Source organism: Mobula birostris, chromosome 4 (assembly GCF_030028105.1).
Source record: "Mobula birostris isolate sMobBir1 chromosome 4, sMobBir1.hap1, whole genome shotgun sequence".
Lineage (NCBI taxonomy): Eukaryota > Metazoa > Chordata > Chondrichthyes > Myliobatiformes > Myliobatidae > Mobula > Mobula birostris.
Window position 1 is genome coordinate 86,984,717 of NC_092373.1, and position 72,089 is coordinate 87,056,805.

General features: G+C 42.6%; 1 protein-coding gene and 1 pseudogene across 1 annotated transcript; both read left to right on the plus strand.

Annotated features, from left to right (window-relative positions):
- The first annotated feature begins 5,446 nt into the window (after positions 1-5,446).
- Positions 5,447-31,509, plus strand: LOC140197054 (alpha-1,4-N-acetylglucosaminyltransferase-like; annotated as a pseudogene).
- A 27,940-nt stretch (positions 31,510-59,449) lies between these two features.
- LOC140197055 (alpha-1,4-N-acetylglucosaminyltransferase-like) lies at positions 59,450-64,997 on the plus strand. Its single transcript, XM_072256979.1, has 2 exons — positions 59,450-59,788; positions 64,395-64,997. Exons 1-2 carry the CDS (start codon positions 59,450-59,452, stop codon positions 64,995-64,997), a joined length of 942 nt encoding a protein of 313 aa, XP_072113080.1.
- Positions 64,998-72,089: the final 7,092 nt, after the last annotated feature.

Consider the following 72,089-nt stretch of genomic DNA (forward strand, 5'->3'; position numbering starts at 1 on the left):
GGCTTTGGTGATTAGAGGCAATTAATGCTCAGCCGAACCGGTAGTTTATAGTCTCCGGCTTTCAGCCGTTCGGCGCGGTTGTGTCTGCAAAGTCATTAAAAGTACGGTGTGCCAATGTCATCTGGCCGGAGCAAGCCTAGTTTCTGATGAAGCAAGTGCCGGTAATTCACCCTTCCTCCACAGGAGTAACCTTCTCCAGCTACATCACCGAAGCGAGCCTGCAAAGTTTCCTCATCAAGGTGGGTCCGTCAGTTAACCCGCCGGAGAGAATCAGGAGCCGCTGTATACTGTTCCCAGGCCGAGTCTAGAGCTCGCCGCTACCCGGAGGTTCTAAGTACCACGCCCTGGCCCCGGCGGCATCCGCGTACCCAGTCCCGAGCCCTGGGGGTCTGTGATTCCTGTCCTACCCCCCCCCCCCTGTCTGAATCCTTTCTCTGCCCCTCTCGCCTCTAGCCCTTGTTTGTAGCCCTCGCCTGCACCTCGGTCTAGTTCTATCGCTGGAGCTAGATAGGAAATGTGTTGTTCTTTGGAGTTTGTCTTGTCCTCGCCTCCGTGGGGTAAGTCAGGCCGTCTTGCCGTTGCCCCGTGAGGCCCGGCCCTATGTCCTGTTTCCAAGGAGGGGTCCCGACTCTATTCTGTGTATGTGTCCATGGTCCCATATATCTGCTCTTCCCAGGCTGAGGCTCTGTTTTTCCATGTTCCTCTTCTCCCTAGCTCATGTCATGTCCATCCCTGGTTCTGGGGTCACAGCCCGAGGCAAGACCCAGGTACTGGGTCCTTGCCCAGTCTATGGCTCGGAGTCCCTACCGTAACCTCACAAGATGTGTCTTGCATTTGGGTCCACCCTTGCTCCCAATGCCCCCGCCCTTGTGACAGAACGCTCTCGCCAAACATGGACCCAGTGGACACAAACTGTTTTTCCAAACTCGTCAGCCTGAAAGTCAAGGTGTTGCTGTTCTGTTTTCCCCGCTGGCCAAATCCCCCTCCACCCACCTGGGTCATCGATAATACAGGCTGTTGGTCGCCTGGAGGCTCCCATTGGGAGGGGAGGTACTGTCATGGTCCGGATCAGGGACCCTTTTAATTTACCTTGTTTATGTTACGATCCGGAAAGTTTTGATTCCCTGTTTTCCCATGTCCCTTAGCTTTGGTGATTAGAGGCAATTAACGCTCGGCTGAACCGATAGTTTATAGTCTCCGGCTTTCAGCCGCTCGGCGCAGGAGCGTCTGCAAAGTCAAAGTTACGGTGCGCCGATGTCATCTGGCCGGAGCAAGCCTAGTCTCTGCCGAAGCGAGTGCCGGTAATTCGCCCTTCCTCACCGGAGCAACCCTGTCCAGCTACCTCGCCGAAACGAGCCTGCAAAGTTTCCTCATTAAGGTGGGTCCGTCAGTTAACCCGCCGGAGAGAATCAGGAGCCGCTTTCTACTGTTCCTGGGTCGAGAATAGAGCTCGCCACTACCCGGAGGTTCCAAGCACCACGCCCTGGCCCCGGCGGCATCCGCGTACCCAGTCCCGAGCCCTGGCCCCGGCGGCATCCGATTCCTGTCCTAACCCCCCCACCCCCCCCCCCCGTCTGAATCCTTTCTCTGCCCTCGTCTGTAGCCCTCACCTGCACCTCGATCTAGTTCTATCACTGGAGCTAGATAGGAACTGTGTTGTTCTTTGGTGTTTGTCTTGTCCTCACCTCCGTGGGGTAAGTCAGGCCATCTTGCCGTTGCCCCATGAAGTCCTGTACCCAAGGAGGGGTCCCAGCTCTCTGTTCTGTGTATGTGTCCATGGTTCCATCTACCTGCTCTTCCGAGGCTGAGGCTCTGTTTTTCCATGTTCCTCGTCTCCCTAGCCCATGTCATGTCCATGCCTGATTCTGGGGTCTGAGCCCGAGGCAAGGCCCAGGTACTGGGTCCTTGCCCAGTCTCTGGCTCGGAGTCTATACTGTAACCTCTCAAGATGCATTTGGGTCCACCCTTGCTCCCAATGCCCCTGCCCTTGTGACATTTCCCCCTTCACCCTTGTCCTTTTTTTTTCTCCCCTTGCCTCAGTGGAAAAAGCCTGCTTGCATTCACTCTAAAAACCTTCTCTGCACTCTTTCAACCTTATTAATATCCTTTCTGTAATTTGATGACCAAAACTGTACACAATACTCCAAATTCAGCCTCACCAATGTCTTCTACAACCTCACCACAACATTCCAACTCTTATACTCAATACTTTGATTTATCAAGGCCAATGTACTAAAAGCTCTTTACAAAACTACTTACCTGTGATGCCACTTTTAGGGAATTTTGTATCTGTATTTCCTGATCCCTCTGTTCTACTGCACTCCTCAGTGCCCTGCCATTTACCCTGTATGTTCTACCTTGGTTTGTCCTTCCAAAGTGCAATACCTCACACTTGTCTGTATTAAACTCCATCTGCCATTTTTCAGCCCATTTTTCCAGCTGGTCCAAATCCCTCTACATTTTGAAAACCTTCACTGTCCACTACACCTCCAATCTTTGTATCATCAGCAAATTTGCTGATCCAATTTACCACATTATCATCCAGATCATTGATATAGATGACAAATAACAATGGCCCCAGCACTGATCCCTGTGGCACACCACTCGTCACAGGTCTCCACTCAGAGAAGCAATCCTCCACTTCCACTCTCTAGCTTCTTCCATTGAGCCAATGTCTAATCCAATTTACTACCTCTCCATGTAAACCCAGCAACTGAATCTTCCTAACTAACCTCCCATGCAGGACCTTGTCAAAGGCCTTACTGAAGTCTGTGTGGACAACATCCACTGCTTTCACTGCATCCACTTTCCTGGTAACCTCCTTGAAAATCTCTAATAGATTGGTTCAACATGACCTACCACACACAAAGCCATGTTGATTCTCCCTAATAGGTTCCTGTCTATCCAAATACTTGATCTTATCTCTTTGTACTCCTTCCAATAATTTACCTACTACCAATGTCAAACTTACCAGCCTGTAATTTCCTAGATTACTTTTAGAGCCTTTTTTTTTTTTTTTTTTTTTTTTTTTTTCTCAACAATAGAGCAACAGGAGCTATCCTCCAATCCTCCAGCACCTCACCCATAGATACCGACATTTTAAATATATCTACCAGGGCCCCAGCAATTTCAACACTAGTCTCCTTCAAGGTCCAAGGGAATACCTTGTCATGTTCTTGAGATTTATCTATTCTGGTTTGTCTCAAGATAGCAAGCACCTTCTCCTCCTCAATCTGTATAGGTTCCATGACCTCACTACTTGTTTGCCTTATTTCCATTGACTCCATGGCAGTTTCCTTAGTAAATACAGATGCAAAAAAACACATTTAAGATCTCCCCCATTTCTTTTGGTTCCATACATAGCCGACCACACTGATCTTCAAGAGGACTAATTTTATTCCTTACAATCCTTTTGCTCTTAATATTCCTGTGGAAGCTCTTTGAATTATCCTTCACTTTGACTGCCAAAGCAACCTCATGTCTTCTTTTAGCCCTCCTGATTTCTTTAAGTATTTTTTTTGCACTTTTTATATTCCTCAAGCACCTTATTTGCTCCCTGTTTCCTATACATGCATTACATCTCTATCTTTATTAGAGTTCCAATATCCCTTGAGAACCAAGGTTCCTTATTCTTATTCACTTTGCCTTTAATCCTGACAGGAACATACAAATTCTGCACTCAAAATTTCTCCTTTGAAGGCCTCCCACTTACCAATCACATCCTTGCCAGAGGACAACCTGTCCCAATCCACACTTTTTAGATCCTTTCTCATTTCTTCAAATTTGGCCTTTTTTCAGTTTAGAACCTCAACCTGAGGACCAGATCTATCTTTATCCACAATCAAGTTGAAACTAATGATGTTATGATCACTGGAACCAAAGTGTTCCCCTACACACACTTCCGTCACCTGTCCTAAATCATTTCCTAACAGGAGATCTAATATTGCATCCTCTCTAGTTGGTACCTGTATATATTGATTTAGAAAACTAATTACCACCATATACACCCCCTCTATTTGGGACTTTGAATGAACTTTTAACATTTACTTTCACCCCTGCTCCACTATCTGCTCTGGCACTCTGGTTCCCATCCCCCAGCAAATCTAGTTTAAACTCTCCCCATAGCACTAACAAACCTCCCTGTAAGGATATTGGTTCCCCTGTAGCTCAGGTGTAACCTGTCTCTCTTGTACATGTCCCACCTGCACCAGAAGAGGTCCCAATGATCCTGAAATCTGAAACCCTGCCCCCTACACCAATTCTGCAGCCATGTGTTCATCTGCCAGAGCATCCTATTCTTACCCTCACTGTCACGTGGCACAGGTAGCAATCCTGAGGTTACCATCCTTGAGGTCCTGCTTTTTAACTTCCTACCAAACTCTCTATACTCTTCAGGACCTCCTCACTCTTTCATCCTACATCATTGGTACTGATGTGTACCATGACATCTGGCTGATCACCCTCCCACTTCAGAATGCTGTGCACATGATTGGAGACATCCCTAACCTTGATACCCAGGAGGCAACAAACCATCCTGGATTCTGTCATGACCACAGAACCTCCTTTCTGGACCTCTAACTATCAAGTCCCCCATCACTCCTGCTCTCCTCTTCTTCCACCCTCCCTTCTGCACTGCAGAACCAGACTCAGTGCCAGAGATCCGGCTGCCGCAGCTTGTCGTGGTAAGTCATCCCCCCCCAACAGTATCTGAATCAATATACTTTTTGTTGAGGGCCTGCCCTTTTCCTTTCCCTTCCCTCACCTGACGGTAACCCAATTACCTGTGTTGCTCCTTTGGTGTAACTGTAGCTACGATCTATAAACACCTCATTCTCCTGAATGATCCAGAGGTCATCCAGCTCCTGCTCCAGTTCCCTAACATGGTTTGTCAGGAGCTTGCAGCTGGATGCACTTGCAGGTGTTGTCAGGGACACCAGAGATCTCCCTGACTTCCCACATCCTGCAAGAGGAGCACTCCAACATCCTGCCTGGCATTCTTTCTACTCTAAACAAACAAAACAGAACTTTCTGGAACCTACCCTCACCTCTGCCTGTTCACGCTGAAGCCTGTTGAGCCAAAGCCGTCCCACTTTTCTCCCTCTCACTCCACTGCATATGGTGGTCTATTTTAATCTTTGGCACTCTATGTCACGCACCTGTGCAGTCTAGTCTCTTTTCCCCACGCAGTGTTAATATTTATATTAATAAAAAAAAGTCTTCTCTCTGATATCCTTTACTCCTTCACTCTCGGCCTCTTGCTCCGATTTGGTTTCACTTGAACAAATGGACCCAGACTCGGTTGTTCCTCCGAAACTCACTTTATTGTTAATACAAAGAAGTTAGAGAATTGCAAGAAATGCTTTATATTGTACACTACCTACACCACTAATAGGTGGGGCTAACTTAAACAACCCCTAGTAGTCTACACTGCCAAGTATACTTAGCAATGTCTGCGTGGTCCCTGAGGCAGGCGATTGACCATGGACTGGCTAGGGTGGAGGTCCTTGGTGCCAGTTCAGCTGCTTGGCCTGAAGGTCGGTCCCAGGTGAGTGGTCTGCCCAAGAAAGAATGTTCCTGCCTTTTATGACACTATCACCTCCTCCCAGTCCAGCTGGTAGGGGTGAGGCATCTAATCTGACATTTACATGACCTTAACTTTTTGGTCAGGTGACCTTCAACAATTGGCCTCTGCCTCCTCAGGGACAATGCATTCTATTAACCTTACAACCAAAAAATGTTTTGTTTTTTTTTTAAAAAAAAAAAACATTCTTTACAGACACGATGATTAATTACTTTTAAACAAATCAGCACTTTAAGTTTGCTTTCAGGCCATGTTATCAGGTAGACCTGTTATGTGTCCAGCAACAATGGATATGAATTTGGCTCACATTTTATAAACAAACAATGATATTTATTAACCTCTACCCAAAACATTGAAAAGTAAATAAATGACTAACTTAACTGGAAGTTAACAGCTAGGTGACTATATCGAACAAGCAGTCAAACGTATAAACTGTTCTTGGAGTTCTCATTCAAGCACAGACTTAAATGGCAAATTCAAAAGTCCATGTGATTTATATGGTCATTAAGGAGAGACTTCCCTGAAACAAAGATTTCTTAAGAGCAATGATGAATCTACTGATCACATCCGAGAAAAGCCGTGTCCAAAGGAATCATGAAGAAATAAAGGAACTGACCTTTTGACTGGAGGGTGGTCACTGCACAAAACTTCCCACCCTGGCAGGGGTTTTACTCAAATGTGCATGCCATAATTCCCAAGCAAAGATGAAAAAGGTCGATCATTCTCAAGAAGCTGAATGACGTTAACTTTACCTGATCATTTGTTCCTGTACTTTGGTAAGGTCTTCACTCTCCATACTAGACTGTAAAGGTAAAATAAAGGTGCAACAAACAAAAACTGGCAGTGATTGGCGAACCTGCCAGCAACAACGTTTGCACCTTAAAATAGAAAGTAAAACTGCATTACAGTTTGGCTGCTTCCTTAACTACCATAGGGAGCATGCCATCACGTGACATAACATCACCCCATGATCATGAGGCAACTACATCACCCCACTCACAAGACCATTATGTCCTCCCACTGTCTCATGATCAAACTGTGGGCATGTAACTCTTCTCCCCAAAAAAGGGAAAATATTGTTCTATCATGAGCAAAATTTTAACAACTATTTACAAAAAAATACACAAGTGTATATAATCTACAACATGCACAATATACATAGAATGATCATACAGCACCCTACAAACTAATATACAGTTGGAATGTTACAAATATTAACTTTCCACTCAAAAAAAAAAAATCAATATCAGGACAGACAGTCAGCAGTCACATTGTCTTTGCCTTTAATATGAATTATCAAAATATTATACTCTGGTAACATCAAACTCCAATTTGGTAACAATCCATTTTTATTTTTCATCTTACTCAAAAATACTAATGGACTATGATTGGTGTAAACTATGAATGGTTTCTGAGTTTGCACCAACATATACATCAAAATATTGTAAAGCCAAAACAAGAGATAATAATTCCTTTGCTATGGTCAAAAAATTTCTTTGATGCTCATTAAATGTGCAGAAAATTAAGCTACCGGATGATCAACCTGATCACCATCATCTCTTTGGAGTAACACTGCTCCTGCCGCCATATCACTGGCATCTACAGCTACTGAAAATGGTTTCTCAAAGTCAGGTGACCTGAGCACAGGTTGATGACATAGCCTAGTTTGCAAATTATCAAATACCCCCTGACAAAGCACTGTCCACACAAACTTTTCACCTTTCTTCAAAAAGTTAGTTAATGGAAGGGCAACATCAGCAAAATTCTTACAAAATTTTCGGTAATATCCAACCATTCCCAAGAATCTTCTGAGAGTCTTTTTACAATTTGGAGTGGGTACCTCTAAAATTGCCTGAACTTTTGCCTGAACAGGAGCTAAACTGCGTAGACCCACAACATAACCAAGGTAGGTCACAGTGACATGACCAAATTCACTTTTAGCTAAGTTAATAGTTAAGTTAGCTTTTGAAAGCCTTTCAAATACAAACATTTGTAGTTTCTCCACTGCAGTCATATTTGCTTCCCAAGTATCATTTCCTGTAACTAAATCATCAAGATACAATGCTAGGCATCTGTATCTTTTAACCCATGAATCACAGAATTAATCATTCTCTGGAAAGTTGCTGGTGCATTCTTCATTCCAAAAGGTAGAACATTATATTCATATTACCTAGATGGTGTTACAAATGCAGAATCTCTCTACCTCTATTCATCAGTGGAACACACCAATATCTTTTTAACAAATCAATCTTCATTAGGAACATTGCTTTTCCAACTTTGTCCACACAATCATCTACCCTAGGGATTGGATACGCATCTGTTTTTGTTACTGTCATGGTCTGGTCCGTGAAGTCCGCATTCCGGTTCACGGACTGGTCCATCGATCTTTATTCTAGGTTTTCCAGTTTTCCCTTGTTCTGTTGGGTGTCTAAATTGAAGCACATGATTCTCATTTTGGACTGGCTACATAAATAGCTCCTGGGTTCAGCTTCAGTTGCTGGACTGTTCCCTTCCCTTCCCCTTCCTTTGGAAGCCTTTGCCTGAAGCCTTGCCTGCAATCTCGCCTGCATTGCTGTCAAGTCCTATCTCTGGAACAAGACTGGAGCCTTGCTGTGTCTTGATAAGGAACTGTCTTTTGTGGTTTGGAACTGTATCTTTGTGTCCATGCCTTCGCTAGGTGGATCTGGCCGTTTGCCACTACCTTGTGTTGAGAACCGTCTCTTTGTGTCCACACCTTCGCTAGGTAGGTCCAACCGTTTGCCGCTATCTTGTGTTGGGAACTGTCTTGTTGTGTTCAGCATTCTGTGTATGAGTCCCGGTCCTACGTCCTGTTCCCAAGGAGGGGTCCCGGCTCCGTGTTCTGCGTTCCTGTCTCCCAAGACCAAGTCTAGGCTTCGTGTTCTCATCCTGTCCATGTGTCTCGTCCTGGCCATGTGCGTCACCCAGCCCAGTGCTGGAGTTCCCTCATGCTGTCCAAGCTATGTCCAAGAGCTTCGTCCTGTCCAAGTCAAGGCTTTGTGTTCTCGTCCTGTCCATGTGCCTCATCCTGTGCAGGAGTTCCTCGTCCTGTTCTGTAGCCACGTCCTGTCCTTGCCAAGATCCAAGTCCCGAGTCCTAGCCTAGACTTGGGTTCCAGGTTCTGGGTCCTTGTCCAGGCTCTGGTTCCGGAGTTCCATGTCGCTAGTCCAGGCTCCTTGTTCCTAGTTCCTTGTCCGGGTTCTGTGTTTCTTGTCCATGTCCTAGCCCAGGCCCTGCATCCTAGTCTCATCCAGTGCCTGTGTCAATGTCCAGCGTCCTTTCTTCCCCTCTTCCCTTGTTTTCCTGACACTCCAAGTCCTGTTCCTAGTACTTCAGTGTCTGTATCTTGCTTTTTGTTCTGCCCACTAGCGCCCCCTCCCCCCCCACCCCCCCATATGACAGACAAGTTAGTTTAACATCTGTAGTTGGGAAAATGCTTGAAACTATCATTAGAGAAGAAATAGGAGGCATCTGGAAAGAAATGGATCTGTCAGGAAGAAGCAGCATGGATTCAGCAAAGGCAGGTCCTGTTTGACAAACTTACTGGAGTTCTTTGAGGATATAACGATTGCAGTGGATAGAGGGGAACAGATGGACGGTAATTATTTTGATTTCCTGAAGGCGTGACCTGCACAAAACCTGTACAAACCTGTACAAAAAGGACGGGTTACACTTGAATCCTAGGGGGACCAATATCCTGGCAGGGAGATTAGCGAGGGCTACTGAGGTGACTTTAAACTAGAATGGTTGGGGGGTGGGAAACAAATTAAAGAGGCTAGGTGAGAGGAGGTTAGTTCGCAACAGGGGGATGGGAACCAGTGCAGAGAGACAGAGGGGGTGTAAAGTGAGGGTACAAGCAACAAGTACTAAGGGGCAAAGTAAAAGTGGCAAGCCGACAAATCCAGGGCAAGCATCAAAAAGGGCCACTTTTCAACATAATTGTAGAAGGGCTAAGAGAGTTGTAAAAGAGCGCCTGAAGGCTTTGTGTGTCAATGCAAGGAGCATTTGTAACAAGGTGGATGAATTGAAAGTGCAGATTGTTATTAATGATTATGATATAGTTGGGATCACAGAGACATGGCTCCAGGGTGACCAAGGATGGGAGCTCAACGTTCAGGGATATTCAATATTTAGGAGGGATAGACATGAAAGAAAAGGAGGTGGGGTGGCGTTGCTGGTTAAAGATGAGATTAACGCAATAGAAAGGAAGGACATAAGCCGAGAAGATGTGGAATCGATATGGGTAGAGCTGCATAACACTAAGGCGCAGAAAATGCTGGTGGGGGTTGTGTACAGGCCACCTAACGGTAGTAGTGAGGTCGGGGATGGTATTAAACAGGAAATTAGAAATGTGTGCAATAAAGGAACAGCAGTTATAATAGGTGACTTCAATCTACATGTAGATTGGGTGAACCAAATTGGTAAAGGTGCTGAGGAAGAGGATTTCTTGGAATGTATGCGGGATGGTTTTTTGAACCAACATGTCGAGGAACCAACTAGAGAGCAGGCTATTCTGGACTGGGTTTTGAGCAATGAGGAAGGGTTAATTAGTAATCTTGTCGTGAGAGGCCCCTTGGGTAAGAGTGACCATAATATGGTGGAATTCTTCATTAAGATGGAGAGTGACATAGTTAATTCAGAAACAAAGGTTCTGAACTTAAAGAGGGGTAACTTTGAAGGTATGAGACGTGAATTGGCTAAGATAGACTGGCAAATGACACTTAAAGGATTGACGGTGGATATGCAACGGCAAGCATTTATGGATTGCATGGATGAACTACAACAATTGTTCATCCCAGTTTGGCAAAAGAATAAATCAAGGAAGGTAGTGCACCCGTGGCTGACAAGAGAAATTAGGGATAGTATCAATTCCAAAGAAAAAGCATACAAATTAGCCAGAAAAAGTGGCTCACCTGAGGACTGGGAGAAATTCAGAGTTCAGCAGAGGAGGACAAAGGGCTTAATTAGGAAGGAGAAAAAAGATTATGAGAGAAAACTGGCAGGGAACATAAAAACTGACTGTAAAAGCTTTTATAGATATGTAAAAAGGAAAAGACTGGTAAAGACAAATGTAGGTCCCCTACAGACAGAAACAGGTGAATTGATTATGGGGAGCAAGGACATGGCAGACCAATTGAATAATTACTTTGGTTCTGTCTTCACTAAGGAGGACATAAATAATCTTCCAGAAATAGTAGGGGACAGAGGGTCCAGTGAGGTGGAGGAACTGAGCGAAATACATGTTAGTAGGGAAGTGGTGTTGGGTAAATTGAAGGGATTAAAGGCAGATAAATCCCCAGGGCCAGATGGTCTGCATCCCAGAGTGCTTAAGGAAGTAGCCCAAGAAATAGTGGATGCATTAGTGATAATTTTTCAAAACTCGTTAGATTCTGGACTAGTTCCTGAGGATTGGAGGGTGGCTAATGTAACCCCACTTTTTAAAAGGAGGAAGAGAGAAACCGGGGAAATTATAGACCGGATAGCCTAACGTCGGTGGTGGGGAAACTGCTGGAGTCAGTTATCAAAGATGTGATAACAGCACATTTGGAAAGCTGTGAAATCATCGGACAAAGTCAGCGTGGATTTGTGAAAGGAAAATCATGTCTGACGAATCTCATAGAATTTTTTGAGGATGTAACTAGTAGAGTGGATAGGGGAGAACCAGTGGATGTGGTATATTTGGATTTTCCCACACAGGAGATTAGTGTGCAAACTTAAAGCACACGGTATTGGGGATAAGGTATTGATGTGGATAGAGAATTGGTTAGCAGACAGGAAGCAAAGAGCGGGAATAAACGGGACCTTTTCTGAATGGCAGGCGGTGACTAGTGGGGTACCGCAAGGCTCAGTGCTGGGACCCCAGTTGTTTACAATATATATTAATGACTTGGATAAGGGAATTAAATGCAGCCTCTCCAAGTTTGTGGATGACACGAAGCTGGGCGGCAGTGTTAGCTGTGAGGAGGATGCTAAGAGGATGCAGGGTGACTTGGATAGGTTGGGTGAGTGGGCAAATTCATGGCAGATGCAATTTAATGTGGATAAATGTGAAGTTATCCACTTTGGTGACAAAAATAGGAAAACAGATTATTATCTGAATGGTGGCCGATTAGGAGAAGGGGAGGTGCAACAAGACCTGGGTGTCATTATACACCAGTCATTGAAAGTGGGCATGCAGGTACAGCAGGTGGTGAAAAAGGCGAATGGTATGCTGGCATTTATAGCAAGAGGATTCGAGTACAGGAGCAGGGAGGTACTACTGCAGTTGTACAAGGCCTTGGTGAGACCACACCTGGAGTATTGTGTGCAGTTTTGGTCCCCTAATCTGAGGAAAGACATCCTTGCCATAGAGGGAGTACAAAGAAGGTTCACCAAATTGATTCCTGGGATGGCAGGACTTTCATATGAAGGAGGACTGGATGAACTGGGCTTGTACTCGCTGGAATTTAGAAGATTGAGGGGGGATCTGATTGAAACGTATAAAATCCTAAAGGGATTGGACAGGCTAGATGCAGGAAGATTGATCCCGATGTTGGGGAAGTCCAGAATGAGGGGTCACAGTTTGAGGATAAAGGGGAAGCCTTTTAGGACCGAGATTAGGAAAAACTTCTTCACACGGAGAGTGGTGAATCTGTGGAATTCTCTGCCACAGGAAACAGTTGAGGCCAGTTCATTGGCTATATTTAAGAGGGAGTTAGATATGGCCCTCGTGGCTACGGGGATCAGGGGGTATGGAGGGAAGGCTGGGGCGGTGTTCTGAGTTGGACGATCAGCCATGATCATAATAAATGGCGGTGCAGGCTCAATGGGCCGAATGGCCTACTCCTGCACCTATTTTCTATGTTTCTATATCCATAAGATAAGGATGTATAGATTTGGGACTGATGTATTGGCATGGATAGAGGATTGGTTAACTAATCAGAGAGTTGGATACATGGGTGTTACTCTTATTGGCACTCAGTGGCGAGTGGTGTGCTGGGAAGTCAGAGCTGGGCCCACAACTGTTCACAATGTACATTAATGATCTGGAAGAAGGGACCAAGTGTAGTCTATCTAATTTTGCTGACGATACTAAATTGAGCAGAAAAGCAAATTATGCAGAGGATACGGAGAGTCTGCAGAGAGGTACAAATAGGTTAAGTGAGTAGTCAAGAATTTGGCACATGGTGTACAATGTTAGTGAGTGCAAGAAGGGAAAATGTAAGAGTACATTGTTATCTCAGTGGTAAAAAAAATTGCAGCAAGAGGGACTTGGGACTGCTTGTGCATGAATCATAAACGGTTGGGTTGTAGGTGCAGCAGGCTATCAAAAAGGCAATTGGAATGTTAGCTAGAGGGATTGAATTTAAGAGCAGGGAGGTTATGCTGCAACTGTACAGGGTACTGGTGAGGCAGCAGCTGGAGTACTGTGTGCAGTTCTAGTCCCCTTACTTGAGGAAGGATATACTGGCTTTGGAGGCAGTGCAGAGGAGGCTCACCAGGTTGATTCCAGACATGAGGGGGTTAGACTATGAGGAGAGATTAAGTCGCCTGGGACTGTACTCGTTGGAATTCAGAAGAATGACAGGAGATCTTAAAGAAACATATACAATTATGAAAAGCATAGATAAGATAGAGGCAGGAAAGTTGTTTCCACTTGTAGGTGATTCTAGATCTAGGGGACATAGCTTCAAGATTCAGGAGAGTAGATTTAGGACGGTGATGAGGAGGAACTACTTTTCCCAGAAGGTGGTGAATCTATGGAACTCTCTGCCCAGTGAAGCATTGGAGGCTTCCTCAGTAAATATATTTAAGACAAGGTTGGATAGATTTTTCATAGTTGGGGAACTAAGGATTATGGGGAAAAGGCAGTTGGTTGGAGAAGAGTCCATGGCCAGATCTTATTGAATGGCGGAGCAGGCTTGAAGGGCCAGATGGCCTACTCCTTCTCCTATTTCTTATATTCTGATGTACAGAAAGACTTTGTGCACGTCTTGCCAGTGGGGGTTATAAATACCTAACTAATAGTGGATCTGTTCTCCGAGTAGTTGGAGGCATATCCCATGAGAAAAGATGATAGTCAAACTGTGGTAAAGAAAATTATTCCCAGAAAATTATTCCATACACATTTAACAAGGATAGAGGGACACATTTTACAGGTAAATTAATTAAGGAGTTGTGTCAATCATTAGGATTTACTTGGGAATATCACCCTGCGTGTCAGCCCCAGTTCTCAGGTCTAGTAGAAAGAATAACTGGAATATTAAAAGATACTTTGGCTAAAGCATGTCAGGAAACTAGATTGAAATTGTGCGAGGCTCTTCTCATAGCTTTATACACTCTAAGAAATCAGGTGAGCTGGACAACTGAACTAACTTTGTTCGAGGTATTAATAGGAAGGCTGATGCTGGTGCATTCTCAGTTCCCTTTAATAGTGCACAAACATCCTTGGTCTGGACTGATGAGAAAGCCATAGAAATTGTGAAAGCCCTAGACAAAGCAACAAGAACAAACTAACAACAGGTAGCTGCTGCATTATCTCAGCTGGGGGAGAAAACACACATCCCTTTAAAACTGGAGACTATGTATACGTGAAGATGAAAAACTCTTTCTCCTTCGTGGAAAGGCCACTATCAGGTAGTCCTGATGACAAGGACTGCTGTGAAAGTCCAAGGGAAGCCTGATTGGACACACGGAACCAACTGCAAGTTATCTTCCCCTGAAGAAGGGAAGACAGAAAACTGAATTATGAAGAAATTACTTGCTGTGTGGAATTTTGGTGTTTATTATGCTGGGGAGAACCTACAATACTTACTTGGGCTTCGCTCATGAATACGTCACATGGACTAATGGGTTAGTTGTTGGGTGTGTATGGGGATTCCTACGCATGGAGCAGGAGGTGTACCCTTGTAGCCAATTTCCTTCAATGAGAAGATGCAAGAATGCTTCAATAAAATAACCAGCAATTATCACTGGCCAGACAAAAGGAAGGAATGGATACAAGAGGGAATTGATAATCAACAGTAGAACAAGGTTATATGAATGTTGATCTGATTAGTATTTGTTAAGGTAAATTGCTTTGAGAGAAATAATATTACTATAACTTAACAAATCATAATGTGCTGAGATTGCATGTAGCTACTGAAATAGCTGGTGCCGGGAAAACAAGATGGGTCAGTTAATGGGAACGAGTAGGTGCAGGGAAAAGACTGATCTATGGTGAGATAGCCACAGCACCTATGAAAAGTCACTGTGATTATTAAATGGCACCTACTGGATATATGGGGATCAAGCTTACCTCCGGTTACCTCTTAACTGGACTGGATGTTGTTACCCCCGATTTGTCATACCAGCAGTACGTCACTCTCATGTTTTGTACCCCCTTGCCCATCCACGAAGGAAGAAGGTGATTATGGATACAGAAAGGTTCTGGATAATTATGTTTCCTAAGTATGGGGCTGGCAGAGCAGCTTGAGAATTGACGTGGGTGCCTTCAGCCCTCGAAAAGTTAGCTAATGTCACTGCCTTGGTGCTGGAGGGTATGCAATTACAGATAAGGGAATTAACCACTGGCAAAGTAGCTACCAGAACTGCAGCTTTGCAGAATGGTATGGCCCTAGATTTTGTGTTAGCTGAGAGAGGAGGCACTTATACCATCACAGGACAGGAATGCTGTGTAACCAGCTATGAGGTCTTTGGCTTCATTGTCTGTGATTGGTACTAACTTTCCTAACATGGAGTGTTAGTTATAAAGACACTGAAACCAAGCAAATATAATCATGGAGAGGACAGTTCCAATATTGCGGGAGTAATGGAACAAAGGGTATACCCCTGAACGGAGGTCGTCCCTTTAGAACAGAGAGGAGGATGAATTAGCCTGTGATTACATTGGGGGCTGTTACCTCACCTGGAATAACTGTTTGGTGGCTACAAGTGCCACAGCTGCCACAACACTTCCTCCCTCACAACCATAAGGGCCACAAGAAGTTCTTCCAAGTGAGGCAACACATCACCAGTGAGTCTGTTGATGTCATCTACTGTATCCGGTGCTCCCAGTGTGGTCTGCTGTATATCATAGAACATACATAGAACATAGAAATTTACAGCATGTTACAAGCCCTTCAGCCCACAAAGTCCCTAGCACATAGCCCTCTATTTTCCTAAGCTCCATGTACCTATCTAAGAGGCTCTTAAAAGACCCTATTGTATCCGCTTCCACCACCGTCACCGGCAGTGCATTCCACGCACCCACAACTCTGTGTGGAAAAACCTACTCCTGACATCCCCTCGGTATCTATTTCCAAGCACATTAAAACTATGCCCCCTCCTGTTAGCCATTTCAGCATTGTGAAAAAGCCTCTGGCTACCCACATGATCAATGCCCCACGGTGAGACCCGACATAGATCGGGAGACCTCTTCATCAACCACTTTTACTCTGTATGCCACAAAAAGCAGGATTTCCCAGAGGCTACCCATTTCAATTCTACTTCCTATTTCCAGTCGTACATGTCAGACCATGGCCTCCTCTACTGACACACTCAAGTTGGAGGAGCAACAGCTTATATTCTGTCTAGGTAGCCTCCAACCTGATGGCATGATCACTGATTCTCTAACGCCTGGTAATTATCATCATTCCTATTCCTGTTTCCCTCTCTCACCTTATCTCCCTATCACCTCCCTCTGTTACTCCCCTCCCTTTGCCTTCTTCCATGGTCTTCTGTCCTCTCCTATCAAATTCTCTTTTCTCCACCTCTTTATCTCCTTCACCAATCAACTTCCCAGCTCTTTACTTCACCCTCTCCCCTCTTCCAGTTTCACCCTTCACCTGCTACTTTGTTATTCTTTCTCCCCGAACCCCACCTCTCATTCTGACTTCTTCCCTTCCTTTTCAGTCCCAATGAAACGTCTCGGCCTGAGACGTGAACTGTTTGCTCATTTCTATAGATGCTGCCTGGCCTGCTCAGTTCCTCCAGCATTGTGTGGATTGGATGGAGTGATGTTTTGTTTTAATCAAGGGAGGATATAACAGTAGTGCTGGAGAGTATGGAAATATAAATGCCCCTGAATGGAAAGTCCTACAAAAAGTAGTGGATTCAGCCCAGTACATCATAGGAAAAGCCCTTCCAATCACTGAGCACACCTACGTGAAGTACTAACATAGGGGGGCAGCGCCAACCAATGGACTCACTTTCAGGGATTCTTCCCCTTGTGTTCTTGTTATTTATTTGTATTTGCAGTTGTGCTATTTGTTGTCTTCTGCACTCTGGTTGAATGCCTGAATTGGGAGGTCTTTCATTGATACTGTTATAGTAGCTATTCTATAGATTTTTTGAGTATGCCCACAAGAAAATGAATCTCAGGGTTATATATTGTGACATACGTGCTTTGATAATAAAATTTACTTTGAACTTTGAGTCTTTTAAATATCCCTCTTGTATCAGTCTCTCCTACCAACCCTGGTCATGTATTCGAAGCATGTGCTATTCTTGGTATTAAAAATCAGCCTCTGACATCAGCCCAGAACTTTTCTCCACTCAACTCACCAGATGTCCTCTGATAGTGACCCTAGAATAAGTGTGCTGTTCACTGTATCTATACCTCTCCTAATCTTGTACACCTCTATCATGTTACCTTCCATCCTCCTGTGCTCCAAAGAGAAAAGCCCTAGCTCACTCAACATTTCCCTAAAAGACAATTTCTCTGATATAGACAGCATCCTGGCAAATCCCATCTGCAAACCCTCCAGAACTTGCACATTCTTTTCATGATAAGTGAGCAGAACAGAACACATTTTCCCAGGGCTGAAATGGCTAGCGCAACAGGGCACAGTTTTAAGGTGCTTGGAAATAGGTACAGAGGAGATGTCAGGGGAAAGTTTTTTACACAGAGAGTGGTGAGTGCGTGGAATGGGCTGCCAGCGATGGTGGTGGAGGCGGATATGATAGGGTCTTTTAAGAGCCTCCTGGTCAGGTACATGGAGTTCAGAAAAATAGAGGGCTACGGGTAACCCTAGGTAATTTCTAAGGTAAGGACATGTTCGGCACAGCTTTGTGGGCCGAAGATCCCCTATTGTGCTGCAGTTTTTCTATGTTTCTGCAATCCCCCTGTTGTCGTGAACCAAAGCTTTATAGATCTGCAACATTGAATTGAACTGAATTGTCTTTATTTCTTACTTCCTTTACATACATGAGGAGTAAAAATCTTTGTTATGTGTCTGTCTAAATGTGCACTGTGCAATTTATAGTAATTTGTAATAAAAGGTATGTACAACAGGACAATCAATGTTGCATAGAAAATTAATTGTATCAGCATGAATTAATCAGTCTGATGGCCTGGTGGAAGAAACTGTCCAGGAGCCTGTTGGTTTTGGCTTTTATGCTGCAGTACTCTTTCCCAGATGATAGCAGCTGGAACAGTTTGTGGTTGGGGTGACTCAGGTCCCCAATGATCCTTTGGGCCCTTTGTATACACTTGTCTTTGTAAATGTCCTGAATAGTGGGAAGTTCACATCTACAGCTGAGCTGGGCTGTTGGCACCACTCTCTGCAGACTCCTGTGTTAAGGGAGGTACAGTTCCCATACCAGGCAGTGATGCAGCCAGTCAGGATGCTGTCAATTCTGCCCCTGTAGACAGTTCTTAGTACTTGTCAAACTTCTTCAACCATCTGAAGTGAAAGAGGCACTATTGTGCTTTTTTCACCACACAGCTTGTGTGTACAGACCAAGTGAGATCCTCGCTGCTGTCCACTGAGGAACTTAAAGCTGTTCACCCTCTCAACCCCGCATCCATTACTATTTGCTTACTTTTATTGTTTGCACAATTAATTTTTCTCTCTGCAGATATTTTGATAATAAATAAACTTTGAACTTTGAACACTGACCACTTTGCTCTACAATGGACTTTCTTTGTTCTAATCATGTGTTTCTTGTATAAACTTTTATAATTCATATTTAATTTATGTTTTTCTTGTGAATGCTGTGTCAGAATTGCAGTCTTATGACATGAAATTTCTTGTTTCGCAGTAGCAGTAGAGTGTCAACACAAAATGTCTGTAGAATACAAGACAGATAAGTACTGCAAAAATATAAAGAACAGTGAAAAAACAAGAGAAAATATGCAGATGCTGGAAATCGGGCTGGAGGAAATCAGCAGGCCAGGCAGCATCTGTGGAAGGAGTCAACAGACGACGTTTCAGGCCAAGACCCTTTATGAGGACTGGAGAAAAGATGAATCTCCTTCACCATTCCCCATTCCCATTTCTCTCTCTCAACTTATCTCCTTACGTGCCCATCGCCTCCCTCTGTTGCTCCACCACTTTCTCTTTCTTCCATGGCTTTCTGTCCTCTCGTATAAGATGCTCCCTTCACCTGCCCTGATCAACTTCTCTTTCACCGATCAACTTCACAGATCTTTACTTTACCCCTCCTTCTCCTACTTTCACCTATCACCTACCGCCTTGTACATCTTCCTCCCTTCCACCCTCCTTGTTCACCTATCACCTACCACCTTGTACATCTTCCTCCCTCCCCATCACCTATCACCTACCACCTTGTACATCTTCCTCCCTTCCACTCTCCTGGTTCACCTATCACCTACCACCTTGTACATCTTCCTTCCTTCCACCCTCCTGCTTCCACCTATCACCTACCATCTTGTACCTCTACCTTCCCCACCTTCTTACTCTGACGCCCTCATCTATTTTTTTCCCAATCCCGATGAAGGGTCTCGGCCCGTACATTGACTGTGTACTCTTTTCCATAGATGCTACCTGGCCTGCTGAAGTTCTCCAGCATTTTGTGTGTGATGTAAGGTAGACTTCAGGAGTGTACTCTCCCATCATGTGGTGGAGGGCGTGAAGCTGTCCTTAAGATATTGAGCATGGGTTTTCAAGCCATGTATGTCCTCTCTGATGGCAGTAATGAGAAGAGGGCATATCCCCGATGATGGGCATCCTTAGTGACGGGGGCTCCCTTCGTGATGCCTTTTGAAGATGTTCTCGATGATGGGGAGGGCTGAGGGGCTGGCTGAGTTCACAACCCGCTGCCATCTCTTTCCATCCTGAGCATTGGACCCTCCATACCAGGCGGTGCTGCAGGTACACCAGCAACATTTAAGAGAGACGTACATAGATAGGAAACGTTTAGAGACATATGGGCCAAAGTGGGCAAATATGACCATTAGACATAAAGGCCATTTGGCCCATTCAATCATGGCTGATTTATTTTCCCTCTCAACCCCACTTTGTTTTCTTCCCGTAACCATGACTAATCAAGAACCTATCAACCTCAGCTTTAAAAATACCCAATGACTCAGCCTCCACATCGGTCTGTGACAATGAATTCTAGAAATTCACCATGTTCTGGCTAAAGAAATTCCTCCTTATCTCTCTCTGTTCTAAAGGGACGTCCTTCCAATCTGACACAGGAAACATTCTCTCTGCATCCACTCTATTTAGGCCTTTCAATATTCAATAGGTTTCAATGAGATTCTAGAACCACCCGTGCATAATTATGTTACAATTTTCACTTAAAGACACAGGCAGCTAATTTAGCACTACCAGGGTGAATACATAGTATCCTTTAAGTTTAATACATGATATTCAAACGGTACCTGGTTATACTAGAAAGAGATAATTAAGAAGGCTAATCTGAACTCAAACACAAGAAGACATGCAAAGCAGAAAGGTGATTTTAAAATTGTTCAAGAGAAATAGGAAGAGTTTGGCTCGAGAACGGATCAGTGGTCCAACGGAGGTTGAAACATAGAAACTACAGAAACATACAAAACATAGAAACATAGAAAACCTACAGCACAATACAGGCCCTTCGGCCCACAAAGCTGTGCTGAACATATCTCTACCTTGGAACTACCTAGGCTTTACCCATAGCCCTCTATTTTTCTAAGCTCCACTAAGCCATCCAGGAGTCTCTTAAAAGACCCTATCATTTCCGCTTCTAACACCACCACCGTCAGCCCATTCAACACACTGACTACTCTCTATATAAATAACTTACCCCTGACATCTCCTCTGCACCTACTTCCAAGCATCTTAAAACTATGCCCTCTCGTGCTAGCCATTTCAGACCTGGGGAAAAGCCGCTGACTATCCACATGATCAATGCTTCTCATTATCTTGTACACTTCTGTCAAGTCACCTCTCATCCTCCATCGCTCCAAGGAGAAAAGGCCGAGTTCACTCAACCTATTCTCATAAGGCATGCTCTCCAATCCAGGTAACATCCTTGTAAATTTCCTGTGCACCCTTTCTATGGGTTCCACATCACTCCTACAGTGAGGCGGCCAGAATTGAACACAGTACTCCAAGTGGGGTCTGACCAGGGTCCTATATAGCTGCAACATTACCTCTCGACACTTAAACTCAATCCCACGAATGATTAAAGCCAATGCTCCGTATGCCCTCTTAACCACAGAGTCAACCTGCACAGCAGCTTTGAGTGTCCTATGGACTCTGACCGCAAGATCCCTCTGATCCTCCACACTGCCAAGAGTCTTACCAATAATACTATATTCTGTCATCAAATTTGACGTACCAAAATGAACCACCTCACACTTATCTGGGTTGAACTCCATCTGCCACTTCATAGCACAGTTTTGTATCCTATCAATGTCCCGTTGTAACATCTGACAGCCCTCCACACTATTTACAACACACCCAACCTTTGTGTCATCAGCAAATTTATTAAACCATTCCTCCACTTCCTCATCCAAGTCACTTATAAAAATCAGAAAGAGTAGGGGTCCCAGAACAGATCTCTGAGGCACACCACTGGTCAACGGCCTCTATACAGAATATGACCCGTCAACAACCACTCTCTGCCTTCTGTGGGCAAGCCAGTTCTGGATCCACAAAGCAACATCACCTTGGATCCCTTGCCTCCTTACTATCTCATGGGGTACCTTATCAAATGCCTTGCTCAAATCCATATACACTACATCTATGGCTCTTCCTTCATCAATGTGTTTAGTCACATCCTCAAAAAATTCAATCAGGTTCATAAAGCACGACCTGCCTTTGACAAAGCCATGCTGACTATTCCTAATCATATTATGTCTCTCCAAATGTTCATAAATACTGCCTCTCAGGATCTTCTCCATCAACTTACCAACCACTGAAGTAAAGCTCACTAGCCTATAATTTCCTGGGCAATCCCTACTCCCTTTCTTGAATAAGGGAACAACATCCACAACCCTTCAATCATCCAGAACCTCTCCTGTCCTTATTAATGATGCAATGATCATTGCCAGAGACTCAGGAATCTCCTCCCTTGCTTCCCAGAGTAGCCTGGTGTACATCCCGTCTGGTCCCGGTGACTTGTCCAATTTGATACTTTCCAAAAGCTCCAGCACATATCTACATTCAATATCTACATTCTCAAGCTCTTCAGTCTGCTGTAAGTCATCCCTACATTCACCAAGATCCTATTCCATAGTGAATACTGAAGCAAAGTACTCATTAAGTACCTCTGCTATCTCCTCTGGTTCCATTCACACCTTTCCACTGTAACACTTGATTGGTCCTATTCTTGCACATTTTGTCCTCTTGCTCTTGACATACTTATAGAATGCCTTGGGGTTTGCTTAATCCTGTCTGCCAAGCCCTTCTCATGACCCCTTCTGGCTCTCCTAATTTCATTCTTAAACTCCTTCCTGCTAGCCTTATAATCTTCTAGATTCATATCATTACCTAGTTTTTTGAACCTTTCATAAGTGCTTCTTTTCTTCTTGACGAGATTTACAACAGCCTTTGTGCACAACGAATCTTGTACCCTACCATCCTTTCTATGTTTCATTGGAACGTACCTACTTAGAACCCGATGCAAATACCTCCTGAACATTTGCCACATTTCTTAGGTACGTTTCCCTGAGAAGATCTGTTTCCAATTTATGCTTCCAAGTTCATGCCTGATAGCCTGATAGTTACTTCACATCTGATTAATAATTCTTTTCACACTGATCCTTCTTGCTTAACAAGAATTGCTGCTGTTTCTGCCAGCTCACATTATTTTGTTTTCTCACCTGAACCATTACTCCCTAACTCTTTGACCTTGTGATATCTGTGATTATCAAAGCAAAAAACTTGAGATGCAGGAAATCTGAAATAAAAGAGGTAATGCTGGAAATCTTCAGCAGGCTTGGCAGCTTCTGTGGAGAGAGACACGGAGTTAATGTTTCTGATCAATGACCTTTCATCACTATGGCAACACACACAAACTACTGCAGAAACCAACGTGTCAGGCAACATCTATGGTGAGGAGTAAGTTGACTTACATCACCATTTTCTGTTTTCTCATTCCCACATCCTGTTTCTATTTTCTCATTTTCTATTTTCACATTCCCAGTTGTCATTGAATTCTGTTGATTGGAAATGTTGTCTGAGCTGCTAGCAAAACCTTATATTCCACCTGGGTAGCCTCCAACCCAATGGCATGAATGTCATTTTCTTCTTCTGGTAAAAAATTCCCTTCCCCTCTCCTCTTCTTCTATTCTCCACCCCATCCTCTTTCCTCCTCTCAGCTGCCTATCACATCCTCCTTCCTTTTCTCCTGTGGTCTTCTCTCCTATCATATCAGATTCCTTCCTTTCCAGCCCTTTGTCATTCCTACCTACCTAGTTTTGCCTATCTCCTTCTAGCTAGTGTCATTCTCCTGTCCCACCTTTTTATTCTGGTATCTTCTGCCCTTCCTTTCCAGTCCTGAAGAAGGATCTCGGGCTGAAACATCGACTGTTTATTCATTTCCATAGATACAGACTGACCTGCTGAGTATATCAGCATTTTGTGTCTGCTGCTTTGTTTATGATTTTCACTTTCCACCATTAGCTGGCTTCATCTCACTTGAGTTACAACCAGAGCACACTGGGTGTGTCAAATAGGCAAACACGGTGAAATCTTCAGGTATAAATTCAAACAACTCCCAGAACTTTCTTTTATTCACACAGAACGGCATGAGTGAATCACATTTAAAATGGGTAGTTGTCAATGAATTTTAATACATTTTCTCTGAATTATGTTGGGATTTCTTTTCATTTTGGGAAAATGTGTTTTATTTTTCATGAATGCACCTCTTTGGATATAATCAGTCAGTTAGAAAACTAGGGATAGATTCAAATTTGAACAATTATCTGATCTGTTTTACAACATTTGGCAAAGATAAACATTTTAACAATCAGGAATACTCAAATATCAATGTTGAGTGTTGATGCCCAGACATAGCAAAAACAAAAAGCACAAAAAAAATGTCATTAAGAAAAAAAGTTTAGTATACTGTGTTAATATGACTTTGACATAGCTTTGGTTTTGTTTTCACTGTGTTTCTCATTAAAAGTATTAAAGAAATTAGAATGCTCAGGAGTGTTGAAGTAATATTGATGCAACTTTGAATTAAAATTTCAGTTGAACAGTTTTGCATTTTGTGGCAGAGCTGGGCATTTCTGATGGCAGGTCATACACCCATAATATTAGCTCAGTTCCTCTCTCTACACTGCTGCCGTACACACAGTGTATTTCCAACAGATTTCCAGTAACTGTGGAGTTCTGTGTCTCCTCATTCCTGCACAGTCCTTCGCCTCTTCTCATCCCCTCTCCTCTCCTTCTACTTACACGTCCTCACAGAGATCAGCTGTGATTAACCAGTCACCAACACCCTCTCAGCTCACACCGCCACGGTTCATGTAGCTCTGTCTCTGTTGGTCTCCACCCTATCACTATCACTCACTTTGTCCTCTCCACCCCTCACTCAGCTCTGCAACTTGAAACAACTCTGTTTTTGATCTTGAATTGGATCATTAATTTCTGGTTTCCACTCTACTTGTATTGCCTGATCCATGTTCCCGTGGTACGTTATGATTTATTTCAGATTTTCATCATCTGCACTCTTTTGCATTTCAAGCACCAAACACACTCTGCATAGTTAACAAGCCATTTCTTGCCAGTGCAGGTAGGGAGTGGTGATCGAGTTCTCACCAGGATAGTGTCAAGTTTTGCCTTGGTAATCCCATGGGGTGATGGTTAGAGACCCAATGCCAGCCATTTGTGGCATTGTATCAGCAAATCTTCAGCAGAATTGTCCCTTATGCTGTGGCTCAGCTGGAAATCTATGTGATATTTTCAGTGTAAGTTTAGCTGTGAGAGAAGCTGTCTTTAAAACAAAGGCTTTCATGTCGTTTTGGGAAAGTTGAAATAAGAAGGTATTTCCTTTGCACATGGACTGCCAGCATGATGAACAGATTAGAGATCAAGAGGGGATGGGAAGTAATGACCATTGAAGTCGCTGCCAGTATTGCATCCTGCATCTGGGAGCAGTTTAAGAAAAAGTTCATTGCACTTGTCACAGCTAATGCACTGACAGAATCGGAGCTAACATTTGCAATCTTAAACTGGACACAGTTACACATACACAACACACACAGAAACATGGACACATACAGACATAGACATGCGCACACACACACACACACACGCACACAAACACCGACACAAACACATTTACATATGTAGTCATGTGCAAGTGTATATATACACACACACGTACCAACCCACATAGAGTTTGAGAGAGAGAGAGAAGAGAGAGAAGCACCGGTTGCTTGATGATTGGTAATGGTATGATTCTGTCAGGATCCAGTGGACGTGTAATGACGTGCCTGAGTGCTGACACTTGGCCTCTGCAAGTTAGCAAACAATTCACTGAACTCAACCCGTAGCACCTTGTCAGCAAAAGAATGGTGTTATCACTGTCCTTTCAGAGAGGAATGCCGCAGGTTCCAGAGGGAGTAGGTTATTTCTGAAAATAAATCAGAAATTCTATTTCTGATCAACTCAAACCTTTCATGATAACTTTGTCTTTGGGTCCTTAATTCTAGATCCCAATAACTTCAGGACAGTAAATGCTGAGGATTCATAATTTGCCAATTTCTTTTAAACATGTTTTGTTAAAGAAAGATTGCTGCCATCAATGATGGGATTAATTTGTCTTCCTTTTCTAGAAATCTAAATATGTCTTACTTCATGTAGTCAATATTGAAAACAGAACGTTCATCTTTGTTTTGCAGGAACATTTGACAAAACATCTCAGCTCCACACTATGATCTCCATGCAGAAAGGATATTTCCTTGTCTCAATACTTGCAACTGCAGGTGTGTTGTACAAAGGCTGCAATTTAGAAGGCTATTATTCCATTCAAAGGTACATGCTTGGAATGTCCCATGTAAAAAGAGAATTCTGGTTCTGAAAAACATGTTTCTGATCTTGCATTCTTATACCAGAAACCCGGGATTATATTTCTGGAGTCGACTGACAACGTAGAGCCAACACCATTAGTGCAACACACATCAAGTTGCTGGTGAACGCAGCAGGCCAGGCAGCATCTCTAGGAAGAGGTACAGTCGACGTTTCAGGCCGAGACCCTTCGTCAGGACATTAGTGGTGTGTTCAGTGGAGTCTGCTGCTCTAAGAAACCCAGACAAACCAATTTATTATTTCATGAAGGGGCTCACTGGCAACTTGAGCCAGTATCCAGAGCCAGAGTACAGAGGAATCCCTTGGCTCTCCTCAATGAGGAATGTCACCATTCTACCCTTGAATGTCACTGAACTGTTTGAAGACACTCCATTGAAAAGCTGGTAGCAAAAGGTAATCAACAGAGATATCTGATTTTGTTTGGTAAACTCAGTGCTTGACACAAATTAACTTGTTTTTAAATGAATGTAGAGTCTGTGGGAATGCTGGGAAATACAATATTCAGGTCAGAAGTACTAAAGATAATGAAAGGCATTGCCACATCGACAAACATTGCTTACCCTGTTGTTTAATTTTAAACCAGTGTGTTGTTTCTGAGCACATGTTACTACAGGCCAGGTGTTAGAGGCAGGGCAGACTCGCTCATGGACACCAAAAGGAAAGGAACAAGGTGTATTTTGAGACAAGGCAGTGCTGTACAAAGCAAGCAGAGAAAATTATTGTGACTAAAAATTTAAACTCGGCACCTTGTGTTGAGTTCTTATTTTTATACGTACTGTGGGTTAACAATTGAGAATCATATTCTAGAAGAATTAGAACTTTTACTGACAGCAACAAAACCAAACCACACTTTTACCAAGCCATGTTCCAGATCATTCTCACATTTCTGCACATGCTCAGAACTCTTTCCTATCACATTCTGACATGGCATATCATCACATCTTCCCTTCCTTAAAAAGAAAAACAATTAGCAACATTAACCAGAACAAATGCATAATTTAACATGTTTCTATCAGTCTCCCTAGGGGTTTACGAACACGAGTAGACCTTCCAAGTGGTTCACACAGTCCTAGTGTTTCATTGTTATTTCCATGTTTTGTCTGGTCTGCATTAGTTAACTGAAACTCTGAAGTTGGCTCTTTCTTGAGATCCTTGCGATTTCTTCTTAACACTGTTCCTTCTTCTGTTTGGACCATATATGATCTCGGTTGTACTTCATCAAGTATTGTAGCTTTCTTAATTCCATTTGTAATGAAATACGAATCTTCTTTTCTTCATCTAATTCATTCATTAACTGTGTAATCTCTTTTTTTACGCTGAGACTTCATTATTCCAATAAAACTTCTCAAGTTCATTTTCAAGCACAGCATTTACTTGTTTTATTTCCTTTCTACTTCTGCAACAGTGTGAAAAATGATTACTCTTACTGCAGTCATTGCACATTTTCCCATACGCTGGACACTGTTTAGGCTGGTGCAGCTGCCCACAGCGATCACATAGCTTTTTTCTCTCAGATGACGTCTTGCACTCAGTCAGAGTTGTTATCGCCTTATTACTTTTTCTGATATGTTTGTGCTTTTCCAAAGGCTCTGTATAGCAGTTCTGAGTGAAAAGTTCTTTAGCCTGCAACATCACTGTTTCCAAAGCTTTGCAGAGCATCAAAGCTACTTCTAAGTCTAAGTCTTGTTCTCTTAACAGTCTTCCTCTCAGAGCATTATCCCAAATGCCACAAACAATTCTGTCTTTAATGAGAGAATCTGTCAATTCTGTAAACTCACATGTTTTTCTCCAGTGTCTCAATTCAGTAACATATTGATCAATTGTTTCACCAGCTCTCTGCACACGTGTAAAAAATTTATGCTTTTCGTACATCAAATCACGCTTTGGTATACAAAATGCTTCAAATTTGTCCATTATTGATTCTAATTTTAAATTATCTTTATCTTCAGAAATAAAGTGATTATATACCACAATTGCATCGTCACCTATTACGTGGAGTAGAAGCGCAGCTTTCGTTTTTTCCGGTTTTCTATCAGCTCCGATCGCCAACAAATATATTTCAAAACGCTGCTTCAATTTTCTCCAGTTCTCAGCTACGTTCCCAGTTAGCTGAAGTGTCAGAGGAGGTTGCAGACCTTCCATTTTTAAAACTGTTAGCAAACACCAAAACAATGTGAACTCTTTTTTCTTCGATTATCTTCGCTTCTCCCATGTTAGCGAACGTATTTTTCTTCCAGACCAACTTCTGACACCATGTTGTGTTCTTATTTTTATACATACTGTGGGTTAACAATAAAGAATCATATTCTGGAAGAATTGGAAGTTTTATTTACAACAACAAATCCAAACCACGTTTATACCAAGTCATGTTCCAGATCATTCTAACATTTCTGCATATGCTCTTTCCAATCACGTTCTGACACATCATATCACCACACCTTGGGTCTCAAATGAAGACTGAGCAGAGATAGTCTGTACAACAGTCACTTGCCTAATCTGGATTTGGATTCTCCAGTGTAGAAAAACAAGAATCCTGTTGCAGTGCACTAAAATTGGTAGAAATACAGATATTTTGTTGTTTGACCTGGAAGGAGTAATTGAGCACCTGGAAGATAGATAAGGAACTTCTATAAGTAATGACTTCCCTTCTCACATGACCAAAGTACAGAAATTTTACCTCAAAGTACATGCAAAGGTGCTGTGAAATGGAAAATGATTATTGATGGTAATAGGTGTTCGAGTTAACTCCACAATAAAACTTCCAACATATGGTCCAAAACCTAAAGTCAAAAGATGATGGATGACGGTGGGACCCCACATATTCACACAACTCAGAAAACTTCTTAAAGAAACAACACACAAGACACAAGTACTGCAAATCTACTTTATAAAGAGTCATAAAATCTTCAGTTAGTCACACCTTAGTCCTCTGGAGCATAGAGTTAGTATTTAAATATCTTCCAGCATATTACTGTGAGTGAATATTTTCAGGGAAGTTGTTGATGCCATGGTTAGTGTTAATGCCCAAACAATAAAGATATGATTTTATTTTGTTTAAACAACATTACTTTCAATGTCTCAGTTCAATACGTGAGGACCGCCACCTTTTCATCTCACAATCCCCTTCCTCGCCCAGTGTACACGTGCATACAAGGGAAAAACCACATCCCTACTAAATGTTTACATAGTCCTAGTTGACAGAATTCAACATTATTCCATCCTTTTTGTGTATATATCAGAAAGAAATAAGTTAAAAAAATTAAAGACCATTCAAATACCCATTAGGATATGAGAGTTATTTTTAACCCGTGTCTTTCTAGAGGGTGACCCCTTGCAAGACAGCAGGTCCTGATGCAGTACCAGGTAAGGCTCTAAAAACCTGTGCTAACCAACTGGTGGGAGTATTCAAGAACATTTTCAACCTCTCACTTCTAAGGGTGGAAGTTCCCACTTGCTTCAAAAAGGCAACAATTATAACAGTGCCTAAGAAAAAATAATGTGAGCTGCCTTGATGGCTATCACCCAGTGGCACTCACATCTATAGTGATGAAATACTTCGAGAGGTTGGTTATGACTAGACTGAACTCCTGCCTCAGCAAGCACCTGGACTCATTGCAGTTTGCCTGTCACCACAGTAGGTCAACGGCAGATGCAATCTCAATGGCGCTTCACACGACTTTAGACAACTTGAACAACACAATCACCTACGTCAGGATGCTGTTCATTGACTATAGCTCAGCATTTAATGCCACCATTCTCACTATCCTGATTGATATGTTATAGAACCAGGGCCTCTGTACCAACCTCTGCAATTGGATCCTCGACTTCCTAACAGGAAAACCACAAACTGCGTGGATTGGTGATAATACCTCCTCCTCGCTGAGATCAACACTGGTGCATCTCAGCGGTGTGTGCTTAAGCCAGTGCTCTACTCTTTCTATACCCATGACTGTGTGGCTAGGCATAGTTCAAATACCATCCATAAATTTGCTGATGATACAACCACTGATGGTAGAATATCAGATGGAGATGAAAGGGCGTACAGGAGCGAGATATACCAACTAGTGGAGTGGTGTCGCAGCAATAACCTAGCACTCAATGTCAGTAAGATGAAAGAGCTGATTGTGGACTTCAGGAAGGGTAAGACGAAGGAGCACATACTAATCCTCATAAGGGATCAGAAGTGGAGAGAGTGAGCAGGTTCAAGTTCCTGGGTGCCAAGATCTTTGAGGACCTAACGTGGTCTCAACATATTTCTGCAGCTATAAAAAAGGCAAGACAGTGACTATACTTTATTACAAGTTGGAAGAAATTTGGGGCTACTGCACAGGACGGAAAGAAGCTGCAGAGGGTCATAAATTTAGTCGGCTCCATCTGGGGTACAAGCTTACGAAGTAGTCAGAACACCTTGAAGGAGCGGTGCTTCAGAAAGACAGTGTCCATTATTAAGAATCCCCAGCACCCAGAGCATGCCCTTTTCTCCCTGTTACCATCAGGTAGGAGGTACAGAAGCCTGAAGGCACACACTCAGTGATTCAGGAACAGCTTCTTCCCCTCTGCAATCCGATCCTTAAATGGACATTGAACCCATGAGCGCTACCTCACTTTTTAAATATATATCTTTTACTGTTTTTGCACAATTTTTAATCTATTCAATATACATATATTGTAATTGATTAATTTATTTTCTTCTATATTATGGATTGCGGCTGCTGCTAATTTAACAAAATTCACAACACATGCCGATGATAATAAACCTGATTCTAATACTGATATTAATAGAATTCATAATACCTTCACTAAGTGCTTTAACAGCACAAGAGCTGGTGCTCCCTCCTTTGTGAGACACCCAGCTAGAACTTCCTTTGTGGTATTATCTTAATACTATTATCTTAATTTCCTTTCCTTCTAATCATTATCTCTACTCTATATTTCTCTTCCTGATGCTAAATACAGTTCTTTGTTACCACTGAAATACTCAGTTAATGGATTAAACTTTCCTTGTCATTTATACTGTAGGTAAATCCACTAAAGGAAAAGTTTTGGACTCGTGCTTGCAGATGGCTGCAGGTTAGCGTTGATCTGGAGATATGGAGGCATCTACCTGGATACTGACATTATATCATTGGGGTCTATGCCATTTGATAACTTTACCTTTCTACAAAGCCCAGACGTTTTCAGTATCAGAGCAATGGGTTTCCAGCTGAAGCATCATACCTTTTTGTGGAATTGCATGGAAGCTTTTGTGGCCAATTACATTGGACATGTTTGGGGTCAACAAGGTCCTGAACTGATTTCCCGTGCGCTGAAGAGATGGTGCAATACTAGTAAACGAGCCACCTTCATTGGCAAGGAATGCAATGGCATCTCTCTATGGATCACAAATCGTTTCTATCCAATTCCATATCCACAATGGGAGAGGTACTATGCCCCATGGAAAAAGGAGCATATAGAATGGGCCTTTTCAGGTACATATCGAGCACATGTCTGGAACTTTATGAATAAACAGAAGAAAAGAAAAGTTGTTGCTGGAAGTGGATCATTAATGGAACATTTTTTCCAGTTGCATTGTCCGAATACATACAAAAAATTAATTCAATCCAATAATAGTACAGCATGATTTTGGACATGATATTGTACAATGAGTGACATAATTAAATTGATGGATTTTCCAAATTTACAGTCTTAAAATACATAAAACCTCTGACTACAATTGTAATCTAGAGTGCATTCATTAATAAACTAGGAATTCTGACAACCATAGAATTCTGACCCTTCTATTCAGAATTGAAACCCAATTTCCATACCCAGTTTTATGTGATGTAACTTGGCAGTGAAGGTATTTGCCAGTGAACGTGAACTACCTGATCCACAGTCAGCTCACTGCAGAACAACAAAGCAACAATATTTGACACGCTTCTCAGGTGAAAAATATCGAATGAGAAAAAAAAATGTTTCAGGTAATCAGGAACTTTGCATTGTTGCATTTACTTTTATCAAACAGTTTAATATTTTTGTATTTGGTAGAATAATGATTCTGCATTATTAGAGAATGGCCAAGTGCACTTAAACTGCACAGGAAACTGCACTTAAATAATTTACATAATTCAATGAAGGATATTTTTTAAAAGGAGTTAACAAGGAAGATGAGATTATTTCTATGCAATGAAAAATATCGATGCTGAGGAAATTGCTGGGAACACCAAATTGACTCTTGGATGCAGGGAGATGACTGAAAAGCATGAGTACCATAAAGTCAGAGAACACACAGGCTTACAGTTCACCTTGTACTGCACGAAAAGCTCCAGATATAAGTGTATGACAGTGATTGTCACACAGATGCTCTTGAGATCTTCATTTGACAATAGCAGACAATGGAATGGGGAACCTACAATGCACTGTCAAATGTCATTTTTTGTTGTCTTCAGCAGATTATGTATCTTGTACATGTGACAATAAAAATCAATGGAAATTTTCCTGCCATATGTCAAATTATCTTTCATGTCACATCCTGTTGCTGCTAGTCATTGTTGGGTATGATTGGAAATACCACCCAAGACTCAATACAGCTCAAAATTTTCTCCCAAGTGCTATTTAATGTATTTAATACTGTTTTTCTATTACTGCCTTGTTTTTATCTACTGCTTTATTTAATTGCCTGAGAGGAAGCCAAACAGACTTTCATTGTACCTATGTATAATGACAATAAAGATCATTCAGTTCAATTCAGTAAATTCAGAAAGTAAAGAGAGTACTGAGGGTAGAGAGGACTCCACATTAGAGATGTAGAGCAAAAGGTCATCAGCATAAAGTGACAACTTATGAGTGATACCCCTCCTTAAAATACCCAAGATCTCAACGGATTCCCGAAACACGATAGCTAAATGCTCTAAAGCCAAATCAAAAAGCAAAGGACTCAAATGACATCCTTGTCTGGTTCCACGTTGGAGATTAAATGGTTTAGAACTCTGACAGTTAGTAAAAACCTGTGCAGTGGGAGGTGAATAAAGTAATTTAATCCATTGAATAAAATTGGACCCAAATTTAAATTTTTCTAGTATCTTAAATAAAGAATTCCATTCAACCCAGTCAAAGGCTTTCTGAACATCCAAAGAAATCACACATTCTGAAGTTTCTTTAGAGGGAGAAAAAAATAACGTTCAATAAACGACGAATGATAAAATGAGAATAACGATTTTTAATAAATCCAGTCTGGTCATCAGAGATAATAAAAGGCAGAATGTTTTCCATCCTATGAGTCAAAAGTTTAGATAAAATTTTAGCGTCAACATTAAGTAAAGAAATAGGTCTGTAGGAAGGCCAATCAGTTGTATCTTTATTCTTTTTGAGAATAAGCGAAATAGGGGCATTATAAAAAGATTGTGGCAACCTTCCTAATTTAAAAGAGTCAGAAAGGACAGAAAGTAAGTAATGAATAAGCAAAGGAGCAAAGGCCCTGTGGAACTCTCCAGAAAATCCATCAGGAGGGGGAGCCTTCCCCGAGCTCAGAGAATGGACAACCTGGGCAATTTCCTCAGAAGAAAAAGCTTGATCTAACCATTTACGATTAACCTCTGAAAGTGAGGGAATGTTTAAACGATCTAGAAAATTATTCATAGCAAAATTGGCTTTAGGAAAATTGGAACTGTACAGCTTAGAGTAAAATTCTCTAAATGTATCATTTTTTTCTGATGGATCAGAAGTTTTATCATCATTCCCTTCGGCGATTTCCTTAATTTGACATTTAACTGTTGAAGTTTTAAGTTGATTAGCCAAAGGTTTGCCTGTTTTATCACCATGAACATAAAATTGACTTTTATCTTTTAAAAGTTGAGTTTCAACAGGGTAAGTTAAGAACAGATCATATTTAGTTTTAACTTCCACACGTCTTTTATGTAAGACAGGATCCAGATCAGAAGCATACTTTTGATCTAAATGTTTCAGCTGATTGTCTAAATCAGTTCGCTCCTTATTAGCTTTTTTCTTAATACTTGCTGTATAGGAAATAAATTGGCCTCTAATATCAGCCTTGAAAGCACCCCAAATAATAAGGCTAGAAGTGCCATCTACCATATTCTCTTCAAAAAAAAAGTAATTTGACTCTCTAAAAATTGTAAAAATGCCTTATCTGATAGAAAAATTGGATTAAAACGTCAAAATCTGTTTGATCGAGAAACACCCGGAAGATTTAAAGATAAAGAAATGGGGGCATGATCTGAAACAGCAATTTCTTTATAATCACAGGATCGAACAGAGGGTATCAAATGACTATCGACAAAAAAAAATCAATCCTGGAATAGGTATGATGAACATGAGAAAAAAAGGAATATTCTCCACTTGTTGGGTATAAAAAATGCCAAGCATCAATAATGTCACATTTCATCAGAAAAGATTGGATATAGGAGGCAGATCTACTAATATTCAATCGTTTTGAAGATGAATGATCTAAAAGAGGGTCAAGACAACAATTAAAAATCCCTCCCAAAATTAAAGAGTACAAATTTATGTCTGGTAAAAAGAAAAAAAAAAGTTCAAAAAAGCCAGGATCATCTATATTCAGAGCATAGAGATTAGCAAAAACTAATAGTTTGTTATCTAATTTCCCTGAGACTATAACGAACCACCCATTGGGATCAGACATTACATCATGTTGCAAAAAAGCAACTGAATTGTCAATTAAAATTGAAGTATCTCTGGCCTTGGCTTGAAAGGAAGAATGAAAATCAACTCCATTCCAATGTTTGAACAAACACCCACAGTCAGGTCTGCAAAAATGTGTCGCTTGTAAAAAAATAATTGAAGTATTCAGTTTCTTAATATAGGCAAAAATCTTATTGAGTTTCACAGGGTGGTTTAAACCTTTCACATTTAAACTAAGAAAATTAATATTATATACTATTTAAATATGCTTAAAACAGAGGTTAAACATATAAACCACTGGAATATACCAAAAATCCAAACCTTAAAATTCAAAATACTTAACCAAGCAATAGATGAAGCAGGGATAACCAAACAGCTGATAAAAAGGAAAAACAAAAAAAAAACAGCCTACTCCTGTCCACTCCAGTCGCAAAGAAAAAAATCACCCAAGGAAGAACGAAAGCTGATCTATTGATAAATCCCACCCCCGGCATCCTACTGGCAGAGCTCCAAGAGAAGACTTGTTACATACACCTGTTAGGGTGTATACTCCAGATACATGTTTAAGTAACAGTTGCCTTCAGCCAGGAGCAGATGTCATCAGGTGGTTCCCAACCTTCACAGAGTGTTTCGATCCTTTACACTCTCCAGTTGCTGGGCTGGCAGTGGTGGCCAAATCACTGCCCATCTGCTCCTGGATTGCAGCTTCCCTCCTCTTGCCTATGCCAAATCCAGCAAGACACTCATTCTACTTCTTCCCCCATCCTATAAGCTGCTTGTTTTTTGCTCCTTTTGTCCAGGGCCAGAGCTGACAACAACTGCCATGCTGATTTGGCTGGGAAACCTCTGTAGCCGATCTCCACAGGGAACAACCATGCCTGCCATCCCTTGTCTTCACACTCCTGCACTAAGGGCTGGTACTTCAAGACCTTTCTCTCGTGGGCGTCTTCCCAGCCCTCCTCCCACGGCATAGTCAGCTCAAACAGAATTATTTTCCGATCTTCAGTTAACCACAGTACAATGTCCGGGCGTAGGGTTGTGTGCACCACATCTGGGAACTGCAGCCTCCTTCCCACATCGATCCTCATCTCCCAGGACCTGGCCGTTAGCAGCAGATTGGGCATTGGTTGTTTGGTAATGAAAGGCCTGGCTCCCACTTTGATGAAGGTGATAGCCATCCTCAAATCTGTGCCAGCCATTCTCTTCTTGAATCTCTCTCGCTCTAGTGTGCCAGCAAGAGTCAGAAGGACCTTATCATGGTGCCACCTATACCGCCCTTGAGTCAGAGCTGTTTTACACCCAGACTGTATATGAGCAGTGTCCCCTTTTGACACAGAGTTTACAGTTTGGGTCCCCTCTCATCCCTCATGTGTACAGATGTAATGGGGAAGGAAGGGTGTCATACACGGATCGCAAGCGGAAAGAAATACGGAAGGGCTCCAGTCTCCATAACTCTGCCCATAAGACCTTGTGCTTGGGCAGATCCCATTTTGACCAGGCACCCTGGGAGCCTTGTTCCACTGCCTTTGACATCCGCTTCTCTTCCTCACGGATCCATACTTCTGCCTGTGTCATGTCCCGCCTGTTCCTTATGCCTGCATTTCCCCAATTCTGGAAATGAAATGAGCCGAGGCCTTGCCACCCGACGCAGGGGTTGCCGATGATATCTCGCAGCTTCAGAGAACACCATGCCTGTTCCACAGCTGTGTTGGCTGCCCACTTGCGCACAGATCTGGTTGTAACGCCTACTTGCTTTACCAAGATGTCATTAGAATCTCTCAAGCTTAATAAGGCTCTGCATTTTCACACCTTGAATTCCTCCACAACAGATGACAGGGGAAGCTGCAGTTGCCCAGATCGAATACAGAGGCCCACTGAAGAGAAGTTCGGGGGAATTTCCAACCTTCTCTGCAGGTGCTTGTTCGATTTCCTTTTGATGCTCTCCATGGCAGTCATGGGGAACTCATAAAGCGTGAAGAGCCAGAGAAGCCTGGGCAGAAGGCCATATTGTTACAGCCAAATCTTGAATTTACTGGGAAGTCCGGATTTGTCGATCTTCTTCAGCCCTTCGTCTGTCTGCTTCACCGCATTGGTGACATTGGCCCCATCTGTCAGTGTCATGGTCCGGTCCGTGAAGTCCGCATTCCAGTTCATGGTCAGGTCCATCGACCCTCATTCCAAGTTTTCTGGTTTTCCCTTGTTCTGTTGGGGTGCCTGTATTGAGGCACATGATTCTCATTTTGGGTTGCTACATAAATAGCTCCTGGGTTTAGCTACCTTGAGTTGGAACTGTCTCTGTGTCCACGCGTTCACTAGGTAGGTCCGGCCATTTGCCGCTACCTAGTGTTGGGAACCGTCTCTGTGTCTATGCCCTCGTTAGGTAGATCCGGCCGTTTGCCGCTACCTTGTGTCCGGATCCATCTCGTCATGTTCAGCATTCTGTGTATGAGTCCCGGCCCTACGTACTGTTCCCAAGGAGGAGTCCCGGCTCTGTGTTCTGTGTTCCTGTCTCCCAAGACCAAGGCTCTGTGTTCTGCGTTCCTGTCTCCCAAGTCCAATGCTCTGTGCTCAGCATGGGTGGCTGGACTGTTCCCTTCCCTTCCTTCAGTAGCCCTTTCCTGAAGCCTTGCCTGCTACCTTTTGCCTGAAGCCTCACCTGCGTCCTCGCCTATTCTCGCCATCAAGTTCTATTCCCAGAGCAAGACTGGAGCCTTGCTGTGTCTAGATAAGTAACTGACTTTCATTGTTGGGAACTGTCTCTGTGTCCACACCTTTGCTAGGTAGTTCCGGCTGTTTGCAGCTACCTTGTGTTGAGATACATCTCATCATGTTCAGCATTCTGTGTATGAGTCCCGGCCCTACGTACTGTTCCCAAGGAGGGGTCCCGGCTCTGTGTTCTGCATTCCTGTCTCCCAAGACCAAGGCTCTGTGTTCTGTGATTCTGTCTCTCAAGACCAAGTCTGAGCTTCGTGTCCTCATCCAGTTCTGGTCCCACGTCCTGCCAGGAGTCCAATGTCCTACCCAGGAGTCCCGTGTCCTGCTGCCACATCCAGTCCTGTTTCCTTGCCAAGTCTTGTCCTTGCCTAGATCCGGGGTCCTAGACCGAGTCAAGACCCAGGTTCTGGGTCCCTGTCCAGTATCTGGCTCGGAGTCCTTGTCCAGATTCCAAGTTCCTAGTTCCTCGTCCAAATCCCGCTTTCCTTGTCTAGTCCTAACCTAGGCCCTGTATCCTAGTCTTGTCCAGGGCCTCGGTCTACCCCAGTGTCATTTCTTCCCCACTTCCCTTGCCTTCTTGAGACACATATTCCTGTTCCTAGTACTTCAGTGTCTGTGTCTTGCATTTGGGTCCGCCATCAACGCCCACCTTATAACAATCAGTGACACATTAAACCACTTCCCCAAGCATTTTGTCGGGTTTTCTTCGATGGAAGGGATGACCTCACCCTGAGCTTGGTGGTTAAACTTGCTAGTAACTTTGCCTTTTCTGATCACCATACACCTGGACTTCTTGGTCTTGAAGGACATCCTCGCCCAAGTGGTTACATTGTTAGGGTTTCCAATACCCATGTGACACAGTTGTTATAGTGTTAGCTGAACCCTCGTAGAGCTGGCTGGATAACGCCCGACTCCAGTATCGGGCCGCTGGTTATATCTTCTGCTGATATTAGGAGGTTCATTCCCATAATAAACAGGATGGGAGAGATGGTGCACCCTGTTGAAATCCCCTTCAGGAAGTCCTGCCAACTAGTTGTGAAATGGGCTGATGTAAATCTGAGCTTGAATCCTCCGAGGTAGCTGATGATCATGTCTCGAATAGCCACTGGGATGTAGTAGTGGTCGAATCCTTCTAGGATGAGGTCATGTGGAATAGACCCGTAGGCGTTCGCGAGGTCTAACCAGACAACTGTTAGGGTGCCTTTTTTCTGCTTGGCCTCACGGAGCAAATGGCTAATCATTGATTTCACAGAATTCCGGTGATTGCCTCCTCTTTGCCTTTCCTATTCCTGTTTCCCTTTCTCACCTTATCTCCTTATCTGCTCATCATCTCCCTCTGATGCACCTTGCCCTTCCCACTCTTCCATTGTCTCACAACTACATGCAATTTCTCAACTCATCTGCATCTCAATTTTCTAGTGACTATGGCGAGAGGCAGTTCTATAATATAGTCATACAAGGTTTCCAAACCGCTCTCCAAACACTACTGTTACATCCATGTTTTTTAAAAAAAGGCAACACTCTTTCCACTCCACAATATGCTGGAGGAACTCAGCAGTTCAGTCAGCATCTATCGAACAGAGTAAAGAGCTGAGGTTTCATGGTGACACCTTTCATCAGGACTGAAAAGGAAGTGGAGAAGTCAGAATCAGAAGGTGGGGTGAGGGTAGGAAGTAGTATAAGGTGGCAAGCGATTGGAGAAATTGGGTAAGGGGAAGGGGATGAAGCAGAGATGGGAAGTTAATTTGTGAAAAGGATAAAGATCTGGAGAAGGAGGAATGTGATCAGAGAGATTAGATTTGACAGACTCTTTCCCATCCAGCCCTTTTACAGTATGGGAGTCAGACAGAGAGAGAGAGAAGGAGAGGGAGAGAGAGAAACAGAGCAAGAGAGAGAGAGAGAGAGAGAGAGAGAGAGAGAGAGAGAGAGAGACAGACCAGCGGAGAGACAGAAAGAGAGTGGCAGACGCGCAGTTTCTCCTTCCCACACACCATTTAGCTTAAAGCCCTATCTACAGCTCTAGTTATATTATTGTCCAGTACTTTGGTCTCAGTATGATACAAGATTCATGATTCATGATCCAAATAGAACAGCTGTTTCCTGCCCCTGTACTGAGACGAGTGTCCTAAAATTTAAAACCCACTTCATTCCTTGGGTCCCACACATAACCCCTCAGCAGAACCTTTTGTTCTGTCTGGATCAATGAATCATGGCAACTGGATACTTCTCTTCCTGCTCAAAAATCTTCTACTAAGCAGATGAGATGTCCTGAACCCAGGCACCATCGTCAATAAATCTTGGTCCCAGTGATAGAAAACTCTGTCCGTTCCTGAGATTATACCACCAGCAATTACAAATACATTTCTTTACTCTCTCCCCTCGTAAATGGCTCCCTGAACCATCGTGCTTTGGTTAGGTTTCTAATCCTTCCAATTACCCCCACACTCAACCACACAGGAAAAATATTTCAAACCTGTTAGAAAATTCTCACATATTGGCTCCTTCAACATTTCCTGGATTCCTGTACCTCCCTCACTCACAGTCACACCCATCTGACCCTGACCGCTTCCTGTTGCATTGCAGTGTTAGGGTTTGTTTTTCCTAAGCATTTAGAGGAATAGGTGGAGAGAGCAGTTTTGCCCTGTGGAATTTCCCTCACTAACACAGATACAGCTTGCACACTGTCATGTAGGGAATGATCATTCTCAGACCAGCTCCAGAGATGGGCCAATGGCACCACATCTGCCTCTGAGACTAAGAAGGGAAAGGTGACATCAGGCAGAGCAATATCAAAATGAAACTTGACTATTTGGAGCACAGATAGATGTTACTGTAGCCACAGTCAAGGCTCCAGAATGGTGTGTTGCCTTTCTGGTCTCACAGTGGGTACAGAATATTCTAACAAAGGAGGGGTGAGCATCTGGAAGCTGTGGTCCCAATCAATGACACTAGCTGGAGTGTGGACGGGGTCCTGTCAGATGATTTTAGGGAGCTAGGTAGAAAGATAAATAGCAGGATTATGATCTCAGGATTACTAAAAATAGATATGTGCTATAAAATATGTTGCAAAGGAGTGGTGTGAGAGGGAGAGCATCGGATTTTTGAGTCATTAGGCTCTCTTACTTGTGCATCTTACTCAGCCCTCTCTATCCAAAGCCTCTCCTTTCAAACACAGACCCAGTCTAATCGTGGCTACTGCACTGAACCTGGCTCACTTTCGATCACTGCTGTCTCCATCACCCACATTCTGGCCTGGCTCCTCCCACCCACCGCTAATGTGCTGATAAAGAATAATCTGCTCCCATTCCTCATAAAAAATAATTACATTCAACAAAAGTCAATACATTCATGAATAGTAACATGGTTAATATTAAAAGGGTTCATAAGCATTTATTATACAGGACACAAGAATTGGGATTAATTTGTTGGGTCAATTGACAACATTGAGCTGAAGCTGTTGAGCATGTGTTCATTGGAGTCTGCTACTCAACTGAGATCAGACAAATCAATCTATTACTTCATGAAGGGGTTCACATGCAACTTGAACCAGTATCCACAGCCTGAGTACAATGGTATCACTTTGCTCTCCTCTGTGAGGGATGTCGACATCCTACCCTTGAATGTCACTGAACTGCTGAAGGTACATTGAAAGACTGGTATCAAAAGGTAATCAATTACAGGAAGTGATTCTAATAAGTAAATCAATAATCTGACGAAAATGTGTATTTACAGTACCTTTAACAAGTATCACCACCCCCACCCTTGGAAGTTCCCATGTTTTATTACTTCACAACATTGAATCACAGTGGATTTAATTTGGTTATTTTTGACACTGATTAACAGAAACAGACTTTTGTGTCAAAGTGAAAACAAGTCTCTGCAAAGTGATCTACATAAATTACAAATATAAAACACAAATTAATTGATTGCAAAAGTATTCACATTTTTTATTATGACACACCAATCATTACAGGTGCAGCCAGCTGATTTTAGAAGTCACATAATTAATTAAATGGAGATCTGTTTTTGGAGACCTGTGCACATGCAAGGTGTTTCAATTGATTGTAATAAAAATACACCTGTATCTGGAAGATCCAACTGCTGGTGAGTCAGTATCCTGGCAAAAACAACACCACAAATACAAAGGAACACTCCAAGCAACTCCACACAATAAAAATTTCCAAGCCACTGAATATCCTTTGGACTACAATTGTCAATCATCAAGAAATGGAAGAATATGGCACAGATATCAATCCACCTACACCAGGCCATCCTCAAAAACTGAGTGACTATGTAAGAAGGGAATAGTGAGGGAGGCCACCAAGAGGACCACCTCTGGAGGAGTTACATGCATCTGTGGGTGAAATGGGAGAGATTGATTAAGGTAAAGATGTGAATCAGAATCGGATTTAATATCACTGGCATATGTCATGAAAGTTATTAACTTTATGGCAGTAGTACAATAGAATACTTGATAAATTAATATAGAGAAAAACTGAGTTATATTTAGTATTTATACCAATTGAATAGTTACGTTAAAAATAAGTTTTGCAAAAATAAACAGAAATAAAAATTTCATGAGGTAGTGTTTGTGGGTTCGATGTCAATTTAGAAATCAGGTGAGTGAGGGGAACAAACTGTTTCTGAATCACCGAGTACGTCCCTTCAGACTTGGGTACCTCCTTCTCAACTGTAACAGTGGGAAGAAAGCATGTACTTGGTGGTGGGGATCCTTAATGTTGAACGCTGCCTTCATAAACGCACCGCTCCTTGAAGATATCTTGGATATTATGAAGGCTAGTACCCATGATGGAGCTGCCTAATTTAAATAGTTTCAGCAACTTACTTACATTTTGTGCAGTAGCTCATACACCATCCATATCAGATGGTGATGCAGCCAGTCACAACATTCTGCATGGTACACTTGTGAAAGTTTTTGAGTGTTTCAGTTGACAAACAAAATCTCCTCAAAAACCACATGAAATATAGCCACTCGTAAACAGAAAATAATCTGCAGATGCTGGGGTCAAAGCAAAACTCACAACACGCGGGAGGAACTCAGCAGGTCGGGCAGCATCCGTGGAAAAGATCGGTCGACCTTTCGGTCCGGAACCCTTTGTCAGGACTGTAGGGGGAAGGGGCAGAGGCCCTATCAAGAAGGTGGGGGGAGGGTGGGAAGGAGAAGGCTGGTAGGTTCCAGGTGAAAAACCAGTAAGGGGAAAGATAAAGGGGTGGGGGAGGGGAAGCAGGGAGGTGATAGGCAGGAAAGGTGTAGAAAGAAAAGGGGAAAACACAATGGGTAGTAGAGGGAGGCAGAACCATAAGGGAGGTGACAGGCAGCTGGGGGAGGGGGCAGAGTGACATAGGGATAGAGGAAGGGAGAGGGAGGGATTAACCGGAAGTTGGAGAATTCTATGATCATACCAAGGGGCTGGAGACTACCTAGACGGCATATGAGGTGTTGCTCCTCCAGCCTGAGTTTAGCCTCATCATGGCAGTAGAGGAGGCCATGTATGGACGTATCTGAATGGGAGTGGGAAGCAGAGTTGAAGTGGGTGGCTATTGGGAGATCCTGTCTGTTGTGGCGGACGGAGCGGAGGTGCTCGACGAAGTGGTCCCCCAATCTGCGTCGGGTTTCACCGATGTAGAGGAGGCCACACCGGGAGCACTGGATGCAATAGGTGACCCCAAAAGACTCACAAGTGAAGTGTTGCCTCACCTGGAAGGACTGTTTGGGGCACTGAATGGTGGCAAGAGAGGAGGTGTAGGGACAGGTGTAGCACTTGCACTTACAGGGATAAGTGCCAGGTGAGAGATCCATGAGGAGGGAAGTGTGGACCAGGGAGTCGCGGAGGGACTGATCCCTGTGGAAAGCAGAGGGGGTGGAGAGGGAAAGATGTGCTTAGTGATGGGGTGCTGTTGAAGGTGGCAGAAGTTGTGGAGGATAATGTGCTGGATCCGGAGGCTGGTGGGATGGTAGGTAAGGACAAAGGGAACTCTGTCCCTGTTGTGGTGGCGGGAGGATGGGGTGAGAGCCGAAGTGCAGGAAAGGGAGGAGATGCGGGTGAGGGCATCATTGATGACAGCAGAAAGAAAACCACGATCCTTAAAGAAGGAGGACATTTGAGATGTCCTGGAACGGAAAACCTCATCCTTGGAGCAGATGCGGCGGAGACGGAGGAACTGGGAATAGGGAATGGCATCTTTGCATGTGGCAGGGTGGGAAGAGGTATAGTTGAGGTAGTTATGAGAGTCAGTGGACTTGTAGAAGATGTCAGTGGACAGTCTGTCTCCAGAGATGAAGACCGAAAGATTGAGAAAGGGGAGAGAAGTGTCCGAGATAGACCAAGTGAATTTGAGGGCTGGGTGGAAGTTAGGAGTAAAGTCGATGGAATTGACGAGCTCAACATGGGTGCAGGAAGCAGCACCAATGTAGTCGTCAATGTACCGAAGGAAAAGTTGGGGAGCAGTACCAGAACAGGTTTGGAGCACAGACTGTTCCACATAACCAACGAAGAGGCAGGCATAGCTAGGGCCCATGTGAGTTCCCATAGCTACACCCTTGGTCTGAAGAAAGTGGGAAGAGCCAAAAGAGAAGTTATTGAGTGTGAGAACCAGTTCCGCCAGCCGGAGGAGGGTTGTGGTGGTGGGGAACTGGTGAGGTCTATTATCCAGAAAGTAGCGGAGGGCTTTGAGGCCTTCTTGATGGTGAATGGAGGTTTATTTGGATTGAACATCCATAGAGAAAATGAAGCGGCTGGGACCGGGGAACTGGAAGTTATTGAAGAGGTGGAGGGCATGGGATGTATCCTGGATGTAGGTGGGGAGGAACTGAACTATGGGTGACAAAATGGAGTCCAGGTAGGCAGATACAAGTTCGGTGGAACAGGAGCAGACAGAAACTATGGGTCTACCGGGACAGACAGGCTTGTTGATCTTGGGGAGGAGGTACAACCAAGCGGTACGGGGTGTGGGAAGTATGAGTTTAGTGGCTGAGGAAGGAAGGTATCCAGAGTTGATAAGGGCGGAGATGTATAGCCACTGTCTTGTCTCCTTTATATCTGTATCAATATGTTGAGTCCGGGTCAGGTCCTCAGATCTTGACTCCCAGAAACTTCAAATTGTTCACTCTCTCCACTTCTGATTCCTTGATGAGGATTAGTTTGTGCTCACTCATCCTATTCCTTCTGAAGTCCAAAGTCAGCTCTTTGGTCTTGCTGAAGTTGATACAATATTGTTCATTCGACACCACTCAGCTATCTGGTGTATCTCATTCTGTACACCCTCTCATCTTCATCTGAGATTCTACCAACAATGCTTGTATCATCAGCTAATTCTTGATGGCATCTGAGCCATACATAGCCACACGGTCATGGACATAGAGAGAAAAGAGCAGTGGGCTAAGTGCACATCTCTGAGGTGCGTCAGTGTTGATTGTCAGCAAGGAGGAGATATTATCCCATTGTTTGGTTTGGAAATTGAGGATCCAGTTGCAGAGGCCTAGGTGCTGTAGCTTATCAATCAGGACTATAGGAATGACGTTGTTAAGCACTGAGTTTTGTCAAAAACAGCATCGTGACATAAATGTTTAGATTGTCCAGGTGATATAAGGCAGGGTGAAGAGCCACTGAGATTGCATCTGCCGTAGAACTATTGTGGCGATAAGCAAATTGCAGTGGGTACAGGTCCTTGCTGAGAATGGAATTTATACTAGCCATGACCAACCTCTCTGAGCATTTCATCACTGTAGACGTGAGTGCTACTGGATGATAGTCGTTAAGGCAGCTCACACTGCTGTTCTTGGGCATTGGTATAATTGTTGCCTTTTTGAAGGAGATGGGATGCAGTTAGAAACTTGATCTCCAATTTCCAAACCAAAAGAACACAACCTCTGCAGTGAGAGATTGAAAATGTCTTTGAGTACATCCGCCAGTTGATTGGTTCCAGTTTTCAGAGCCTTGCCAGGTACTCCATCAGGGCCTGTCACCTTGTGAGGGTTCACCCTCCTGAAAGGCAGCCTCACAACAGCTGCTGAGACGGACATCACCAGGTCACCGGGTGCAGCAGGGATCTTCACAGCTGAAGTTATATTCTCCTATCCATCTATCGATCTACACTATCCATTGGGCAGCCATGAGCTGACGATGACTCGATGGCGCTCAACAAGACCAACAATAACATTTTAATTAAAAGTTGAAGTAAAGCCCCAAAGGTTCTAAACTAGTTTTGTAGCCTGGAAAAAATACACACACAGAACAACAAATACTTATTCGGGTCTTTAATTCCTTTATCTGTTTTAGATGTTTTAATGCAGAATGACAGTATCAAAATAAAAATGACAAAATGGATGTTAAAAAATATGCAGTTCCTGCTGTTACAATCTCAGATTAATTTTGTTCCAGATCCTTGTTACGTATGCAATATTGAATAAATATAACAAAATATACAAAACCAATATGGTAGTGGTAATTCTTAAATACCAACAACATTAGAATCCCACCAACCCTGTACCTTATACACAATATCAAAAATGTGAATCAGTACATCCCATTTTAACTAAGAGGTATGCTCACTGTGGTACACACGTACTTAACTTCCAAACACGTAAAGGTGAGTAAATTCTAAGGTGAGTAAATCAAGGAGACCCGCTTTCCCCAATATTATTTTACATAGTTTTGGACACTCTTTTATGTTCATTAGATAAGGATGGGTCCAGTTCCATCCAGCTGACACATCGTCATGTACAATCCCAGCCTTTGCTGATGATGCTGCAGTTCCAAGTGATTCTCACAAGGGCTTGCTCAGGAACCTCAACGTCTTGGAAAATTTCTGGAAGAAGACAAGCCTTGAGGTTAATCTCAACAGGACTGATGGCTTTTATATGCAATTCAAGGGAAGAACATTCCTATTTAATTCTGTCAATAATCATTTTTTTTAATGGAGGTGAAGTATTGTGTGTTTATTTATTGTATATCGAAAAGTATCTTGGTGCTGGGATCAACCCCTGGATTGGGTGTTCCAAACAAGACTGAATAATTAAACTCAAGGGATGGGGTAGGAATATCTCGAGTTCTGGGCTTCAACCTACCCAAAAGATTCACTTGACTTTATTCTTCATTAATACTTCATGAGGCTTTCCAGAACGTTCCATCCAAGCTGGATGCAACAGTCTGGAGCCTCCGGAAGGAGGTTTTACAGTCCCCCTCCAGTTGAATTGATCGTATTTGTATTCTAGGTATAGAGACGGTAGCTTGAAAATCCCCCAAATTCGAGACTCGAATTCCATGAGCCAAGATTAAAAATATGAGAATTTTATGAATTCAGAGATTGGTATGGTAATTTTGAGTTTAAGATTTGCTGGAATCCACATTGTTGAGAAAATATGTAGATAGACACAATTAAAATATCTTAATGCCACCAGTTGTTTAGGTGATGTGGCAAGAAGTGTGGAGGACAATTATCGATATAGAAGTAAATAGGATTAATTGTCGGTCGGTGGGGTGGCAAGGTCATCAAGGGATTGAAGTTTGTTGCTTTTGTAACAACCCCCAGTCCAATAGCTAGTTGGGGTGCTTTATGCCTTTTAGGCAGTCTAATTATTTAATTGGCCTGATCCTCCGGTCAAACTTGTACCCCGTTAGGAACACCCACGCTCTGGCCAGAACCCACTATGTTGAGAGAATACAGAAAGTGTGGTCTGGCCAGAGAAACCATCAGAAACATTTCAAAAGCATGCCTGTCCGTGAAGCTACCGAGGATCCAGCATTGTAATAAGATCCTGGATATGCTCTGTAATAAACGGTGTTTGGTTGGCTTTACTGTCCGAAAAGAACAGTGATTTCTTGATGAGGAAAGGTCATGCCTGGGTTCTAGATTTTGTCTTCACTAAGGATAACAAAGCCACAGCTGTGGATGCGTCCATTCATTTTGAAAAAAACAACGGTTCTCTAGGAGCTGTGCTTTTAGAAAAATCTCTAAAACATTGCCATCTTGGCCCAATTTTAAAGGGTACTTTTAATGTTGCCTGGGCTGAGTATTTCAGGTTTATTGTTGGTGTGGCCCTTCCACAATGCTTCACAGCTCTCCTTCGCCCAGCTTTTGGAACATCAGATCACTCTTTGATTCTGCTTCTGCCAATGTACAGGCAGAAGCTGGAACAAGAGGCGGCCAGAGTTAAAACCGCCCACTGTTGGTCTGACTGCTTTGCTGACACTGACTGGAATGTCTTCCATGATGAGGATGTCTCCAAGTTCACTGATGGAGTCACGAGCTTCATCCGGAAGTGCATTGATGATGTTGCCCCCCAGAAGCTGGTCAGGGCCTTCCCGAACCAGAAACCCTGGATCAATAGTTCTGTGCGAGCAGCACTTACAGCACAACACAGAGCTTACATCACATGTGAGAATGCTGTTCATGGACTACAACTCAGCATTCAACACCATAGTTCCATCAAAGCTCAACAAGAACTTGACCCTGCCCTGTGCAGCTGGTTCATGAACTTCCTGCCAGATCACCAGCAGGTTGCAAGAGAGGGTCCCTCACCTCCAATCCTCTGACTCTCAATACAGGAGCCCCTCAGGGCTACGTACTGAGTCCTCTCCTTTACTCCCTGTATCGCCAACCCCAGGCAACTTTAAAATCTGCTAATTAAATTTGCTGACGACTCTACATTGATTAGCCTTATCTCAAGCAATAACGAGGTGGCCTCTGGGAAAGAAGTCATCTCTCTGACACAGTGCTGTCAAGAAAACCTCTCCCTCAATGTTGCAAAAACAAGGGAGCTGGTTGTGGATTACAGGAGGAATGGAGATGGGCTAACCCCTTTTGACATCATTGTATCTGGGGTTGAGAGGGTAAACAGCTTCAAGTTCCTCGGCATCCACATCACCGAGGACCTCACGTGGTCTCTACACACCAGCTGTGTGGTGAAAAAGGCACAACAGCGCCTCTTTCACCTCAGACGGTTGAGGAAGTTTGGTATGGGCCCACAAATCCTAAGAACTTTCTACAGGGGCACAATTGAGAGCATCCTAACTGGATGCATCATTGCCTGGTATGGGAACTGTACGCCCCTTAACACAGAACTCTGCAGAGAGAGGTGCGGTCAGCCTAGTGCATCTGTAGTTGTGAACCTCCTATGATTCAGTACATTCACAAGCACGGGTGTGTCAAAATGGCCTGAAGGATCATTGGGGACCCAAGCCATCCCAAACATAAGCTATTCCAGCTGCTACCATCTGGGAAGCAGTACCACAGCATAAAAGGCAGGACCAACAGTCTCCGGGACAGCTTCTTCCACCAGGCCATCAGACTGATAACTCTTGCTGACTTGAGTGAGGGGAGGGAGGAGAAGATGGCGGCTCTACTCAGCGCACGTGGCCGTTCCAAATGAATATCGATATGTGTAACTAGGGGTGCCGTGCACAATCCGGATTTGATGTGGACAGCCGTGAGAAGCACAGAGGAACATCTGGAGTAACTTCTGAAATGCCTGCTTTACTGCCGCTGCTACTGTGTGATCGAGAATCTCCAGAGACGAAGGCCCCAAATTCTCGGCTTTGCGTATTGCCTGTTGCCGGGGCCGGGGTCGAAACGCTTAGCAGAGATGGTGCTCAGTGCTCGGTATCGAATAGGTGGTCAGAGGCTCAGAGTTTTTTGGACGGACTCGGAGTCAAACTGTGGTTGGATGCTTCCGGGATGCTGCATTGGCAAGTTAGCGGCACTGGAGGTTTACCGTCTGCGTGAGATAATGGGACTTTCGAGAGACTTGAGACTTCTACTGTGCCATGTTCTGTTCTTATCAAATTACGGTATTGCTTTGCACTGTTGTAACTATATGTTATAATTATGCGGCTTCTGTTAGTTTTTAAGTTGGTTTGTCATGTGTTTTCGTGATATCAGTCTGGAAAAACATTTTTATCATTTCATAATGCATGCATTACTAAATGACAATAAAAGGGGACTGTGTGTCCTCATAATCATATATTACATTGACTGTTCTATTTACCCTGTATTATAAATGATCATAAATTACTATGATTGCACATTGCACATTTAAATTGAGATTTAACATAAAGATTGAAACTCCTCATGTATGTGAAGGTTGTAAGAAATAAATTCAATTCAATTCAATTCATAGTTTCAAGTGAACAAACATGTTCTGGAATTTCTCAGACTCAGCAGGAACATGGATTATCTGTTCTGTACACAGAGTGACTATTAAAATTATTGGGATTTTTAGTTTCTTGCGGTTCCGGATTGCATGGGTTGCTGCATTATGGATTGCAGTAGTTGCATGTGTTCTATGTTATCATTAACACTCTCTCCGTTTTACCTCTTGTTTAATATATTATGGGGCCTCAAGACCTCTTAGGCAGTGACCAATTAGAGCTGAATGCATTCACTATCAGGCCTTTAGTGATTATCATCGGCTTAGTGGAGTAGCCATCTGGTTTATGCCACAGTGTTAACCAACAGCTTGTGGAAATGATCAATATTTCAGACACATCATGACTTTGTGGCATTGCTAATCAAGACCCATCTAACAGATGACATTTTTAACAAAATAATTTCTCCATCCTGGCAATTTAAAACTAAGCAACACACATAGAAGTTGCTGGTGAATGCAGCAGGCCAGGCAGCACCTCTAGGAAGAGATACAGTCGACATTTCGGGTCGAGACCCTTCATCAGGACTAACTGAAAGAAGAGCTAGTAAGAGATTTGGAAGTGCAAGGGGGAGGGGGAGATCCAAAATGATAGGAGAAGACAGGAGGGGGAGGGTTGGAGCCAAGAGCTGGACAGGTGATTGGCAAAAGGGATAGGAGAGGATCATGGGACAGGAGGCCAAGGGAGAAATAAAAGGGGAAGGAGGGAAGCCCAGAGAATGGGTAAGGGGTATAATGAGAGGGACAAAAAGGAGGGAGAGAAAAAGAATGTGCGTATATAAATAAATAAATAACAGATGAGGTACGAGGGGGAGGTGGGGCATTAGCGGAAGTTTGAGAAGTCAATGTTCATGCCATCAGGTTGGAGGCTACCCAGATGGAATATAAGGTGTTGTTCCTCCAACCTGAGTGTGGCTTCATCTTTACAGTAGAGGAGGCCATGGATAGACATATCAGAATGGGAATGGGATGTGGAATTAAAATGTATGGCCACTGAGAGATCCTGCTGTGTCTGGCGGACAGAGCGTAGGTCTTCAGCGAAATGATCTCCCAGTCTGCGTCGGGTCTCGCTAATATATTGAAGGCCACATCGGGAGCACTGGATGCAGTATATCACCCCAGCCGACTCACAGGTGAAATGTCGCCTCACCTGGAAGGACTGTCTGGGGCCCGGAATGGAGGTGAGGGAGGAAAAGCATGTATAGCACTTGTTCCGTTTACAAGGATAAGTGCTAGGAGGGAGATCGGTGGGGAGGGATGAGGGGGACAAATGGACAAGGGAGTGGCGTAAGGAGCGATCCCTGCGGAAAGCAGAGACGGGGGAGGGAAAGATGTGCTTAGTGGTGGAATCCCGTTGGAGGTGACGGAAGTTACGGAAAATTATGTGTTGGACCCGGAGGCTGGTGGGGTCCAGACATAACCAGTTCCCGTCTACCACTTTCCAGACCTAATCAGTTCCCCTCTACCACCACTCTGCTCCGTCTAGCGGAATTAGTCCTTACTCTTAATAGTTTCTCCTTTGGCTCCTCCCACTTCCTTCAATCTAAAGGTGTAGCTATGAGCACCTGTATAGGTCCTAGCTATGCCTACCTTTTTGTTGGCTTTGTGGAACAATCTATGTTCCAACCTGTACTGGTATCTGTCCTCCACTTTTCCTTCGCTACATTGACGACTGCATTGGCGCTGCTTCCTGCACGCATGCTGAGCTCGTTGACTTCATTAACTTTGCCTCCAACTTTCACCCTGCCCTCAAGTTTACCTGGTCCATTTCCAACACCTCCCTCCCTTTTCTAGATCTTTCTGTCTCTATCTCTGGAGACAGCTTATCTACTGATGTCTACTATAAACCTACTGACTCTCACAGCTATCTGGACTATTCCTCTTCTCAACCTGTCTCTTGCAAAAATGCCATCCACTTCTCGTAATTCCTCCATCTCCACCGTATCTGCTCTCAGGATGAGGCTTTTCATTCCAGGACGAGGGAGATGTCCTCCATTTTTAAAGAAAATGGCTTCCCTTCCTCCACCAACAACTCTGCTCTCAAACGCATCTCCCCCATTTCACGCACATCTGCTCTCACTCCATCCTCCCGCCACCCCACTAGGAATAGGGCTCCCCTTGTCCTCACCTACCACCCCGCCAGCCTCCGGGTCCAACATATAATTCTCCGTAACTTCCGCCACCTCCAACGGGATCCCACAACTACGCACATCTTTCCCTCCCTCCACCCCGCTTTCCACAGGGATTGCTCCCTACGCGACTCCCTTGTCCATTCATACCCCCCCCCCCATTCGACCCCACCGATCTCCCTCCCGGCACTTATTCTTGTAAGCAGAACAAGTGCTACACATGCCTTTACATTTCCTCCCTCGCCACCATTCAGGGCCCCAGACAGTCCTTCCAGGTGAGGCGACACTTCACCTGTGAGTCGGCTGGGGTGATATACTGCGTCCGGTGCTCCCGATGTGGCCTTCTATATATTGGCGAGACCCAATGCAGACTGGGAGATTGTTTTGCTGAAGACCTTCGCTCTGTCCGCCAGAGAAAGCAGTATCTCCCAGTGGCCACACATTTTAATTCCACGTCCCATTCCCATTCTGATATGTCTGTCCACACCTCCACTACTGTAAAGATGAAGCCACACTCAGGTAGGAGGAACAACACCTTATATTCCATCTGGGTAGCCTCCAACCTGATGGCATGAACATTGACTTCTCAAACTTCTGCTAATGCCCCACCTCCCCCTCGTACCCCATCTGTTATTTATTTATTTATATACACACATTCTTTTTCTCTCTCCCTCCTTTTTCTCCCTCTGTCTCTCTCACTATACCCCTTGCCCATCCTCTGGGCATCCCCCCCTCCCCCTTTTCTACCTCCCTAGGCCTCCTGTCCCATGATCCTCTCCTATCCCTTTTGCCAATCAACTGTCCGGCGCTTCGCTCCATCCCTCCCCCTCCTGTCTTCTCCTATCATTTTGGATCTCCCCCTCCCCCTCCCACTTTCAAATCTCTCACTAGCTCCTCTTTCAGTTAGTCCTGATGAAGGGTCTCGGCCTGAAACGTCGTCTGTACCTCGACCTAGAGATGCTGCCTGGCCTGCTGCGTTCACCAGCAACGTTTATGTGTGTTGCTCGAAATTCCAGCACCTGCAGATTTCATCGTGTTTGTAAATTTAAAACCAGCCCTTTTTTTCTATTTTCCAGTTGTACAAAAGGCTCTTCCACTTGAATTGCTAACTAAATCTCTTTTCCCATGGACGTTGCCTGACCTGTCGTTTCCAGCATTTCCCATTTTTTTATTTCAGACTTGCAGCACCTGTTTTTGATTTTCATATTTTTGGTTTCACATCTGATTAATACTTCCTTTCACACAGATCCTTCTTGCTGAACATTGAACTGCTACTGTTTCTGCCAGCTCACATTGTTTTGTTTTCTGATCTGAACCATTATTCCCTAACTCTTTGACCTTGTGATATTTGTGATTATCAAAGTGAAAAACTTGAGATGCAGGAAATCTGGAATAAAAGAGGTAATGCTGGAAATCTTCAGCAGGTTTGGCAGCTTTTGTGGAGAGTGGAACAGAGTTAGTGTTTCTGATCAATGACCTTTCATCACTATGGCAACACACACAAACTACTGCAGAAACCAACGTGTCAGGCAGCATCTACGGAGAGGAGTAACCAGTCTTGCATCACCATTTTCTGTTTTCTCATTCCCAAATCCTGTTTCTATTTTCTCATTTTCTATTTTCACATTCCCAGTTGTCATTGAATTCTGTTGATTGGAAATGTTGTCTGAGCTGCTAGCAAAACCTTATATTCCACCTGGGTAGCCTCCAACCCAATGGCATGAATGTCATTTTCTTCTTCTGGTAAAAAATTCCCTTCCCCTCTCCTCTTCTTCTATTCTCCACCCCATCCTCTTTCCTCCTCTCAGCTGCCTATCACATCCTCCTTCCTTTTCTCCTGTGGTCTTCTCTCCTATCATATCAGATTCCTTCCTTTCCAGCCCTTTGTCATTCCTACCTACCTAGTTTTGCCTATCTCCTTCTAGCTAGTGTCATTCTCCTGTCCCACCTTTTTATTCTGGTATCTTCTGCCCTTCCTTTCCAGTCCTGAAGAAGGATCTCGGGCTGAAACATCGACTGTTTATTCATTTCCATAGATACAGACTGACCTGCTGAGTATATCAGCATTTTGTGTCTGCTGCTTTGTTTATGATTTTCACTTTCCACCATTAGCTGGCTTCACCTTACTTGAGTTACAAGCAGAGCACACTGGGTGTGTCAAGTATGCAAACAAGATCAAATCTTCAGGTATAAATTCAAACAATTCGCGGAACATCCTTTCATTCGCACAAAACGGCGTGAGTGAATCACATTTAAGACAGGTAGGTGCCAATGAATTTTACTGTATTTTCTTTGTAATTATGTTGCGATTTGTTTCAATTTTGGGAAAATGTGTTTCATTTCTCATCAATGATTTCTTTGGATACCATCAACTAGTGAGAAATCTGTGGATAGATTCAAATTTAAATGATTATCTGATCTGTTTTCACAACACTTGGCAAACAAACGGGACCTTGTCAAAGGCCTTACTGAAGTCCATGTAGACAATATCCACTGCCTTCCCTTCATCCACTTTCCTGGTAACCTCCTCGAAAAACTCCAATAGATTGGTCGAACATGACCTACCACGCACAAAGCCATGTTGACTCTCCCTAATAAGTCCCTGTCTATCCAAGTGCTTGTAAATTCTGTCTCTTAGTACTCCCTCCAATAACTTAACTACTACAGATGTTAAATTTACTGGCCTATAATTTCCCGGATTACTTTTTGATCCGTTTTTAAACAACGGAACAACATGAGCCACTCTCCAATCCTCCGGCACCTCACCTGTAGACAGTGACATTTGAAATATTTCTGCCAGGGCCCCTGCAATTTCAACACTAGTCTCCTTCAAGGTCCAAGAGAACACTCTGTCAGGTCCTGTGGATTTATCCACTTTAATTTTCCTCAAGACAGCAAGCACCTCCTCCTTTTCAATCCGTATAGTTTCCATGATCTCACTACTTGTTTCCCTTAATTCCATAGACTTCATGCCAGTTTCCTTAGTAAATACAGATGCAAAAAATCTATTTAAGATCTCCCCCATTTCCTTTGGTTCCGCACATAGCCGACCACTCTGATCTTCAGGAGGACTAATTTTATCCCTTTACAATCCTTTTGCTCTTAATATACCTGTAAAAGCTCTTTGGATTATCCTTCACTTTGACTGCCAAGGCAACCTCATCTTCTTTTAGCCCTCCTGATTTCTTTCTTAAGTATTTTCTTGCACTTCTTATACTCCTCAAGCACCTTATTTACTCCCTGTTTCCTATACATGTCATACAACTCCCTCTTCTTCTTTATCAGAGTTGCAATATCCCTTGAGAACCAAGGTTCCTTATTCCTATTCACTTTGCCTTTAATCCCAACAGGAACATACAAACTCTGCACTCTCAAAATTTCTCCTTTGAGGGCTTCCCACCTACCAATCACATCCATGCCAGAGAACAACCTGTCCCAATCCACGCTTTTTCGAACCTTTCTCATTTCTTCAAATTTGGCCTTCTTCGAGTTCAGAACCTCAATCCTCGGACCAGATTTATCCTTATCCATGATCAAGTTGAAACTAATGATGTTATGATCACTGGAACCAAAGTGCTCCCCTACACAAACTTCTGTCACTTGTCCTAACTCGTTTCCTAACAGGAGATCCAATATTGCATCCCCTCTAGTTGGTCCCTCTATATATTGTTTTAGAAAACTTTCCTGAACACATTTTACAAACTCTAATCCATCTAGAACCCTAAGAGTATGGGAGTCCCAATTAATATATGGAAAATTAAAATCCCCTACCACCACAACTTTATGTTTCCAGCAGCTGCCTGCTATCTCTCTGCAGATTTGCTCTTCCAATTCTCGTTGACTATTGGGTGGTCTGTAATACAATCCCACTAATGTGGCCATACCTTTCCTGTTTCTCAGCTCCACCCATAAGGACTCAGTAGACAAGCCCTCTAATCTGTCCTGCCTGAGCACTGCTGTAATATTTTCCCTAACAAGCAATGCTACTCCCCCACCTTTCATTCCTCTGCCTCAATCACATCTGAAACATCGGAACCCTGGAATATTAAGCTGCCAGTCCTGCCCCTCCTGTAGCCAAGTTTCACTAATTGCTATAACGTCATAATTCCACGTGTCAATCCATGCCCTCAACTCATCCGCCTTCCCCGCAATACTCCTAGCATTGAAATATATACACCTCAGAAGATATTTACCACCACTCACAACCTTTCTATTAGTGGATTTGCTTGAACTTTTAACATCATTTATTTTCACCCCAGCCACACTGTCAGCTCTGGCACTCTGGTTCCCATCCCCCTGCAAATCTAGTTTAAAGCCTCCCCGATAGCATTAAAACAAACTAATGGTATGAATATCATTTTCTTCTTCTGATAAAAAAAATTCCCTCCTCCTCTCTCCTTCTATTCTCCACTCTGTCCCCTTTCCTCCCTTCAGCTGCCTATCACATCTTCCTTCCTTTTCTCCTGTGGTCCTCTCTCCTATCATATCAGATTCCTTCTTTTCCAGCCGTTATTCATTACTACCTACCTAGTTTCACCAATTACATTCTAGCTACCCTCATTCCCCTCCCCCCTCCTTTTTATTCTGGTAACTTCCGTCCTTCCTTTCTAGTCCTGAAGAAGGATGTCGGGATGAGACATCGACTGTTTATTCATTTCCAAAGATACGGCTTGACCTGCTGACTATATCAGCAGTTTGTTTCTGGTGCTTTGTTAAAGATTTTCATTTTTCACCATTAGCTGGCTTCACCTCACCTGAGTTACAAGCACAGTACACTGGGTGTGTCAAATTGGCAAACACAGTTAAATCTTCAGGTATAAATTCGAAAAACTCCCGGAAGATTATTTTATTTACAGAGAATTGCATGAGTGAATCCCATTTAAAACAGGTAGGTGCCAATGAATTTTAATATGTTTTCTCAGAATTATGCTGGAATTTCTTTTCATTTTGGGAGAATGTGTTTTATTTTTCATGAACTTGATCTCTTTGGATATAATCAGTCAGCGAGCAGACTAGGGATAGATTCAAATTTGAATAATTATCTGATCTGTTTTACAATGTTAGGCAAAGAAACACATTTTGACAATCAGGAATACTCAAATATCAATTTTGTGTATTGGTGCCCAGACATAGCAAAAACAAAAAGCACAAAAAGAATGTCACTAAGACAAAAAAGTTTAGTATACTGTGTTAATATGATTCTGACATAGCTTTGGTTTTGTTTTCACTGTGTTTTTCGTTAAACGTATTAAAGAAATTAGAATGATTAGGAGTATTGAAGAAATATTGAGGCAACATTGAATTAAAATTTCAGTCGAGCAGTTTTGCGTTTTGTGGCAGAGCTGGGCATTTCTGATGGCAGGTCATACGCCCATAATATTAGCTCAGTTCCTCTCTCTACACTGCTGCCGTACACACAGGGTATTTCCAACATTCTCTCTGCTGTCAGATTTCCAGTAACTGTGGAGTTCTGTGTCTCCTCATTCCTGCACACTTTCCCCTCTTCCCATCCTCTCTCCTCTCCTTCTACTTACACGTCCTCACAGAGATCAGCTGTGATTAACCAGTCACCAACACCCTCTCAGCTCACACCACCACGGTTCATGTAGCTCTGTCTCTGTTGGTCTCCACCCTATCACTGTTACTCACTTTGTCCTCTCCACCCCTCACTCGGCTCTGCAACTTGAAACATCCCTGTTTTTGATCTCCTCTGAGCTTGATGAAGCTTCATTGAATTGGATCATTAATTTCTAGTTTTCTCTCTACTTGTACTGCCTGACCCAAGTTCCCCTGGTACGTTATGATTTATTTCAGATTTTCATCATCTGCACAGTTTTACCTCTCAAGCACCAAACACACTCCTCACAGTTAACAAGCCATTTCTTGCCAGTGCAGGTTGGGAGTGGTACTCGAGTTCTCACCAGCATAATGTCATGTTTTGCCTTGGTAATCTCATGGGGTGATGGATAGAGACCCAATACCAGCCATTTGTGGCATCATGACAGCAAATCTTCAGCAGAATTGTCCCTTATGCCATGGCTCAGCTGGAATTTTGTGTGTTATTTTCAGTGTAGTGCTAACTGTGAGAAAGAGTTGTCCTTAAGACACTTTCCTGTCACATTGGAAAAGTTGAAATGAGAAGGTAGTTCCTCTACACGTGGACTGTCAGCACGATCAACAGATTCGAGATCAGCACAGGACGGCAATTAGTGACTGTTGAAGTCTCTGCCAGTGATGCATCCTGCATCTGGGAGCAGTTCAAGAAAAATCCACAATGTCATTGCACTCATCACAGTTAATGCACTGACAGAATCAGAGATCACATTTACAATCTTATAATGGACACGGCTACAACACACACAGAAACACGGACTTGCACAGAAACATGGGCATACACACACACACACACACACACAAACACACAACATACACAGACACAGGCATACACACACACACACACACACACAAAGAGCGATTAAGAGAGAGAAAGGAGAAAGAGATAGATACTGCCTGACCTGCTGAGTATATCAGCATTTTGTGTCTGCTGCTTTGTTTATGATTTTCATCTTCCACCATTTACTGGTTTCACCTCACCTGAGTTACAACAGAGCACACTGGGTGTGTCAAATTTGCAATGCAAGCAACCTCTCAGCTCACACCGCCACGGTTCATGTAGCTCTGTCTCTGTTGGTCTCCACCCTATCACTGTCATCGAGCACAGTGGTTACTCGAGTTCTCACCAGCATAGTGTCATGTTTTGCCTTGGTAATCTCATGGGGTGATGGATTTGTGGCATTGTGTGGCATTGTGGCATTGTATCAGCAAATCTTCAGCAGAATTGTCCCTTATGCTGTGGCTCAGCTGGAAATCTATGTGATATTTTCAGTGTAAGTTTAGCTGTGAGAGAGGCTGTCTTTAAAACAAAGGCTTTCATGTCGTTTTGGAAAAGTTGAAATAAGAAGGTATTTCCTTTGCACATGGACTGCCAACATGATGAACAGATTAGAGATCAAGAGGGGATGGGAAGTAATGACCATTGAAGTCGCTGCCAGTATTGCATCCTGCATCTGGGAGCAGTTTAAGAAAAAGTCCATTGCACTTGTCACAGCTAATGCACTGACAGAATCGGAGCTAACATTTGCAATCTTAAACTGGACACAGTTACACATACACAACACACACAGAAACATGGACACATACAGACATAGACATGCGCACACACACACACACACACACACACACACAAACACTGACACAAACACATTTACATATGTAGTCATGTGCAAGTGTATATATACACACACACATACCAACCCACATAGAGTTTGAGAGAGAGAGAGAGAAGAGAGAGAAGCACCGGTTGCTTGATGATTGGTAATGGTATGATTCTGTCAGGATCCAGTGGACGTGTAATGACGTGCCTGAGAGCTGACATTTGGCCTCTGCAAGTTAGCAAACAATTCACTGAACTCAACCCGTAGCACCTTGTCAGCAAAAGAATGGTGTTATCACTGTCCTTTCAGAGAGGAATGCCGCAGGTTCCAGAGGGAGTAGGTTATTTCTGAAAGTAAATCAGAAATTCTATTTCTGATCAACTCAAACCTTTCATGATATCTTTCTCTTTTGGTCCTTAATTCTAGATCCCAATAACTTCAGGACAGTAAATGCTGAGGATTCATAATTTGCCAATTTCTTTTAAACGTGTTTTGTTAAAGAAAGATTACTGCCATCAATAGTGGGATTAATTTGTCTTCCTTTTCTAGAAATCTAAATATGCCTTACTTCATGTAGTCAATATTGAAAACAGAACGTGCAACTTTGTTTTGCAGGAACATTTGACAAAACATCTCAGCTCCACACTATGATCTCCATGCAGAAAGGATATTTCCTTGTCTCAATACTTGCAACTGCAGGTGTGTTGTACAAAGGCTGCAATTTAGAAGGCTATTATTCCATTCAAAGGTACATGCTTGGAATGTTGCATGTAAAAGACAATTCTGGTTCTGAAAAAGATGTTTCTGATCTTGCATTCTTACACCAGAAACCTGGGATTATATTTCTGGAGTCGACTGACAACGTACAGCCAACACCATTAGTGGTGTGTTCAGTGGAATCTGCTGCTCTAAGAAACCCAGACAAACCAATCTATTATTTCATGAAGGGATTCAGTGGCAACTTGAGCCAGTATCCACAGCCTGAGTACAAAGGCATCCTGTTGCTCTCCTCAGTGAGGAATGTCACCATTCTACCCTTGAATGTCACTGAACTGTTCGAAGACACTCCATTGAAAAACTGGTACCAAAAGGTAATCAACAGAGATATCTGATTTTGTTTGGTAAACTCAGTGCTTGACACAAATTAACTTGTTTTAAATGAATGTAGAGTCTGTGGGAATGCTGGGAAATACAATATTCAGGTCAGAAGTACTAAAGATAATGAAAGGCATTGCCACATCGACAAACATTGCTTACCCTGTTGTTTAATTTTAAACCAGTGTGTTGTTTCTGAGGGCATTTTACTACAGGCCAGGTGTTGGAGGCAGGGCTGACTTGCTCATGGACACCAAAGGGAAAGGAACAAGGTGTATTTTGAGACAAGGCAGTGCTGTACAAAGCAAGCAGAGAAAATTATTGTGACTAAAAATTTAAACTCAAAACCTTGTGTTGTGTTCTTATTTTTATATGTACTGTGGGTTAACAATAAAGACTCATATTCTCGAAGAATTAGAACTTTTACTGACAGCAACAAAACCAAACCAAGTTTTTACCAAGCCATCTTCCAGATCATTCTAACATTTCTGCACATGCTCAGAACTCTTTCCTATCATGTTCTGACATGGCATTTCACCACGTCTTCATTTCCTTAAGAAGAAAAACAATTAGCAATATTAACCAGAACAAATGCATAATTTAACATGTTCCTATCAGTCTCCCTTGGGGTTTACGAACACGAGTAGACCTTCCAAGTGGTTCACACAGTCCTAGTGTTTCATTGCTATTTCCATGTTTTGTCTGGTCTGCATCAGTTAACTGAAACACTTGAGGTCTTGCGATTTCTTCTTAACACTGCTCCTTCTTCTGTTTGGACCATATATGATCTCAGTTGTACTTCTTCAAGTACTGTAGCTTTCTTAATTCCATTTGTAATGAAATACAAATCTTCTTTTCTTCAGCTAATTTATTTATTAACTATGTAATCTCTTTTTTTTATGCTGAGACTTCATTATTTCAATAAAGCTTCTCAAGTTCATTTTCAAGCACTGCATTTACTTGTTTTATTTTCTTTCTACTTTTGCAACAACGTGAAAAATGATTACTCTTACCGCAATCATTGCACATTTTCCCATACGCTGGACACTGTTTAGGCTGGTGCAGCTGCCAACAGCGATCACATAGCTTTTTTCACTCAGATGATATCTTGCTCTCTGTCGGTTTTGTTATCGTTTTATTATTTTTTCTAATAGGTTCGTGCTTTTCCACAGCCTCTACGTGGCAGCTCTCAGTGAAAATTCTTTAGCCTGTGACGTCACTGTTTCCGAAGCTTTGTGGAGCATCAAAGCTACTTTTAAGTCTAAGTCTTGTTCTCCTAACAGTCTTCCTCTCAGAGCATTATCCCAAATGCCACAAACAATTCTGTCTTTAATGAGAGGGTCTGTCAATTCTGTAAACTCACATGTTTTGCTCCGGTGTCTCAATTCAGTAACATATTGATCAATTGTTTCACCAGCTCTCTGCGCACATGTAAAAATTAAAGCCTTTCATATGTCAAATTACGTTTTGGTATACAAAATGCCCCAAATTTGTCCAATATTGATTCCAATTTTAAATTATCTCCATCTGCAAAAATAAAGTGATTATATACCTCAACTGCATCGTCACCTATTACGTGGAGTAGAAGCGCAGCTTTCGTTTTTTCCGGTTTTCTATCAGCTCCGATCGCCGACAAATATATTTCAAAACGCTGCTTCAATTTTCTCCAGTTCTCAGCTATGTTCCCAGTTAGCTGAAGTGTCAGAGGAGGTTGCAGACCTTCCATTTTTAAAACTGTTAGCAAACACCAAAACAATGTGAACTCTTTTTTCTTCGATTATCTTCGCTTCTCCCATGTTAGCGAACGTATTTTTCTTCCAGACCAACTTCTGACACCATGTTGTGTTCTTATTTTTATACGTACTGTGGGTTAACAATACAGAATTATGTTCTAGAAGGATTAGAAGTTTTATTTACAGCAACAAAACCATACCACGTGTTTACCAAGTCTTGTTCCAGATCACTCTAACATTTCTGCATATGCCCAGAACTCTTTCCAATCATGTTCTGACATGTATATCACCAAACCTTCGGTCTCAATTGAAGACTGAGCAGAGATAGTCTGTACAACAGTCACTTGCCTAATCTGGTTTTGGATTCTCCAGTGTAGAAAAACAAGAATCCTGATGCAGTGCACTAAAATTGGTAGAAATACAGATATTTTGTTGTTTGACCTGGAAGGAGTAATTGAGCACCTGGAAGGTAGATAAGGAACTTCTATAAGTAATGACTTCCCTTCTCACATGACCAAAGTACAGAAATTTTTGCTCAATGTACATGCAAAGGTTCTGTGAGATGGAAAATAATTATTGATGGTAATAGGTGTTCGAGTTAATTCCACAATAAAACTTCCAACATATGGTCCAAAACCTAAAGTCAAAAGATGATGGATGACTGTGGGACCCCACATTTTCACACAACTCAGAAAATCTTTTAAAGAAAGAACACACAAGACACAAGTACTGCAAATCTACTTCACAAAGAGCCATAAAATCTTCAGTCAGTCACACCTTAGTCCTCTGGAGTATAGAGTTAGTATTTAAATATCGTCCAGCACGTTACAGTGAGTGAATATTTTCAGGGAAGTTGTTAATGCCATGGTCAGTGTAAACTCCCGAACAACAAAGATATGATTTTATTTTGTTTAAACAACATTACTTTCAATGTCTCAGTTCAATACGTGAGGACCGCCACCTTTTCATCCCACAATCCCCTTCCTCGCCCAGTGTACACGTGCATACAAGGGAAAAACCACATCCCTACTAAATGTTTACATAGTCCTAGTTGACAGAATTCAACATTATTCCATCCTTTTTGTGTATATATCAGAAAGAAATAAGTTAAAAAAATTAAAGACCATTCAAATACCCATTAGGATATGAGAGTTATTTTTAACCCGTGTCTTTCTAGAGGGTGACCCCTTGCAAGACAGCAGGTCCTGATGCAGTACCAGGTAAGGCTCTAAAAACCTGTGCTAACCAACTGGTGGGAGTATTCAAGAACATTTTCAACCTCTCACTTCTAAGGGTGGAAGTTCCCACTTGCTTCAAAAAGGCAACAATTATAACAGTGCCTAAGAAAAAATAATGTGAGCTGCCTTGATGGCTATCACCCAGTGGCACTCACATCTATAGTGATGAAATACTTCGAGAGGTTGGTTATGACTAGACTGAACTCCTGCCTCAGCAAGCACCTGGACTCATTGCAGTTTGCCTGTCACCACAGTAGGTCAACGGCAGATGCAATCTCAATGGCGCTTCACACAACTTTAGACAACTTGAACAACACAATCACCTACGTCAGGATGCTGTTCATTGACTATAGCTCAGCATTTAATGCTACCATTCTCACTATCCTGATTGATATGTTATAGAACCAGGGCCTCTGTACCTCCCTCTGCAATTGGATCCTCGACTTCCTAACAGGAAAACCACAAACTGAGTGGATTGGTGATAATACCTCCTCCTCGCTGAGATCAACACTGGTGCATCTCAGCAGTGTGTGCTTAGCCCAATACTCTACTGTCTCTATACCAATGACTGTGTGGCTAGGCATAGCTCAAATGTCATCTATAAATTTGCTGATTATACAACCACTGATGGTAGAATATCAGATGGAGATGAGAGGGCGTACAGGAGTGAGATATACCAATTAGTGGAGTGGTGTTGCAGCAATAACCTAGCACTCAATGTCAGTAAGACGAAAGAGCTGATTGTGGACTTCAGGAAGGGTAAGATGAAGGAGCACATACCAATCCTAATAGAGAGATCAGAAGTGGAGAGAGTGAGCAGGTTCAAGTTCCTGGGTGTCAAGATCTCTGAGGACCTAACCTGGTCTCAACATATTTCTGCAGCTATAAAAAAGGCAAGACAGTGACTATACTTAATTACAAGTTGGAAGAAATTTGGGGCTACTGCACAGGACGGAAAGAAGCTGCAGAGGGTCATAAATTTAGTCGGCTCCATCTGGGGTACAAGCTTACGAAGTAGTTAGAACACCTTCAAGGAGCGGTGCTTCAGAAAGACAGTGTCCATTATTAAGAATCCCCAGCACCCAGAGCATGCCCTTTTCTCACTGTTACCATCAGGTAGGAGGTACAGAAGCCTGAAGGCACACACTCAGTGATTCAGGAACAGCCTCTTCCCCTCTGCCATCTGATCCCTAAATGGACATTGAACCCATGAATGCTACCTCACTTTTTTGATATATATTATTTCTGGTTTTGCACAATTTTTAATCTATTCAATATACATTTACTGTAATTGATTTTTTTCTTCTATATTATGTATAACGAACGCTGTTAATTTAACAAATTTCACAACACATGCTGATGATAATAAACCTAATTCTGATACAGTACTGGTATTAATAGAATTCATAATGCCTTCACTAAGTGCCTTTAACAGCACAAGAGCTGGTGCTCCCTCCTTTGTGAGCCACCCAGCCAGAACTTTCTTTGTAGTTGACTATTAACTTAATTTCCTTTCTTTCTAATCATTATTTCTACATCTATATTTCTCTTCCTGATGCTAAATACAGTTCTTTATTACCACTGAAATACTCAATTAATGGATTAAACTTTCCTTGTCATTTATACTGTAGGTAAATCCACTAAAGGAAAAGTTTTGGACTCATGTGCTTGCAGATGGCTGCAGGTTAGCGTTGATCTGGAGATATGGAGGCATCTACCTGGATACTGACATTATATCACTGAGGTCTATGCCATTTGATAACTTTATCTGTCCACAAAGTCCAGACATTTTCAGTAACGGAGCAATGGGTTTCCAGCAGAAGCACCATACCTTTTTGTGGAATTGCATGGAAGATTTTGTGGCCAATTACATTGGACATGTTTGGGGTCAACAAGGTCCTGGACTGATTTCCCGTGTGCTGAAGAGATGGTGCAATACTGGTAAACCAGCCACCTTCATTGGCAAGGAATGCAATGGCATCTCTCTATGGATCACAAATCGTTTCTATCCAGTCCCATATCCAGCATGGGGGAGGTACTATGCCCCCTGGAAAAAGGAGCATATAGAACGGACCTTTTCAGATACGTATGGAGCACATGTCTGGAACTTTATGAATAAACATAAGAAAAGAAAAGTTGTTGCTGGAAGTGGATCATTAATGGAACATCTTTTCCAGTTGCATTGTCCGAATACTTACAAAAAATTAATTCAATCCAGTAATAGTACAGCATGATTTTGGACATGACATTGTAAAATGAGTGACATAATTAAATTGACAGATTTTCTAAATTTACAGTCTTAAAATACATAAAACCTCTTTGACTACAATTGTAATCTAGAGTGCATTCATTATTAAACTAGGAATTCTGACAACTGGATACACATCTATTCAATGATTCAATGGAAATACTAATCAGAATTGAAACCCAATTTCCAACCCCAGTTTTATGTGATGTAACTTGGCAGTGAAGGTATTTGCCAGTGACCACAAACTAGCTGATCCACAGTCTGCTCACTGTAGAACAACAAAGCAACAACACTTGACAAGCTTCTCTGGTGAAAAATATTGAATGAGAAAAAAAATGTTTCAGGTAATCAGGGACATTGCATCATTGCATTTACTTTACTCAAACAGTTTAATATTTTTGTATTTGGTAGAAAGATGGTTCTGTATTATTAGAGAATGGCCAAGTGCTTAGGAAACTGAACTTGAATAATTTACATAATTCAATGAAGGATATTTTCAAAAAAGAGTTAACAAGGAAGATGAGATTATTTCTATGCAATGGAAAATATCAATGCTGAGGAAATTGCTGGGAAAACCAAATTGACTCTTGGATGCAGGGAGATGACTGAAAAGCATGAGTACCATAGAGTCAGAGAACACACAGGCTTACAGTTCACCTTGTATTGCACGAGAAGCTCCAGATATAAGTGTCTATCAGTGACTGTCAAAGAGCTGCTCTTGAGATCTTCATTTGACAATGGCAGACAATGGACAATGAACAATGGAATGGGGAACCTACAATGCACTGTCAAATGTCATTTTTTGTTGTCTTCAGCAGATTATGTATCTTGTACATGTGACAATAAAAATCAATGGAAATTTTCCTGCCATATGTCAAATTATCTTTCATGTCACATCCTGTTGCTGCTAGTCGTTGTTGAGTATGATTGGAAATACCACCCAAGACTCAATACAGCTCAAAATTTTCTCCCAAGTGCTATTTAATGTATTTAATACTGTTTTTCTATTACAGTCTTACTTTTATCTACTGCTTTATTTAATTGCCTGAGAGGAAGCCAAACAGACTTTCATTGTACCTATGTATAATGACAATAAAGATCATTCAGTTCAATTCAGTAAATTCAGAAAGTGAAGAGAGTACTGAGGGTAGAGAGGACTCCACATTAGAGATGTAGAGCAAAAGGTCATCAGCATAAAGTGACAACTTATGAGTGATACCCCTCCTTAAAATACCCAAGATGTCAACGGATTCCCGAAAAACGATGGCTAAATGCTCTAAAGCCAAATCAAAAAGCAAAGTACTCAAATGACATCCTTTTCTGGTTCCACGTTGGAGATTAAATGGTTTAGAACTCTGACAGTTAGTAAGAACCTGTGCAGTGGGAGATGAATAAAGTAATTTAATCCATTGAATAAAATTGGACCCAAATTTAAATTTTTCTAATATTTTAAATAAATAATTCCATTCAACCCAGTCAAAGGCTTTCTCAGCATCCAAAGAAATCACACATTCTGAAGTTTCTTTAGAAGGACAATAAATAACATTCAATAAATGACAAATGTTAAAAAGAGAATAACAATTTTTAATAAATCCAGTCTAGTCATCAGAGATAATAAAAGGCAGAATGTTTTCCATCCTATGAGCCAAAAGTTTAGATAAAATTTTAGCGTCAACATTAAGTAAAGAAATAGGTCTGTAGGAAGGCCAATCAGTTGTATCTTTATTCTTTTTGAGAATAAGCGAAATAGGGGCATTATAAAAAGATTGTGGCAACCTTCCTAATTTAAAAGAGTCAGAAAGGACAGAAAGTAAGTGAGGAATAAGCAAAGGAGCAAAAACCCTGTAGAACTCTCCAGAAAATCCGTCAGGACCAGGAGCCTTCCCCGAGCTCAGAGAATGGACAACCTGGGCAATTTGCTCAGAAGAAAAAGGTTGGTCTAACCATTTACAATTAACTTCTGAAAGTAAGGGAATGTTTAAATGACCTAGAAAATTATTGATAGCAAAATTGGCCTTAGGGAAATTGGAACTGTACAGCTTAGAGTAAAATTCTCTAAACGTATCATTTATTTCTAATTGATCAGAAGTTTTAACACCATTCGTTTTGTAGATTTCCTTAATTTGATGTTTAACTGTAAAAGTTTTAAGTCGATTAGCCAAAAGTTTGCCCGTTGTGTCACCATGAACATAAAATTGACTTTTATCTTTTAAAAGTTGAGTTTCAACAGGGTAAGTTAAGAACAGATCATATTTAGTTTTAACTTCCACACGTCTTTTATGTAAGACAGGATCCAGATCAGAAGTATACTTTTGATCTAAATGTTTCAGCTGATTGTCTAAATCAGTTCGCTCTTTATTAGCTTTTTTCTTAATACTTGCTGTATAGGAAATAAATTGGCCTCTAATATCAGCCTCAAAAGCACCCCAAATAATAAGGCTAGAAGTGCCATCTACCATATTCTCTTCAAAGAAAAAAGTAATTTGACTCTCTAAAAATTGTTAAAAAGCCTTATCCAATAGTAAAATTGGATTAAAAGGGCAAAATCTGTTTGATCGAGAAACATCCGGAAGATTAAAAGATAAAGAAACGGGAGCATGATCTGAAACAGCAATTTCTTTATAATCACAGGATGGAACAGAGGGTATCAAATGACTATCGACAAAAAAAAATCAATCCTGGAATAGGTATGATGAACATGAGAAAAAAGGAATATTCTCCACATGTTGGGTATAAAAAACTCCAACTATCAATAATGTCACATTTCACTAGAAAAGATTGGATATAGGAGGCAGATCTACTAATATTCAATCGTTTCGAAGATGAATGATCTAAAAGAGGGTCAAGGCAACAATCAAAATCCCCTCCCAAAATTAAAGAGTACAAATTTAAGTCTGGTAAAAAGAAAAAAAAATGTTCAAAAAAGCCGGGATCATCTATATTCAGAGCATAGAGATTAGCAAAAACTAATAGTTTGTTATCTAATTTCCCTATAACTAACCACCCATTGGGATCAGACATTACATCATGTTGCAAAAAAGCAACTGAATTGTCAATTAAAATTGAAGTATCTCTGGCCTTGGCTTGAAAGGAAGAATGAAAATCAACTCCATTCCAATGTTTGAACAAATGCCCACAGTCAGATCTGCGAACACGTGTCTCTTGTAAAAAAAATAATTGAGGCATTCAGTTTCTTAATATAGGTAAAAATCTTATTGCGTTTCACAGGGTGGTTTAAACCTTTCACATTTAAACTAAGAAAATTAATATTGTATACCATTTAAATATGTTTAAAACAGAGGTTAAACATATAAACCACTGGAATATACCAAAAATCCAAACTTTAAAATTCAAAATATTTATCCAAGCAATGGATGAGGCAGGGATAACCAAACAGCTGATAAAAAGGAAAAAGAAAAAAAAGCCCACTCCTGTCCACCCCCCTCCCAAAGAAAAAAATCACCCAAGAAAGCTGATCTACTGATAAATCCCACCCCGGACATCTAACTGGCAGATCTCCAAGAGAAGACTTGTTACAGACATCTGTTAGGGTGTATACTCCAGATACCTTTTTAAGTAGCCGTACCCTTCAGCCAGGAGCAGATGTCATCAGATGGTTCCCAAACTTCACTGAGTGTTTTGACCCTTAACCATGACACTCTCCAGTTGGTGGGCCAGCAGTGGTGGCCAGATCACTGCCCATCTGCTCCTGGCTTCCAGCTTCCCTCCTCTCGCCTACTACAAATCCAACAAGAGGCTCATTCTGCCTCTTCCCCCATCCTAAGAGCTGCTTGCTTTTTGCTCCTTTCGTCCAGGGCCAGAGCTGACAACAACCGCCATGCTGATTTGGCTGGGAAACCTCTGCAGCTGATCTCCACAGGGAACAAGCATGCCTGCCATCCCTTGTCTTTACACTCCTGCACTAAGGGCTGGTACTTCAAGGCCTTTTTCTTGTGGGCCTCTTCCCATCCCTCCTCCCATGGCACAGTCAGCTCAACCAGAATTATTTTTCTGTCTTCAATTGACCACAGTACAATGTCCAGGGGGAGGGTTGTGTGCACCACATCCAGGAACTGCAGCCTCCTTCCCACGTCAACCCTCATCTCCCAGGACCTGGCCGTTAGCAGCAGATTGGGTTTTGGTTGTTTGGTTATGAAAGGCCTGGCTCCCTCTTTGATGAAGGTGATGGCCTTCCTCAAATCTGTGCCAGCCGTCCTCTTCTTGCATCTCTCCCGCTCTAGTGTGTCAGTGAGAGCCAGAAGCACATTATCATGGCGCCACCTATACCGTCCTTGAGTTAGAGTTGTTTTACACCCAGACAGTATATGAGCCAGTATCCCCTTTTGACCACAGAGCTCACATTTCGGGTCCTCTCTCATCCCCCATGTGTACAGATGTAATGGTGAAGGAAGGGTGTCATACACGGATCGCAAGAGGAAGGAAATACGGAAGGGCTCCAGTCTCCATAACTCTGCCCATGAGATCTTGCGCTGAGGCAGATCCCATTTTGACCAGACACCCTGGGACCCTAGTTCTACTGCCTTTGACATCTGCTTCTCTTCCTCACAGATCCATACTTCTGCCTGTACCATGTCTCGCCTGTTCCTAATGCTTGCGTTTCCCCACTGCTGGAAGTGAACTGAGCCCTGGCCTTGCTGCCCAACGCAGGGGTTGCCGAAGATATCTCGCAGCTTCAGAGAACACACTGCCTGCTCCACAGCTGCATTGGCTGCCCACTTGCGCCCAGATCTGGTTGTAACACCTGCTTGCTTTACCAAGACGTCACTGGAATCTCTCAAGCTTAATAAGGCTCTGCATTTTGCCACCCTGAATTTCTCCACAACAGATGACAGGGGAAGCTGCAGTTGCCCAGATCGAATATAGAGACCCACTGAAGAGAAGCTTGGGGGAACTCCCAACCATCTCCGCAGGTACTTGTCGGTTTTCCTCTCAATGCCCTCCACGGCAGGCATGGGGAACTCATAAAGTGTGAAGAGCCAGAGAAGCCTGAGCAGAAGGCCGTATTGGTACAGCCAGGTCTTGAATTTACCGGGAAGTCTGGATTTGTTGATCTTCTTCAGCCATTCGTCTGTCTGCTTCACAGCATTGATGACATTGGCCCCATCTGTCAGTGACATATTAAACCACTTCCCCTCGCATTTTATCGGGTTATCTTCGATGGAAGGGATGACCTTACCCTGAACTTTGAGGCTAAACTTGCTAGTAACTTTTTCTTTTCTGATCACCATACACCTGGACTTCTAGGCCTTGAAGGACATCCTCGCCCAAGTGGCAACATTGTCCAGGGTTTTCAATACCCAGCTTGCTTGGACATATGATACAGTCGTTATAGTGATGTCGACCTTGAACCCTCGTAGAGCTGGCTGAACAATGCCCGACTCCAGCGTCGGGCCGCTGGTTACATCTTCTGCTGCTGATAATAGGTGGTTCATTCCCATAATAAATAGGGTGGTGGAGATGGTGCACCCTGTTGAAATCCCCTTCAGGAGGTCCTGCCAACTAGCTGTGAAATGGGCTGATCTAAATCTGAGTTTGAATCCTCCAAGGTAGCTGATGATCATGTCTCGAATAGCCACTGTGATGCAGTAGTAGTCAAGTCCTTCTAGGATGAGGTCATGTGGAATAGACCCGTAGGCACTCACGAGGTCTAACCAGACAACTATTGTCACCTTTTTCCTGCTTGGCCTCACAGATCAGTACAGAATGAATTCCATCCTATACTAAATAACCTTCAAAACAACTAAAAAAATCAAAACATAATGTTTGCAAAAAAATAATTACAAAGAAAACCTACTGAAGTTAAGTCTATTAATTTCCTAAACAGGAAGAATAAAAAATGAGAAGAAAAAGAAGAATTATTTAAGAAAATATATCAAAAAAACTGTTCAAAGAAAAAAGTAATAAACAAATAATCTGCACAATTGCAAAGAATTGATCAGTCAAACTAAGGGGACAAAGTTACATGAAGCAGAAATAAACATTTAAATTTCTGGAGTTGCTAGACAAAATATTATTCCAAAGAGCTGAAGAAGAGTTCAAAACATCATGTTGAAAAAAAATTAACTCAGCAAAGAAAATATGATAAGAGCAAAAACTAAATATAAGAGTATACAAGAATCGAAAAGGGAATTGTTCAGAAGAAAAGACATACTAAACCATTAGATTCCAAACTTCCAACAAGAATTGGTCAAGCTAAGGAAGTGTAATTTTTAACCATATAGTATTAAACAATTAGTCTTCTGGACTTGATTTGGCCTGAAGAAAATCGTGCACTTCCTCAATTGAATGAAACCACTTAGGACATCCATTTTCCAAAATGATCCTGAGGCGAGTGGGGTAATTCACTGAAAGTTTATAGCCTTTGTTATATAACTCTGCCATGACTTTTTTATACTTAAAACATTAATTTAATACCTCAGATGAATAATCTTAGACCAGCCTTATCTTATAATCTTCAAAGTTAATCATACCTAACCGATGAGACTGGCAAATTATAGAAACCTTAGTTTGGAAGTCGTGAAAAGCAATCATTACGGATCGAGGTTGTTGTTGATAAACGGGTCTAAACAATGGGGCTCGGTGTGCCCGGTCTATTCTTGGTGGAGTATCTAAAACATCAGAAAATTCTGCAGGTCGCTTGCCTTCGACCAACTCAGGAAGACCCAAAATTCATAATTAATAATCTTTTGTCTTTTTTTTGGCGTGTATGTGTGCGTCTGCGTGTGAGTGCGTGGGTCAGTGCATGCGTGTGGTATGTTGGTGGGACAATGTCTTTTCTCATGCCTTTACAAGGCACGGAGCGAGAGAGAGAGAGAGAGAGAGAGAGAGAGACAGTGTGGTGCGCCACTCCTTACACAGACATTTCGTTGTATTTTTCCCTTTATTTTACGAGCTCGAATTGCCTGGCACGGATGGAAAACTCGAGAGAGGCCCCGACTGGATTCGGACCCGAGAACCATCGTTCCGGAGTCCGGTGCTGATGTCATTGCGCCACCAGCCAGCCCGACAATCTTTTGTCTTAAAGATTTTCGATTGTTTATCTCCGAGCTTTTCCTAT

What these genes read in the sequence shown, in the direction of transcription:
- LOC140197055 (XM_072256979.1), top strand. Translation starts at nt 59,450, where the DNA reads ATGCTTGGAATGTTGCATGTAAAAGACAATTCTGGTTCTGAAAAAGAT. An exon ending in TGAAAAACTGGTACCAAAAG is followed by an intron (nt 59,789 to 64,394) that starts GTAATCAACAGA and finishes TTTATACTGTAG; the next exon opens with GTAAATCCACTAAAGGAAAA.